Below are 72,089 nucleotides of genomic sequence, written 5' to 3'. Positions count from 1 at the left end.
CATCACAGTGATATTTATTTCTTTGCTTCGCGCTCCCTGGAGTACAAGTCGAAGTAAATACAATAAAAATTTAAATTATCAATCTTAATTAGAAAATAGAAAATGGAAAGTAAGTTAGTGCATGTCCGGTACGGATATTTTGAAGGTACGGCCCAGATCCCGGTCAGGATCCGTTCAGCAGTCTTATCACAGTTGGAAAGAAGCTGATCCCATATCTGGTCGAACGAATCATCATGCTCCTGCACCTTCTCCCGGAGGGAAGTGGGACAGAAAGTATGTTGGCTGGGTGGGTCATGTCCTTGATAATCCTGACAGCACTGCTCCGGCAGCGTGTGGTGTAAAGTGTGGTGAGGTGTAAATGACAGCAGCATCGAATATCATGTAAATTTAGACTGATCTTAACTGTGTTTAAAAATGTATCTGACATTTACGGTATACATTTCAGACAGACAAACTTTAAACACACCCGCCCAGCATTGCAGTAGAAGCATTTCACACTTCACACCAACAAGTGACCAACTGCATTAACGATTTGTTCAGTTTAATATCCGCACGAAATAATCAGAATCATTGAGAATTTGATGTAACCACCGGCTGCAACTCTCCAGTTCACCACTTCTCTCAGCATTATGAAGGGATCATTTTCTCCGTAAATGCCAGGGAAGTCTCTACCCATACGCTGCATCTTCCTCGTGAGCCCGCACTGTTTACATATCTACACACTGCCATTTGTTACCCAAACTAGGAACAAATTCCGCATGAATTGAGCTGGGAAATTGTCAGTTCAGGTGGACTGCATGCCCAAGCTTCAATAAAAAAAAAGAAAGAAAGAAAAAAAGATGCGAGAAGAATTTATGTGATCAAATGGCTTCTTCCGGAGTTCGGACACTCCCGGAACATAGGACAGTCCATTACATGAACTTCCGGCCCATGATATCGGTGCCTTCCATGATGCCAAATACAACCAATCCGTGCAGTCCATCTGCTTCGTTTCATGTACCTCCCGAGAAGCAACCGAATGTCGCTGTCACATTCGGTCTCGTGCATTTGTCCAACTTGATTCTTTTAAACCTATCCCCTCTCATCAATGTCCGTGTCCTCGACAATTTGTCATTTCGAACACAAGAAATTTATTCTGGTGGCCGACAGTAATTTGCGTTCCTGATTTTGTAACCTTCAGTCAGGTCCAAGGGAAAATAATTAGTTAATCTAAACCTTCATTTTCCGGCACAGTGGTAGTCTCCACTGCTTCTAAACGTTTGCCAGATTCTACCTTTCCCGAACTACAGTAATTCCGAATGGCAGTCACCGACGGTGTGAATAAACTTTCTTCCTCCTGTGCTTCACAATAAACCAAAGCCCACTGCGCGTTGACACACCTGTTGTTGGAACAGATTGCTCCCACTTGAACCCATTTATGCTTCTCATCATTTGAATTACACTGTTACGTCTGATCAGATTGTTCTACGTCCTCCGAAATGAAACACTGTCTTTTCAAAGGCTCCTCATTGGTGAAATATTAGATCCCACGTAATATTCACCCATGTCCCACTTCTGCACATTCATGTAGTGCAATCACATCTGTATCGAACTGTGACCATCAGAACTACACATTTTATAGCATCCGTGAAACAACTTACTGTATGTTTCATAACGCCCACATCTCCACATCCTGACTCTTCCTTCTGCATTCTCCACACAGACCCTCACTCCCACATCTCCACATCCTGCCTCTTCCTCCTGCATTCACTCACAGACCCTCACTCCCACATCTCCACATCCTGCCTCTTCCTCCCGCATTCTTCGCTACTTTCATAAAGTGGGTAATAATGCTAAGTAACATTTTTGAATTATTCACTTTTAATTGAAACTACAGACGTGCAGAAATATTCAATAGGTTCGCCTTTATCCTAGGTGGAAGAAGATCGAATGGTAACATGATCGAGACTTATTAATTCACAAGAGGTGCAGTCGGGTTAGACAGCTAAAGTGATTTTCCTGTAATAAAGGGCGCAGAGAAAGAGTTTAAAATATATGACAGAAGAAAAATCGCAGACTCGTCACTGAGTTTCTATTTGGGTTCACTGATATACGGTCGGACAGATGTATTAACAACGGAATGCAATAGACGAGTCTGTCAGAAATGGAGGTGTGATGCTTCTGCAGTCAGATAGCAATAGGAAATATACAACATGTGAATGAGGCCTAGCAAAGTGTCAAACACAGTCGAAAGCACCGGTCTTTATATCACAGATTGTAAGGGCAAGTTTATAATTCTCTCTCCCTCTCTCCTGCACTCTCTCCCAGTTTCTCATTCCCTCTACTGATTTTTCTCTCATAGTCTTCTCCTCATTCTCTGTCTCCCCGGCTTTTCTCTCGCATTTATCTCCCCCTTCTTTCTCTCTTCAGACTCCCGGACACCTGTCTCTCCATATCCCCCGATCTCTTTCTCTTCCCTCCTGTCTTTTACAGTCTCTGCCCCCCCCCCCGCCTCCAGTTTCTCTCCAACTCCGGTTCCTTAGCCCAACCCCGAACTCTATCCCACATTCACGCTCCCTTCCCAACCCCATACGTCTGCGCTCCTCCGAGCTCTCTATCGGCCATTTTCTTTCTCCTACATTCACTTTCTAGAACCTGAGGCTCTCTTTCTCAGATCAAACTCTCCCCTCCCTTCTCTTGCTCCCTGACCCGGTTTAACTCTTTTCCTCAGTGTCTTTCTTCCTCCGGGCCATCCCACTCGCGGTTTCTCCCCACTCCAAATCTCTCTACTGCAGATCGTTCTCCTCACCGCGGTCGCACTTCTCATCCAAGAATACATCACATTACTGGGCTCTCTATATCCAACCACCCCGCGGAATCTCTACAGAGGGCTCCCTCCCTGTCTCATTCTCCACACCTATTGCCAAGTCTCATTCTCTCAAGTCTTCCACACTCTGTTACAGATTGTTTCTCTCCCGTCTCTTTCTGTCCAGTTCCTTCCCCTCTCCACGCACACTCTCTCTACGCCGTCACCTGTCCGGTCCCATACTCTCTTCACTTCCAGACCTACCTGTCCCCGAACGTCTCTCTTTGACCAATCTCTCTCGCCCTCTCTCTCCCCTCGTCCCCGTCTCTTTCTTTCGCTGTCTCTTCCCTCGTCTACATTCTCTCCCATGTCTCTCTCCCTCCACCTCTCTCCCACCGTTTCTCTTACTTCGATTCTCTCCCCACCATCTGTCAACGCATCACTTTTATCTCCGTTCCCTTCCCCCCCCCCCCGCTGTCTCTGAAAGTTTACCAGCTTTCACATAAAAACTAAAATTATAATGAACATGCGATTGTACTGGAGTGAATGCAGAGGATGCAGTTTGCTCGGATGGAAATTTATTACAAATCAGGAAACGACGTTCCTTCCTTGAAGCAGACTATGAAATGGGAATTTCCATAGAAACCTGTGCAATTATGAATAGCATGCATGAGTTCTGTAGTGCTAACTCATCTCATTAACAGATTTATATAATATCAAGGACATGTAAGGGTTACTGTAAGTTCCTGTAGAGTATTTGACTTTCCTTTTCATTTCATCGTTCTGCAAAAGTCTAACGAAACGAATGGAATTGATTTCTACTGTTCAGGTGTTGAATATGTTGAGTGGGAATATGATGCTGCAGAATTAAAAACAAATACAAAAGCGGGAATGTTTAATAATTGGTGGGGTGTTGAGGTGTGGGTGGCCGAAGAATCTGTTCCTGTGCGGTGTCTCTCTCGGGCTCTAAACCTGTTTTATTCCCGCCGCTTTCACGTTCTCATATAACGGCCGGTTCTGTTGTGTGAAGATAGAAAATACTAATACCTCGTCTGGCTGGAATTAGATATTGTGTTTATTAATTAGTTGAATTATTGACGACAGCGGATATTTCGCTGCGCTGATGAACTGCTCTCTGAACTTGGACTGAGTTACCCCGTAGATAAGCGTGTTTGTGCAGCAACTTTATATCATCCGGTGTGTTGAAATATGTATTCCGAGTCGTTGTAATTATTTTGATCTAGCCCGGCAATGGTGTAATAAAGGAATTCATCAACAATCACCGACCACAGGATAATAAAACTTCCCGGAGATGGTGTGAAGTAAGATCACAGACCTGCTCCTGCTCTCCATCTCCGGATCACTGCGTTTCTCTGTCTTGCTCTGACCCTTCAACATCTTACGGCCGCGACTATTCACTGTAATGTGTCTGACCGTCAGAGCGTTAAACAGTAGTATTAAAACAAATGCCAGCATAACGGCGGAAAACGGCGGTGTCAGTATAGGAGCCCGGTTTTGGAATACAGTCCCAGGGTATATTGTCTATCACTTACTTACAGAGCACATTTTTACAAAAAAGCAGAACACCGGTTGTTGTCAGAACCACAGCCGCAGTTTTCCCGGTGCAATATTTTGCCTTCGGCTTCTGGCAACAAATGGCGACAAAACAATCAAACGTGGAAGTGACAGTGAACCAGACAGACATTTCTGCGGCTGTCTTTTTCAGGAGAAAGATCACACTTCATACTAGAGTAATGTCCAGGAAAGTCCCTGGAAAGTAGTAATAACTGACCCGCCACAGAATGATCTCAAAGACGATAGATGCAGATCCGCCGTCGCCATGGCAACCAGGTAGCGAGTGGTACAGATAGAGAGGCCGCACTTTCCGCGGGACAAGATAACAATCGCCACGAAACTCACTGCGAGAAGAAAAAAAATAATGCGTGAATTGCTGTCTCGCCACTATCTGTGTCTCAAGGCTGATCTTAAGTGGAAAGTCATAACAATCGAACTTTAAATATACAGTAGCTCATTTCTGGAAGTTTAAACAGTTTACATTGGGTGTGGCAGATGCCTCAAACGAGTTCATACTTGATGAAGGGGTACTGTACTCGGTACCGGAAGAGGAGTAACGTTTGGGAAGGAACATTTCCAATGGATCATCGAGGGCTCTTTGGAGAATTCAATTTAAATCTCCCAGCATTAGTTTGTTTGTTCCCCACTCCCACCCACCCACCGATGAGTAGTCTGGGCACTTTGGCATCTTTCTTAACGATGTTGACTGCCTCGTGTTGACTATCCGTACGGCGAAGCTCTGCTCTGCTCTGCTCTGCTCTGCTTTGCCCTCCAGCTCTGCCCGTTCACAGAATTGAAAGTTGAAGTCAAATTATTTTCCCCCATTCGCATGTCTTTGTCTCCGCCTCGATTCCCCGTTTGTCACGCGCCCACAGAAGCCCCTTTTGCCTCTCTTATTTTATATTCTGCAACTACTGTTGATCGGGGTTATTTCACAAAATGTCAAAGTGTCCGATCAGACGTTTCCAATTTTCACTTCTAATCGTTTAGCCTGACTCGCTGAATGTTTCAGGGATCTTGCACGTTCTTGCTTATCCCACCCAACGACCAAAGAAAAGACAATACCGGTACTTGAAAACATCTGACTTTTTTAGGGTTTGCTGCAAATTACTGCATCATTATTCCAAATGCTTCGACGTTCGTGGTCCGAGAGCGGGCGTATTTCATGAGCCTTACTCCGTCTGACATTTAATGGACACCGCCGGGTTGCCTCCTAACCCTTGGACACATGGAGCAAACTAGCTAACTGAGTAGTTCAGAGCATTATCTGAGAGACTTTCAGATCTAATCACTATAGTTATTTCGATACACTATAAAGAAGACTTTGGTGAACGCTACTAGGCCGAAATGCCTGTTAATGTCAAAAACGTTCTAATATTGTGTTGAATATCTCGGACGAGTCCATTCGGGTCATGCGTTCCCTTCAGATTTGCAGAAATATCTTGAAATCTGAATGTAAAGCCTGTCGCGTTGTTTCGGGCCGAGACCCTTCGTCAGTAATAGATGCTGCCTGCTGCGTTCCACCGGCATTTTGTGTGTGTTGCTCCGTTTTATCACAATGTCGGCTCCACTCTCACTGATACAACCCCATCATAACACTGTCGGTAACTGAATGAGTCCAAATACCGATCTCACAGAAAAACAGTTGTTAGTTCGTCTCTGTTCTTACCAGGAACACCAATAATGGCAATGGTCAAGTAATATATCTTTCCCACAAGGTACAATGCTTCAAACATTCTGTGTGACATCCTGCCTGTCTTCCAGCTGCATATAATCCTGACGAAGAAACTCTGAGCAGCTGAATTTCCACGGTCATTCATTTATGCTTGACCCAGCACGCTGAATATCCAATACTGCACAAGACTGACGTGCCTTCCAACAGCTGGGGTAAAAAGAATAACCATGATGTCACTGAAATATAATCCCAGTTGTGATGCGGAAGGTTGACAAAAAGTTGCAAAATCTCAAATAAGAAGAAATGATGATTTGAGAATTCAGTGAATGTTGTTACTAAATATTCTTAGGCTCACCCCCCGGTTTCAGGATTATTATTTATGGTCTTGACAATTCCGAGAATCCATAGACTTTGTAATGATAGACCAATGAGACAACGCCATTCGGCTGCTCTGTTTCATTCTGGGAATTGTCTCTGTTATAGATCTTACAACAGAAATATAAAGACGAATATGTTATTATCACGCTCCTGTAATTTAGTGAAGAGCCTTAAACTAATATCGCAGCCAGGGTTACGCAGATACTGAACGCATGCAAACCGTTAATCAGTTTAACTGCAACAACCACAAATTTCTGGACGAAGTCAACAGTTCAGGCAACATCTTTGGACGTGATTAATCTGTCGACCACTCCGGACCAGACCCTTCATCAAATTAATTAATTCTGAGTCGAGCATGTCAGTTCCATCGATTGAAGCGACATTTCTCAGTAGCCAATCATCTCAGTTCCTAGTCCCAATCCCTGCCGGACTTGTCGGTCAAAGTTCATCCCGTGTGCCACGATGAGGCTACTCTCAGACTGGATGAGCTACTCCTCAAATTCCGTCCAGGTGCCCTCCAATCTGATGGCGGGATTTCTCCGACTTACGATAATTTCCATTTATTCGTTTTCCTACGCTGGAAATCTATCACTTTTCCTGACCAGTCTATGAACTTCCTGTACTGCACTTCCTCCTTCCCATTCTTCCCGGATCCACACTCCTCTTCTATCAGATTCCTTCTTTTGCGGACCCTTGATTTTATCTCACTTACCTCCACCCAGCCTGTTATTTAACCCCCTTCCCCACTCATGAGACTTCACCTATCCACTTCTAGGTTGTGCTGCTCCCCTCCCCCAAGGTACTTCTTCTAATATCTTCCTCCTTCCTTTTCATCCCCGACGAAGGGTCCTGGCCCGAAACATCTTCTATTTATTCATTTCTGTAGATGCTGCCAGACCTGCGGAGAACCCCAATGGTGTTTGTATAAGCATTCAAATGGTACACATGCATTCTTTCACGTACTAGACCAGTAGCCGTCAATGTTCACACGGGTATGAAGCAATGTACTTCAATCACCGTGTACAGGACCCTCGGATTGGTGCAAATGCTTAATCGGACAGAGCATCTGCGTTCATTACACTTGTACCAATAATGACTATAGTTCGGCAGATGAACAAAATTGTTCGTCTTGTTGTCAGGGAGTCGTAATAACTTATTTGACAATCTGAGCTGCACTTTCAAGGTATATATAACGCAACGTTATATTTTCTGTCTTTTCTTTTGCGCTGACGTGTTAGCTTGATGTGTTTATGTATTTAAATTGTCATAAATAGAGTCATTCATTGTGTCTAGAGACTCCATGCCGTCGTAACTCAATGAATTATTGGTTATGGGATTCAATTGGTCATTTAGTCAGATAGCTACCGAAGGATAGACAGGGGTCAGTATTGAGGTACGAGATGATTACCTTCCATGCGTAAGCTGGGCTGGGATATTCACAGTTGGACGGAATTCTCGAGAGTGCTGATGTAGAGACGGACAAGGAAATGGAATTTCAAACACCAATGATGGTGGCGATGCGGATTAATAATATGGTGTACAATACAGTCCGAATACCTGCCTCCACTGATGGGAAAGGTCATGATGGAGTCATCGATAATAATGGTCTGATTAGAGTGTTGTAATGATTCTGATCCACATAGGTAATGCGTGTGATTACAGTGGAGCCGAAGCTTTCACCATGAAGTTGCCGAACATTGAACTTTTCAGATAGCAGCGGATAATTTGTCATTCTCTCATTGATCTGAAGGAGGGAAAGGTGATTCGTACATTAGTTTAAAAGTTATCAGTGGCATACATTTGTTCAGTATTGAAGCAAATTCTCCATATCAGGCGCATCAAGTGCGAAGGAAATACGCTTCATGGATGTGTAACGTTTAGAGTAAATTACCGTATTTCTGGTCGTGAGCTATACTATCTCCTTTTCAATAGCTTGATAGGAAGAGATAGGACGTTCTTCGTTTTTTTTGATATAACGATTTGATGCAACGATTTAGTTGCAGACCTGTCGATCCCAGCCACCGCACCTCTGTGTGCACAGAAAGGTCTGCATTCATTAGAGTGAACAAGGTAACACACGCGAGTTCTCATGGACAAACATACACTCTTGTACCATTCCTGGTTTCTCCGCCCCGACGACTTAGCCAAGTTGATGCTTTCCAAAAGCCCCAGCATATCCTCTTGGCTAATATTTGCATTCTCAAGCTTTTCAGTCTGCTGCACGTCATCACTACAATCACCAAGATGCTCTTCCACAGTGAATATTGAAGTAAATTATTCATTAAGTACCTCTGTTATTTCTTCCGGTTCCATACACACTTTCCCACTGTCACATTTGATGAGTCCTATACTTTCACATCTAATCCTCTTGTTATTCACATACTTGTAAAATGCCTTAGTGGTTTTCCTAATCCTGCCCGCCTAGGACTTCTCATGGACCCTTCTGCCTCTCCTAATTTCTTACTTAAGCTCCTTCCTTTTAGCCTTATAATCTTCTAGATCTCTATGATTACGAAGCTCTCTGAACTTTTCTTAAGCTTTTCTTTTCTTCTTGACTAGATTTACTACGGCTTTTCTACATCACGGTCCCTGTACCCTACCATTACTACGCTGTCTCATTGGAACGTACCTATGCAGAATTCCACTCAAATATCCCCTGAATATTTGACACATTTCTTCCGTACCTTTCCCTGAAAATATCTGTTCCTAATTTCAGCTTCCATGTTCCTGCCTGAGCCTTATAATTCCCCTTACTCCAATAAAATGCTTTACTAACTTGTCAATTCCTATCTCTTCCTATCAAGCTATTGTAAAGGAGATAGTATAGCTCACGACCAGAATTTGTAACAGTTTCTTCACCCAAGCCATCAGACTCCTCAATACCCAGAGTCTGGACTGACACCAACTTACTGCCCGCTACTGTCCCTATTGTCATTTTTTATTATTCATCGTAGTACCTGTACAGTTTTGTGCACTTCATGCAGTCCTGGGTAGGTCTGTAGTCTACTGTAGTATTTCTGTGTTGTTTTACGTAGCTCAGAGAAGTTTTTGTGTTGTTTCATCTAGCACCATGGTCCTGAAAACTTTGTCCCGTTTTGAACTATGTAGTGTACCAGCAGTTATGGTCGAAATGACAATAAAATCAGACTTGACTTGAGTTATGATCACTATATCCAAAACGCTCTCCTAATGAGAGATCTGGCAGCTGACCAGATTGATTTCCCAATACCAAATCAAGTACATTTTCTCCTCTTATAGGCTGATATACATATTGAGTCAAAAGATCTTCCTGAACACACCTTACAAACTCCATCCCATCTACTCCCCTTGCTCTGGGGATAAGCCAATCGATATTTGGGAAATTAAAATCTCCCACCACGACAACTCTTATTATTACAAATTTCCAGGATCTAATTCCTTATCTGCTTCTCGATATCCCTGTTACTATTTGGCGCCTATACAAGGACACCTAGCAGAGTTATTGACCCCTTCCTATTACTAACCTCCATCCACAGAAACTCCGTCGACAATTCCTTCATGTCGTCCACCTTGTCTGCAGCCGTGACACTATTTCTTATCAGCAGTGCCACGCCTCCACCTTTACTACCTTACTCCCTGTCCTTTCTCAAACATCTAAAACCCGGCACTTGAAACCATCAATCCTGCCCCTGAACCATCTAAGTCTCTATTATCTCCACAAAATCTTAGCTTCAAGTACTGATACACGCTCTAAGCTCATCTGCTTTGTTCACAATACTCGTTGCGTTAAAATAGACACATCTCAAACCGTCGACCTGAGTGCGTCCCTTTTCTATCACCTGTCTATCCTCCCTCACACACTGTCTCCAAGTTTTCTCTACTTGTGAGCCATCTGCCTCTTCCGCAGTCTCTTCAGTTCGGTTCCCACCGACCAACAATTCTAGTTTAAACTCTCGGCGGTAGCCTTATCAAACCGCCCTGCCAGGACACAGGTCCTCCTGGGATTCAAGTGCAACACCTCCATTTTATACAGGTCAACCTGCCGGAAAAGAGATCCTAATGATCCTGAAATGTGAATCCCTGCCCCCTGCTCCAATCAGTCAAACATGCATTTATCCTCCACCTCATTCTATTCCTATGATCACTGTCGCGTAGTACAGGCAGTAATCCCGAGATTACTACCTTTTGGGTCTTGCTTCTCAAATTCCTTCCCAGCTCCCTATCGTCTGTTTTTAGGAGCTCTTCCCTTTTCTTTTATGCCATTGGTACCAATATGTACCACGAACTCTGGCTATATTCCCTCCCACTGATGGATATCTTGGACCCTGGCACCTGTGAGTCGAACTACCACTCAGAGAAACCACGCAGTTTCTCTCCTGCGTCCACAGAATCGTCTGTCTAACCCGCTAACTATAGTCCCCTATTACAACTGCCTTTCCCTTCCTTTCCCTACCCTACTAAGCAACAGGGCCAAACTCTGGTCTACAGATACTACCACTGTTACTTCCCCTCGGTAGTCTGTCCCCTCCAGCAGTACTTAGACAGGAGTACTTATTGTAAAGCGGGACAGCCACAGGGCTACTCCCTAGTACCTGACACTTCCCCTTCCCTCTCATGACTATTACCGATTTTTCTGTCTGCTGTGGCCCGGTGTGACTAACTGCCAATAACTCCTTTCTGTCACCTCCACGGTCTCCGTAACCGGGCGAAGTTCATTGAGCTGCATCGGCTTCTTAAGGAGCTGCAGCTCGACATATCCGGTGCAGTTATGGCCGTCCGGGAGGATGGGAGACTCCAGGACTTCCCACACCTGACAGCGAGCATAGAACACCGGCTTCACACACATATTTCGTTTCCGCAATTAACACAGGTAAAACTACATCACCTCGTCCCGTTACCGGGTAAGCCTTTTTGACCCAAAGCCCTATCACTCTTCCTCTCTCTATCTCCGCTGCCCGCTGGATATGACGGTCTTCTTTTTAAACCTGACGTCAGGGGGATTTTTGTTTTCACGCAGAGAATGATGTGTGCGGGGAATGCTCTGCCGTCCGCAGTGGTGGAAGCGGGAACAATAGAGTCTTTTAAGAGCCTCTTAGATAGGTACAAAGAGCTGAGAATTATAGAGGGCTATGCACTACGGAAATTCCAGACAATTTCTAGAGTAGGCTACTTGGTCGGCACAACGTTGTGGCCGTATAGAAACATTACAGAAATTATAATTTCTATCTTCTAAATTCTATGTTCTGGTAAAGTGTATTCTAAGACAAAGCCATGATTTGTCATTGTATTTCCTAAATATTATTGCACTTACTGGCTTTTAGCGGTATTGCTAACACTACTGACTTAACGTCTTTATCACTGAGACAGTTTGACCAGTGAATCTCCTGAAATGAGTTGTTTGTGAATTATAACTATTACCGTTACTTGACTGTGGAGATGTGGCTAATGAATGCATACGGTTGGCATCTCGGGCTTCTGGAATATGAATACGTTGTAAAAGATTAAATTAGGTGAAGAGAAAACATTCACTCCTGATTGTGGAGAAATTTACAGTAGTTCATAGTGAGGATATACAAAAGCTATTGAGAATATAACAAGCTAATTTTCCCGGATGAATTTAAGCAGAGCTGACCATACACCAATTGACTTTCAAAGTCAATTTATGATCAAAGTACCTATTAGTTAGTATATCTGTAGAACGCTTTCCGGCTGACATATTCCGTAAATATGGTAACCATTGTAGAATCAATGAAAGACGATACAAACAGCGGTACACATCCAGTGTTCAGAAGAAAAATAACTGCAATTACAAAAGTAAATAAAAAAATAAATAAACAAAGAAACAAAGAAACAAATAGATAATAAAATGCAAAGAGAAACTGGAAACTATCCAACACTTTCCATCAGCCTGCAACAGTTTAATTCCATGTGAATTACACAGGTAAAATAAAGTGGTACAGAACAGTCACCAAAATCCACTCATAATGACATGTTTCATTGCAAAAAGACAATCCTGCTCCAGTTTTATAATCACAGCCTTACAAGTATATTGCAACTGATCCATTATTACATATAGGGTAATACATGATAAACGTCTGGATATAATATTACAGGATATCGAAGCAAAAGAAAAACAATATATTTCATGAATATATCGATTTGAATACAGAAGTACAGAAATGAAAAAGGAGAAAAACTCGAAAAATGCTGAAAGAAAACAGGAAATTGAAAGTCTATGGTACACGGAGAGTGTATACATTTTCCCGATTTTAATATCTACAACTGGTTCCATCCGAATGTCACTGCACAATAACAGTGAACAATTCGTTCTGCGGCAACGTCTGTGTAAATTTCCCGAAAGCCACAATACTAAACACGACTGGAATAGTCCGCAAGTTCCTGGCGATTGAGTAAGAGTGTGCTTGTCAATCTCGACAGCTCAGGCTTTACAGATTTAAATACATAATAATAAATATGCGATTGTACCGGAGAGAATGCAGAGGAGATTCCACATGCAGTTTCCTCGGATGGAAATTTATTAGAAATCAGGAGGCGAGATGACATTCTTCCCCAGAAGGAGATAACGCACTGAGGTTCTCCATAGAAATTCGCAAAGACGATTATCAGAATTCCTGAGGTCTGCAGTGTTAAATGCTTCTCCAAAGCGAAGGACTTGCGCAAGGTTTACTGCAGGTTTCGGTAGACTTCATTTCCGTCTTCTGCAAAATGACTGAAGTGACGAGTGAGTTGCATTTCTGCCGATTTGGTCTCCAATATCCTCAGATCCTGAGCCGCTGAGTTGTTATCCAAAGGGATGTGGCGGTGACGAGAACGGGAACTTGGTGTAAATAAAAGTGGGAGATGGATGTTTCGGACCGCGGGAGGCCATTTGGTCCGCTGCACTCTCAGTATACATACGTTAGGGAAACCAAAGGCAGCTTCTGTGATCGGTATGAGGAAAACTTGTGCTGAGTCCACGCCGGTAGGAGAGTACCCGCAACGAATGACTAAGTAAACGCTACTTTGATCTATCTGAATCAATACCCAAGCGGCGTTTGCCTTCAACACTTTCTCATTCTCTGCATTTGAATGTGGCACCGCTGTCTCTTGTCCCAGTTCCGACGGTGAGTATTGAGATAGTAAAACAAGTAACTGGTTGGTAGATACAGCATTGAGCTGGAGATTAGAATCACGGAAATAATAGTATAATTGTAGAGTGCATTTGGATACGGAAAGCGGCAGGTAATTAATGCCTTACATTTGCGATACCGTAAGCTCTGCTCAATTCATAAATCCTCTGAGAAAAGCATAATATTGTTGGACCAGGCTTATGAAGATTGTTAATCTGGTGCAATGTTAATCAAATGTTTCTTTAATAAACACACCTCGAATGACAAGAACACTTTTCGAGCCGGGAACCTTTGCAAATGAACTAGGAAAGAAGGGGGTTTGTTTTGCAAATTTACGTGTTCCTATTAATCCTAAGCATAATGAAAATAAATGGAGTTGTATGGATATTCCAAGGTGCGATCCGACAGTTTTGTAAAGGAGGAAATGCATTGCAATCCGAAATTGATGCGGAAACAGGAAAATGTCGACCAATGCGCATCTAGGCGTGAAAACGAACAACAATGAATTTTGCACCGTCCTGCACATTTATATACTGCATCTGGGAAGTAAATGGGTAAATACATGTTTGGGTGTAGGGTGTGGGTGTGAAATAGACACCGCTAGCCTCAGAAGTGATCTCTGTCAAGAGAATGATGGTAGTGTTAAATGAATATATCACATCGACATTTATTCGTGGGACTGACATAGGTTTGTGAGTCACCGCAGGGGACTCTTCTATCGGTGGCATATCAACATTATAATGGATGAAGTGTTGAAGTTCTTCACGGATATCCTCGGATACTGGCCATCTGTACCCCGGGATATTATAGGAAACAAGATCAGAGATCATTGTGACCTCTGCAGAGAACTTCGCGCCCTCCTTATCAAACGTTACTGTTTCGAAAGTCCGATAGATATCTAAAGATGTGCCATTACATGAAGGAAGCAGTGATTCGCCAGGGTAGACGAGTTTTTCAACGGTGGGGAGTCAGCTATTGGATGGGATTCAGCTGCGCGGGATTTGCCCGCAGATACAATTAATGTCGCCGGCCGAGCAGTCACTTTGAAATCGTGGGGAAATAAGTGACGTGGAATACAGTGTAGGAAGGTGTGGATGAAGCATTTTGGAACGAAAGACTTATGTGTAGCAAGTTTTAACCGAGGAGAAAAGTCGGAAATAAGAGATGCAAATGGAGCTATGTCTTTGTTCCTGATTTCCTGATGGCTACCTAGCAAGTTATTTTGGCATTAACGGGGACAAATGCAGTGCTGGAATTTATTTGAAGCAGATTCTAATTTGATGACAAAGACATTGTAGAGGCTTTGGGTGCAGTGAGGACACGAAGTTTTTATAGTTCTAAGTGTTTCTGGGCGATGGAAAGAGATTGGGTTGAGGATGATTCACCCATGAAAGAAACGTGGAAGAGCTCGACAGAAAATATAGCCCAATTCTGCTTCTACACACAGTGGTGCAATGGTCTTTACCGTGCAATTTGACCGTCTGAATTAACCATTCACCCTTCGCTAAAATCCTTTCTCAAGTGTCTTTTGACAGATTCTACATTGAAATTCTATGCTACTTCCTAAAAGCGCTCAAGGAAGTGAGTAATAAATGCTGCTTCCTCACAGTTTCATGCAAGAAAACTTCAGAAATAAACTTTTTGCAGATGATAGTTGTGGCATGTTGAGCTATTCCCTGTGCAGATGAATACATCACAAAGTTGATACAAACTCACTCGAAGCAGGTATGCTCACAGTGGAAGTTAAGGTGTCTGTACACGAGGATGTTGACTGCTTATAGCGAGTTGGAGGACGTGCCGAAGATGTACACAATAATCTGAATCCCTTTGCAGCGCTGTTTCCTCACTATGAGTATGGACCAGGTCCGATCTGATCTGTGGCGCATTCCGTGTAAATACCGCCTCGGTCTCCTTGTGACGCCAATATTTCTGTCAGGTGCTCTGCTTCCTCTCCGTCGCCGCGAAGCAACGGCTTTGTAGGTCATTTGACCGATGAGCATTAGGATGGGGTTCAGGTTTCATCGTCAAAAGGGGTGTGGCGGCGACAGAAGCGGAAATTTAGTGTAAACAAGTAAAAGGTAGCGGGGGTTTAATATTTGCTAGGAGGGGGACGTCGCGGGCTGCAGATGCTGAAGGGTCTGTTAGTGTGCTCTGTCCCACTCGCGCTCTAAACCGGCTTGATTCACCCCCACCCCTGCCACGTTCTCCGAGGAGCGCCAGATCTGCGGTGTCAAGGTGGAAAACACTGCAATCGCCTCTAAAAACAACATAAATATTGTATTTATGAATTAGTTGAATAGTTGACGTGAGCAGATATTTCGCTGCGCTGATGAACTGCTCTCTGAACTTGGACTGAGTTACCCCATAAATAAATGTGTTTGTACAGCAACTTAATACCACCAGCATGTATCCGGATTGTTGAAATATGTACTCCGAATCGTGGTAATAATTCTGACCCAATCCAGCAATTGTGTTATAAAGAAACTCGGCAACATTCACCGACCACAGTGTGATGAAGCTTCCGGAGATGGTGAGAAGTAAGATCACAGACCTCCTCCTGCTCTCCATCTCCGGGTCACTGCGGTTCTCCGCCTTATCATTACCTCTCAGCCCCTTACGGACGCGACTAGTAACTATAATATGTCTGACTGTCAGAACATTTAACAGTACTATTAACACGAATGGGAGTAACAGGGTTAGAACGGTAGAGACCCATCTATATCCCACCCATCCGGGACACGTGTAGTAGCCCAGCTTTGGAATGCAGTCCCAGGGTATATTGCCAATCAGTTTCACAGGACTATACATAAAGAAGTTGGGCACATTTTTAAAACAGAGCAGAACGCCGGTGGTTGCCAGAAGCACAGCCGCTGTGTTCCCGGTGCAATACTTTGCTTTCAGATTCAGACAACAGATGCTGACAAACCGATCAAACGTGAAAGCGACAGTGAACCAGACAGAACAGCCTGTGGCTGTTTCTCCCAGGGAAGAGATGACACTACACACTTCCAAAGAAGCATAGGGCCTCTGTAGTTTTAGTCCAGTGCAGTCCCAGGAGATTTCCCAAGTATGGGTAGTGCCAGTCGACTTCCACATCTATTGCCTGATGCAGATGGGAATGCAGGGCGGCTTCGCCTTCCTCAACTCCAACACCAACTCTTTCGTGTTCATGCTATTGAGCAACAGGTGATTCAGCACACAGCACCACACTTCCGTCCTCACCTTCTTACCCCGTCTGATACAGCCCACAACGGACGAATCTGTGGGTGGCAGGACTCCTCGATGCATTAGGATGTCCGAGGTACTTGGTGAACAGGAATGGGGACTGGACTGTCCACTGCGGTGCCTGTGTGTTTGGAAAGCAGCTCTTTAATCTCACATTCTTTGGCATTCAGAACATGTGGTCAGTAATAGGGGACACTAGTGGAGTATCTACCTGCATTTCCGTGTGCTTACAACTAGTAAAACAGGCGTTATGCTGTAAAAGCACGGAGAAATAAAATAACATGACTCTCACATTGCGGCCTTTATCGTTCAGATGGGTGAACATCCATCCAAGATAAAAAAAAATAGGCAATAGACAATAGGTGCAGGAGTTGGCCATTCGGCCATTCTAGCCAGCACCGCCATTCACTGTGAACATGGCTGATCATTTACAATCAGTACCCCGTTCCTGCCCTCTCCCCATATCTCTTGACCCCACTATCTATAAGAGCTCTATCAAATTCTCTCTAGAATGCATCCAGAGACTACGCCTCCACTGCCTTCTGGGGCAACGCATTCCACATATCCACCACTCTCTGGGTGAAAAAAGTTTTTCCGCATCTCTGTTCTAAATGGCCTACATCTTATTCTTAAACTGTGGCCTTTAGTTCTGTACTCACCCATCAGCGGGAACATGCTTCCTGCCTCCAGCATGTCCGATCCCTTAATAACTCCTTAATACCCTCTCATTCTTCTAAATTCCAGTGTATACAAGCCCAATCGCTCCAATCTTTCAACATATGACAGTCCCGCCATTCCTGGAATTAACCTTGTGAACCTACGCCGCACTCCCTCAAGAGCAAGAATGTCCTTCCTCAAATTTGGAGACCAAAACTGCACACAATACTCCAGGTGGGGTCTCACCAGGGCCCCGGACAGCTGTAGAAAGACCTCTTTACTCCTATACTCAACTCCCCTTGTTATGACAATAGACAATAGGTGCAGAAGTAGACCATTCGGCCCCTCGAGTCTGCACCGCCATTCTGAGATCATGGCTGATCATTCACTATCAATACCCAGTCCCTGCCTTGTCCCCATATCCCTTGATTCCCCGATCCATCAGATATCTATCTAGCTCCTTCTTGAAAGCATCCAGAGAATTGGCCTCCACCGTCTTCCGAGGCAGTGCATTCCTCACCTCCACAACCCTCTGGGTGAAGAAGCTCTTCCTCAACTCTGTTTTAAATAACTGACCTCTTATTCTCAATCCATGCACTCTGGTACCGGCCAACAAGCCATTATCTTTCTTCACTGCCTGCTGTACCTGTATGCTTTATTTCATTGATGCACAAGAACACCTAGAACTTGTTGTACTTCCCCATTTTCTAACTAAACTCCATTTAGATAGTAATCTGCCTTCCTGTTCTTTCCACCAAAGTGAATAACCTCACACTCATCCACATTAAACTGCATCTGCCATACATTTGCCCACTAAACTAGCGTGTCCAAGTCACCCTGCATTCTCATAACATCCTACTGACTTTTCACACTGCCACCCAGCTTTGTGTCATCGGCAAATTTGCTAATGTTACTTTTAATGCCTTCATCTAAATCATTAATTTATATTGTAAACAGCTGCGGTCTTAGCACCGCACCTTGCAGTAGCCCACTGGTTACAGTCTGCCATTCCGAAAGGGACCCGTTAATCGCTTCTCTTTGTTTCCTGTCAGCCAGCCAGTTTTCAATCCATGTCAGTACTCTGCCCCCAATACCATGTGCCCTAATTTTGCCCACTAACTCCTATGTGGGACTTTATCAAAAGCTTTCTGAAAGTCCAGGTACACTACATCCACTGGCTCTCCCTTATCAATTTGCATACATCCTCAAAAAACTCCAGAAGATTAGTCAAGATTTTCTCTTCGTAAATCCATGCTGACTTGGACTGATCCTTCTACTGCTATCCAAATGTGTTGTAATTTCCTCTTTTATAATTGACTCCAGCATCTTTCCCACCACTGACGTCAGGCTAAGCGGTCTATAATTCCCTGTTTTCACTTTCCATCTTTTCTTGAAAAGTGGGACAACATTAGCCACCCTCCAGTCAGCAGGAACTGTTCCTGAATCTATAGAACATTGGGAAATGGTTACCAATGCGTCCACAATTTCTAGAGCCCCCTCTTTAAGTACCTTGGGATGCAGACCATCAGGTTCCGGGGACGTTTCAGCCTTCAGACTCCACTTAGGATCTTTCTTCCTCTTTGGAATGAACTGATCCTGCACCTTCTGCATTATTCCCAGAAATACCTGTCATTGTTGTTCCACTGTCTTCCCTGCTAGGGTACTGTTCCATTGAACTTTTGCGAGCTCCTCCACCATAGCTCCACAGTTCACTTTGTTCAACTGTAATACTGACACATCCGATTTTCCCTTCTCTTTCCCAAATTGTAGGTTAAAACATATTATGGTCACTACCTCCCAATGGCTCCTTTACCTCGAGGTCTGTGATAAAATCTGGATCATTGCACAACACTAAATCTAGAATTGCCTTTTCCCTGGTAATCTCCAGGACAGGCTGTTCTAAGAATCCATCTCGGAGGCACTCCACAAATTCCCTTTCTTGGGCTCCAGTAATATCCTGATTCTCCCAGTCTACCTGCATTTTGAAATCCCCCATGACAACTGTATCGTTACCTTTGCTTCATGCCAATTTTAACTATTCATTCAACTTACACCCTACATCCGGACTACTGTTTGGGGGCCTGTAGATAACACCCATAAGGGACTTTCTACCCTCAGAATTTTTCAGTACTATCCAGACTGACCCTACTTCGCCTGATTCTATGTTCCCCCTCGCAAGGGACTGAATATCATTCCTCACCAACAGAGCCAACCCACCCCATCTGCGCGACAGTCTGTCCTTTTGATAAGACGAATATCCATGAATATTCATTTCCCAGGCCCTGTCTGCTTAAAGCCATGTCTCTGGTAAGAACAATGTTGTGCGAATAACAATCTCCAACTGAGCCTCAGGTGAACTTTTAAAAAGGATTCATCTTTGAAAATCAAATGTGCATACATGGGTGCCAGCTGGATTGGTGGTGCACACGGTCTGAGGGTGCTCACGGATTTGGACGTGTCAGTGGTGAGGAATGTCAAGGTTGTATCATGATAAGCACTTCATTAATGAATACTGATTTAATTTTCTACTCTTCTTTTACTCTGATTTTTAATTTGGTGATTGCTACTTCGTGAATTATCTGAAATTATTCCTCCTCTCGGATAAGTTATTGTTTATCTGGAGGGTGTTAGCGGGTTCAAAGTGCGCTGCGATATGGGTGTCCACAAGTACTTGTGGGTGTTGCTGGATTTGGGGTAATGACAAATATCAAGGTTGCTTCGTTTACAGATACTTTAATAATTTAACAGTGAACTTTGCTCTTGCTATTTTCAATGCGGATTAAGCCTTCTCGTGAAAGAAATAGGATTAAAATGATTCTCGCTCTGGGATCAGCAATTGTACTGTCAGGTCCGGACTCGGTTTTCAAGGTAATCAGAGATTTGCAGATGTGCATGGCAAGTTTCAGTACTCACGGATTTGGGGATTTCTCAAAGTCGTGGCGCAGTGGCATCAGCGCCGGACTTGGGAGCGATGGCTCTCCAGTTCGAATCCACCGGGTCCCATCCGTGCTGGGTTCAGCATCGAGCTCGCAAAGCGGCCTCGTAAAAACAAGAAAGCCTGCTAAAAGAAAACAACGTCATGACGGCTTCGTGATGACTGCACTCGGAGTTAAGGGCTTTCTTCTTCTTCAAGTCATTTGAAAGCGGACGCAGCTATCTTGTGAACTGTTTCTCACAGAGATGTGGTGCCTGCGGATTTGTAGTGTGACGTATATGAATTTTGTTTAATTTATAGATACTTTCAGAATCAATGCACTTTAACGTTTCAACAGTATTCCTGTTACTTTATGGTGGAGGCAGACAGTTTGTGAACGGTTTCAAATGATTCTTCCTCCCGGATACGGTTCAGATCATGGTCGGAGGTGGCAGCGTGTTTGCGATCCGCACTCAACTGGGGATTGCACAATGTTAAGGTAAAGTCGGCATATATGGGATGCACAGAGTTTTGAGGGCTGCACATGGATTTCAGCATTGGTGCAGATTTAGGCGTGCGCTCTGCCAAAAGGGTACTCGCGGATTTGGTGATGTGCGCAGATTTAAAGCCTGTAATCAAATAACTGGCTGTGCACAGATTTGGAGTTACCTACAGATTTGGGGTGCGTACGGATCATTAATCTCGAAATGCCCCCATTTTGGGAATATTTTGAAATGATTCCTGCTCTGGAATGATTTATTATGGGGTGTCAGCGTGTTTGTGATGTGCACCTATTTCAGCTTTGCGCAGATTTAGTGCTGTGCCTATCAATGTAGAGATGCACGCCGATTCGGGAACGCTCTTTGATTTAGGGGCGTGTAGCCCAATAAAGGGATCGTTATAGAATTCGGAATTCTAATAGATCTATGGTGTCGGGGTCAGAGAGACAACAGTGGTGCCAGAATGGGACCAAGTTGATCTGAGGGCGGTGTGGCAATCTCTAGATAAAATTGACGGGCTCAGCGTGGGTGCAGGAAGCAGCACAATTCAGTCGTCAGTGGACTGGCAGCACCAATTCAGTCGTGACTGTAGGGGCTGTACGCATAGAGATGAGAAGATATGCCGGCGAATGAGGGACGAGCACTGCAGCTGTATAATGGACACTTTCATGTAATTACCGTTTGGGAGGTGTGAGTGGAACAAGGTTATCGCAGGGCCCAAATGGGCAAAAACTGACCGCAGTGGATAAAACTTCAGTGGTTTCAGGTCGGGTGACGCCGCAATGTCACGAGTTCTTCACAAACATCGGACCGAGTGGAGATTTCACCACATTTTTCAACTGTTCCCTGAACTTGGTCTGTGTAATGGCGTAAAGGGCAGTGTTTGTACAACAGCTCATGAGCTGTAGAATGACTTCCAGCTCTCGCAGCGAATCAGGTGGACGCACATATGTGGCAAAAGCATATAGCCGATGCCACACAGAATACACAGTGAAAGGTGCCCAAAGCACGATGAAATTGCCCGAGACGATCAGTAATAAAACCAGGGATTTCCTGCGTTTCTCCATCTCCGGGTCTCTGGAACTCGGTCTGTTGCCGGTAACCCTGAGTCTCCTGCGAGCTCTGCTGATGACTAAGATATGCCTGACGGTGAGGCCATTGGTCAGCAGAATGGGAATACAGGGGTAAAGAAGTAATAAAATAGTTCAATTGGTGTCGCGATATTCAAATAATGCCCTCTTACCCTACATATAAATGGAACAGGTATCCACGCGTAGTACCCCGAGAGCCTAAAATACCAGTAAATCTTCTTTAAAAAACCAATGGCACTCACTGCCCCGAAAACCACGGCCAGAACAGTACGTATCCGACAGAATAATACAATCGTCGCGACTACCATTCAAGTAAAATTAAACAGTTTTGCAAATCTGTGTGCACTCAATGCCGTCTGTTGGACCGACTATCAGTAAAGAAAGAGAGAGCGGAGATTTCAGATAACAATGTCGGGCGATTGGTGGATTTCGTACTTCTTGAGGCAAAAGCACTGAATGGCGCATTAAATCTGCGGCATCTCAACTGTCGTGAACTAAGTGTCCCATTAGATAAAAAGCAGCTTCCCGTCACTGCGCGTCACCCAGGGCACCGGCATTGGCAAATGGAGTAGCAACCCAAAACCCAATTATTGCACCTAACTTCCAGTGTCCTGACCTTTTGGAACTGAACATTTCCTTCAAATAATACCGCGAGCCTCCCCGTCTCTCTTGTATGTTTGCCCTTATATTCGTGTGGTATTTGTTACAGTCTCAGTTAGGCTTTACTTTCTCCGCAACAATGGAGTTGATTTGTCACCATAACAATACGTCATCATCAATATTTCAAGAAATTCCAGTGGTCTATCATCTGTTACTTGGGCTTTAAAAACCGTCAAATGCAACTGGTGTGAAAGTATACAGTGATGATCTTCGCATTTTATAATGTTTAGGATCCCAAATAGAAAATGTAGTTTTAAGAACACAGTGGGGAGGAAGATGGTCAGATGTAGAAGAGGGAACTCGTGATGACATTCGCGGAGAGAATGCTTCCTTTGCTTCAGTGGAAACGCAGGCTGACATGAAAGCTGGAAAGTTATAAACGATTTTATTCAGTTAGTATTCCGACCGATGTTGGTTCAAACGACCAGGGAGAAATGGAGGAGGAGTGTTCACGATGAGGTTTCATTCCTACGAGGAGACAGATAATAAGATATACTGTTGTGGTAAACCCGCTCTGGATCATCGCAACTGTCAGCACGTATTTCCTTAGACAGGAGTCCTGGATTCAGTAAGTTATCAAAGCGCATGCAGCAAAGATTTGCTTAATTATCAAATGGGATGCGTGCCAGCTGCATTAATTATTATTATGAGAGATACACGTCAGAAGGAAAATGTGTGGTTAACTGTTGTTTTATAAATTATCTTTAGAAGGGACTCACCGGGAAGAGCAATGATAGCGAGAACTGGGTAGAAAATCACCTGAATAGCGATTAAAGCATTCGTGACTCGAACATCTGCCGTTATCCGTTCATCATCTGCAAAAAGATATGGAACCATCCAGAAGATATTTTTCCCATTTCCTGTTATATTCCAAGCTGTCCTTCCAGAATTCTGATCCATGACAGAACTAGCTAGTCTGTCGTTACTTTTCCTCTTTGTGCAGCTCCATCCGTGGCAGGAGAGGCTGCTCCCACTGAAAGTGGGGAACTGAGAGAAAGGGACTCTTATTAATAAGAGAGAGAAACCCTCCGGTGACGTCAACCGCATAACTTGAAAAGATGTTATTTATTTTCCATGAAATGACAGAAAGTGTTAACCCTTGGTTTACCGAGTAGCTGCTATACGCCTATTCCATATATCGGAATTACCAAATTAATTAAAAAATAACTAAAAATATTTCGGTCGACTTAACTGAATATAAAGCAGAAAAATGGTCCTTAAATAATAAACAAATGTATGTATTTACTTTTAAAATCCCGTGAAAGGAATGAGGTAAATTAGTCAAAAATCACATTTGATTCTTTTGTGATGTGTGTAAAATGAGAAATGCAAACAGCGGTTCTGAAACAGCGGCATTAGCTCAGGATATGTCAATTTTATAAGAGAGAAAGACTATCAGCCTTTCTCGAAGAAGGAGTTATCTTGGTAGCCGGGAGTAGCGACGAGGCAAGAACGTCAGACATGCGGAGGAGAGGAAGGCAGGAAGTGAGAGAGAGAAAGGCAGAATGAGAGACAAAGAATGATGGAATTAACTGTCGGCAGCACGGTTCCGTCCGGCACAATGTAGATCATATCACTGAGTGGTCGATAAGTACTCTTCGCACGCAGTCTTTGCACTTGTGCCTTCACAAGTGGCTGATTAGTATTTCTCATGTCATCCTGATATTGTAGTAGCTTAATAATATTCAACATGTGCACTCTGACTCACTTTACTGCAAATCCTCATGCTGTTAAATCAGAAAGAAACAAGGAAAAATGGTCCTCTTACTGTCCATACCCGTACCCGTATCCCACACAGGAGGCCAGGCCGCAGTCATATAGACATTACCACTGTACGATGCTTTTCCGCTGGATGTAAACAGTCGATATGATAGAAAACGCTTTAATCCAGGGTCATCATCACCTTTTTATGAAGTGACTTCGTATTTATTGGTGATGCTCTACGTTTGTACAATTTGCCCTCGATTGAAGCTCTCACAAAAACCAGCAGCCACCAGTGCTCCTAATCGGTTATTCAGATTATTTTACTGTGCCTTTTCCCCCTTTATGTGCCTTCTTGGAATGTTTCGTGTTTTTGAACAGTATCCACCTTCATATATTATTTGCAAATCTTTGGAACCGGGTGTTATTTTCCTTTCCCCCTGAATAATAACATGGCTTATTTGTAAGACTTCAAAGGGCGAACGAGAACTAAGAAGCACGTCTCTTCTTAACTGTTATTAATCTCTGCTGTGGTTTGCAATGAGCTTCTCTTAAAGCTTAGAAATGTAGAAACAGCAGAGAGGACATGTTTATTCACATTGGACGTTTGACAGAAATGTGTTCAAACCTGGAGACGGTTTCATTAACAGGTTACAATAAAACAGATTTCTTCGTCAGACAAAACATCAGGCAAGCACAGTTTTTCTACAGCAGGTGTCGAAGTAAAGATATTATTAGGTTATTCGGTTGTCACCATTACGTCCAGCCACTGAATACAGGCTGCACATGTGATTTTTTTTAGATCTGCTGATCATCTGGACAGTGATCAGATTTAGATTTGAGCGTATAAATCATGAATTTCTTCGGTGTAATTTCAACAAATTCATTTTACGGATGTGTAGCTCTGTGCAATAAACACTCCCTTTTCCCGCTCTGCTCGGAGTGCAACCACAGTCTGATGTAATGGCAATGATAAAACACAGCGAGCGTTCTTCCCCAACAGCTAGTGTTTACTGATATCCTTGTGTAAGATCAGTACATCATTTGATCATAACTTTTTGTGTGCTAGGAATCCCATTAATGATAGGAGATGAATTATTAATTACAAACGTTGTGCATAATCACTCAAAGAGTTGACCTGCACGTAACGAGAGCTCTACAATTCATCTGCTTCTAACTCAGGCCACGAACGTATCAATCAGCCCTCGTATAAATGAGACAATCTTGAGTTACGTCACGTACCCAAATGCACGGACAGTCTGCAAGACCGTGCGCAGTCACCTATTCGACGATACACCCTAAATCAGCATGCATCCCTGCTCAAACCCCCATATGCACATATGATTATCCCAGCGAAAATATATTTAAACAGCTCATCAAGTAATCGCCTCCACCTGAAAAAGTTGCAAGAACAAACAAAATGAAAAAAATTGAAACCAGTCACACGCCCAAATCTGCCGACATCCACAAATCCATGTGCATCCATACACCCCTAAATCGGTGCCCAATCCTGCACACACTCACAAATCTATGTGCCCACAAAATCTTTACACAGCATCAAACTCACCACATGCATAATTGATTGTACCAGTTCAAATCTTTCAAACAGATGAGAAAATAGCTGGATCCACATGAAAATGTATAGTGAAAATAGAGTTCATCATTCAAATGCATTTATTATAAAGGTATCTATAATTGAAACATGCTTGAGATTGTCTCAGCTCCAAAATAACCGATATATTCTTTACGTTTGAACCCATTTTCACCACAACACCCTGAAATCTGCGTACATTGCCAAATCCACACGCAGCCAGATATCATGTCTGCTGCCCCAAATCCATGTACCCCACACAGTACACATGCAATGCAGAAAGTAGTGTGCGCCTCCTAATACACGAACACCAGCCAATCTGTGTGCGCCCCCAATATTCGCCGGCAGACGCAAATCTGAGCACATCCCCAAATTCACGAGCAACCCCATATTCGCCGAGGCACCGCCTAATCTGTGCACATCCCGATATCTGTGCACAAGCCGAAATCTGCTGGCCCGCCACTTGCATATTAGATTATCCCAGAGCAAGAACAGTTAGAAAAATTGGTGTCTCCATTTTAAAGAATAGCAAGAGCAAATTTCAAACTTCAAAGAGTGTTGGGATTTAACACACCCGCAGATCGACCGACTCGCTGAAATCCGTGCGCTGCCTTAAACCCGGCGACACGCCCGAATCTGTGCGCACACCTAATCCCAGTCCACCAAAATATTCTAGAAGAGAAACGCAAATCTGTGCACACCCCAAATCTCGGGCGTACCCTGTTTGGCATACAGACCCTTAAATCGTTTCGCATCTCCAAATTATGATGCATATTTGACGACAAATGCTTTAAGAAAACGCTTCCTGGTGTGTTTACCCTTTTTGATTCCTTTCTCGGGGAAAGTGCGGACTCTGCAGAGTTGCAAAACACAAGTACAGAGATCAAAATTCAAGTTAAAATTATTATTGGCGTATCTATAAATGAAGCAACTTTCACCTCCAAATCGTTAGACACCGCAGATCTACGATAACCCCGAAATATGTTCGCACTCACAGATCCATATCATGACACCAGTCTTTGACCCAAGCCCCGAAGGGTCAGTGCTAATTCTGTGATGGATGTGTCTCATAGAAACATTGAAAACCCACAGCACAATATAGCTCTGTCGCCCACAAGGTTTTGCCTAACATGTCCCTACTCTAAGCTCCATGTACCTATCTAAAAGTTTTTTTTTTTAAAGACTCTAGAATATCCGCCTCCACCACCGTTGCCGGCAACTCATTCTTCACACTCTCCATCCTCTGTGTAAAAAACTTACAGCTGACAACTCCATTGTACCTATTCCCCAGCACTTAAAACCTGTGTCCTCTTGTGGCAACCATTTCAGACCTGGGGTGGGAGTGGGGAACCTCTGACTATACACACGATCAATGCCTCTCATCATCTTATACTCCTATCAGGTCACCTCTCATCCTCCGTCACTCCAAAGGGAACTGGCCGAATTCACGCAATCTGATTTCATAAGGCATGTCCCAAATCGAGGTAAAATGCTTGTAAATCTCCTCTGCACCCTTTCAATAGTTTCCACATCCTTCCTGTAGTCTCAAACGTCGACTCTATTCCTCCTCATATATGCTGAATACTCCGAGAGCGTGACAGAAAGCCGTGAATAGCATGCTAAAGTATATTGGTAACGGCTTTCTATATTGAAGGCTGATGACCAGTTGTAGAGCACAGAGTAGAAATTAAAACATATTGTGGAAAGTAGAAGGGGAGCGATCCAAGTTACAGCAGATATCCGGTGACAAGACTGCGATGGCGTGGTAGACTGAGAAAGGGCACTCACCACCAGTCAGAATGTTCAGTGAATACAAATCAGCTGGGCCCTTTCAGCGGTTGGGTCAACGATCGACTGGACAGTTCGGAACGGTGTACAGAAGGGAGGTTTTCGCAGTCATTCTTATTGAGACCACCCCCAGCCCTGTACTGTACATCCACTTAGCTTACTGCTGACCATGGAGGAGTTTAGAACCAGGGTGCAAAGCATCAGAAATGAGGGCGTCCTTTTAGAACGAAGGAGCAATATCTTTAACCAGAGGATGGTCAATCTGTGGAATTCATTGCCGCAATAAGCTGTAGAGGTCAATTCTCTATGCGTACTTAAGGCAGAGATTTACGGGGAGAAGGCAGAAGATCGAGGCTGAGGGGGAAAATAGATCATGCATGATCTAAACACGGAACAGAATCGGTGAGCCAAATGACCTAATTTTGCTCCGTTAGAATTTTTCGCATGGTCTAAGTTGATTAAGTTAATGAAACAGGAAAAAGTGCAAAAAAAAAAAGATGCTGTTCTGATAGGAATATGAAGGCATGCGCTAAGTACTAGAATGGCTGCTGTTGATGGTCTAATCACGGGAAAAAATACCAAAGCCAATTACTTTAAAATACACTTAATCTACTGTGTAAATGAGAAATAAAGTATAATAAATCTACATATTTACAATACACTCTAATAATGAAATATTATAGACTCAACAGAACATATTGGCGAAGAAATGATAGATAATATTTAAGCTGCTCAAATACGAAACCTTAACCTTTGAGAGATGAAGTACAAACACAACAATGAGAAAGCCTGGGAGAGTATTGATATGCAGAAGGATCTTGGGTCGGAGTTCGATCGAGGACAATAAGATTATAGCGATAATAGTCAGCGTAGATGACTATTCCCCGCAGTGGATCTGCCGAATACCAGAAGGTTACTTTATTTGTGAAAGGGCGAAAGAACCACAAGGTTAAAAACAAAACACCACTGGGAATTGTGTACAGACCCCGAAACAGCAGTAATGATGTGGCCTGCAAATTACAACGGGAGGTGGAAGATGCATTCTGGAAAGGCCATGTTTCAATTGTCATGGAGAATTTCAATATGCATGTAGTTTGGAGGATATCAGGTGCGTGCTTCATTACGGGATCCATAGTTTCTAGAATATCTACTAGATGGCTCATCAGAGCCCCTCGTGTTTGAGCTCAATGGATCGGCTCTTCTGGACTGGGGGATGCACAATGAACCAAAATTGTTCAGAGAGCTCCAGCTATCAGAATCCTTAGGAGAAAGTGATCATAACATGATCGAATTCCCCCTGAAATTTGAGAAGAAGCTCAAGACAAATGTATCAGTATATCAGTGGAGTAATCGGAATTACAGAGGCTGAGTGAGGAGTTGGCCAGAACTGATTGAGAAAGAAAAATAACACTGGCAGGGATGACAGCTGAACTGCAATGTCTGGAATACGCGGAAACAATCTGGAAGGCACAAGATATATACATCTCAAAGAGAAAGAAAAACATTTTAAAGAAATGATTACACAACCATGGCTAACGCCACGGTAGAGGATCTGAATGCGCAATTTGCATCAGTCTTCACAGTGGAAGGTCTGCAGTAAACTGGACATTCAAGAGTGTCCTGGAAGTAAAATTTGTGCAGGGAAAATTACTTCCTCGTCTGTGGGTGGATAAATCTCCTGACCTGATGGAAAACACCCTCGGGATCTGAAGGGAGTAGCTGGAGAGATTGCAGAAGCATTAACGATGATCTTTCAAGAATTGATGAATTCTGGCATTGTACCGGAAGACTGGAAAATTTCAAATTGCAAATGTTACTCCCCTATTTAAGAATGGTGGGAGGCAGCAGAACGGAAACTAGAAACCAGTTAGCCTGATATCGGTGTTTGGAAAGTTGTTGGAATCCATTGAAAGGGATGAGATTACCGAGTATCTAGAGGCACATAGCAAGGTAGGCTAAAGCCTGAAAGGAAAATCCTGCCTGACAAACCTGTTGCGATTTTATTGGGAAATTACAAGCAGGGTAGTCAAAGGAGATGCAGTAGAAGTGGTGTACTTGGATTTTCAGAAAACCTTTGACTAGGTGCTATACGTGAGGCTGCTTAACAAGATAAGAGCCCATGGAATTACAGGGAAGTTGGTGAAGCCAGGGAAGCATAGGTTGGACAAGAGGGCACGACTTCAGGATTGATGAATGTCCATTTAGAATTGAGATGAGGACAAATTAGCTTAGTCAGAGGGTGGTAAATCAGTGGAAATTGTTGCCACGAGCGTCTGCGGAGGCCAGGACATTGGGTGTATTTAATTCAGGAATAGATAGGTTCTTGATTAACTAGGTCATCAAAGAGTATGTGGTGAAGAGACAGGGAAGTGAGGATGACTGGAAGATTTGGATCAACACATGATTGACTGGTGTAGCAGACTCAACAGGCCGAATGGAATACTTTCACTTATATCTTATGGCTAGCTGGTCTTAATACGGGATTTCAAAATTAAAATAAAAAGCAAAAGAGAGGATGAACAATTGAGCAAGATTAGTGGGAAGTTGGAGAACTGCGAAGTGATTATGAAGGGAAATACCGAGTACGAAATTAAGATAGCGAATAATATTAGTAAGGACATCAAACTCTTCTTCATACATAAAAAGTAAGAAAAATAGCAAGACGGGACACCAGATCGCTGAACAACGATGCTAGAGATGTAGCACAGTGGGACCATCAAATACCGGAAGAACTAAAAAGATATCTTGCATCAGTCTTTGCTGTGGAAGACACTAGCAGTGTGTTGGAAATTTCAGGTGTCATGGGTATGAGGTGTGTGAAGTTACCATGACGGGAGAGTAGGTTAGTGAGTAACTCAAATATCTGAAGGTAGATCAGATGGACCATACGGTGTACACGCCATAGTTGTGGCAGAGTTGGCTGAAGACATGGTTGAAGTATTATAAATGATCTTGCAACAACCATTCGGTCTGCAATGTTTCCGGAAGACTTGAATATTGTAAATCTCACTTCACTCTTCAAGCAGGGAGAGACAGAAGAAAGGAAACTCTAAGCCATTTTGCTTGACCACAGGGGTTGGGAAGATGTCCGAGTTAATTATTACTGATGATGTCTCAGTGTACTTGGAGACACATGATAAACTAGGCCGGAGTCAACATGGCTTCATCCAGGGAAAATCTTGCCTGAGAAGTCTAACGGAATTCTTTCAAGGGGGAACAAGCCAGACAGATGAGATCTTCCGAATGCTTTTGAGAAAGTGCCACACATGAGGCTGCTTGACAAGCTACATGGTAATACAGTGAAGGTTCTAGCATGGACAAAGCAGTGGCTGATGACTGGATGACTGGGGGGGGGGGTAGCTAGAGCGTTTTCTGACTGGTAGGCGTTGTCCAGTAGTGTTTCACAGGGGACTCTGTTGGGGTCTATTCTTTTTTGCGTTAAATGTCATTCATTTAGCGATGGAAATGGTGGTTTTGTTGGAACAATTGAAAAATCCTATGACTTCTATGGCTCTGCCGATTAACGCACACTCTGTAGTTACTCGCTTTATCCAGATTTCCCTTCTGCAAGATGGAGCAACATAGCTATTCCCCTGTCCCACAGTGTCCTTGGCAATCCGGGGCATTGATACATTGGTTAAGACCGAGCAATCTCATCTCAGCCTCACTATCCTCAGGCAAATCCCATCAGATGCTATAGTCCATGATTAATATTACAAGTCCACTTTTATTTTAACTCCCTCTTTATTTTGTATTGTTTATTTGAAATAAATTGACTTGATTAGTGACATTATTCATCTACATGACGGTAAAACGTTTTTGAATACGTCTTCGTATAAATGAGCAACTTGCAATTGTTGTATTTTCTAAGCAGAATTATGTACGCCAGGATAATCGTTATAACATAGAAATACAGTTGCGTCAGCATCAATTAAACCGCCTGATGGCCTGGTGGAAGACATCCCTTAGCTTTCGTTTGCGGCATTTAAAATGTGGTACAGTTTCCCGGATGGTAGCAGCTGGAACAGTTTGTGGTTAGCGTGACCCGGGTCTCTTATGATCCTTAGAAACCTATATACACACCTGTCTTTGTTTACGTCCGGAATAGTGGGAATTCCATATGTACAGATGAGCCTGGATGTTAGAGTATTGCGATGGAGCGAAGTACAGTGTGCATACCAGGCAGTGATGCAGCCAGTCAGGATGCTCTCAATCGTTCCACTATGGAAAGTCCTTAGAACTTGGAAACCCATACCAAACGTTTTCAAACGTCTCAGGTGAAGGAGGCGCTGTTGTGCCTTTTTCACCACAGAGCTGGCGTGTACAGACGAATCGAGATCCTCGGTGATCTTTATGCCGAGGAATTCGAAGCAGTTCATCCTCTCAACAACAGATCCATTAATGTCAATAGGAACTCAAAGTAAGAAGCAATTCCAGTGGTCACATCAAACACTGTGCCAAAAATCTTCTGTTTGGGCTTTCCCGAAGCTTCGTACTATCCTCCACTTCTAGTGTTCCCGATGGTGAATTCTCACTCTGAACGTCAACCCATCTGCGAGCGTCTTGGCAAAGGATGGGAATATAAGTCGACACTGAGACCCGTGTTTAGGTAGGCGATAAGGAATAATTGTTAACATAATTAGCACACACAGTAACGCCTCTAGCCTGGTTTTCACTTGAACATTCATGTTTTATTCAATATTTGTAATCATTTATCAATTGTATAGAACTTCATTTTTCCCGATTATGGAGTGTGGACCAAGCTCCATAATATACGCCATTGGGCTGCTGCTCAAATAAAACTATTGTATGTTTGCATGAATTTTGTGTATTAGTGTTTGTAAAAGAATGTCGATTTGGAACAGTGCAAGCCGAAGGAGAGTGGTCATTCACTGAGTACATGTACAGATATTTGGCTCATTTCTGAACGCGTCCCACTTACCAGAAAACGTCCGTCTCCAATCGACACTTGTTAAGTGTTTTTGATACCGTCAAAATTGACCTTTCTCCAATGAAAATTCTCAACGCACGAACATCAACGAGCAAAAAGCTCGTTTACATATTTACATTGAAACCAATGTCATTGTGATCACCAGTTACGAGTTCGTTAGATCAAGCTTTTATCTCTTGCCCCGACTCATTAATTTCATAATAGTATATCAAGTATCGCAAACGCTCTCGGCAGCGAGTAAATGCACATTTTTTAAAAAATCCTGAACACATTGGACGATCTCCTAACGCGGGGCCGAATGGTCTACTTCTGCACTTATTGTCTATTGTCTATTGTCATATAGTCCTTTAAAAGTGTGGAATTAACAATCAACGTGCGGAATGTTAAAAACACCTACTCTAACAACCGTAATGATTTGCAATAAACAGCGATATCTCCTCAACATTGGCCGTCTAAATACTATTGACTATTGGGTGGGTAGTAAACTATCACCATTAACGTGATCTTACCTTTCCTCTTTTTCAGTTTCACTCATAAAACCACAATAGTTTAATTCTGCATCTGTCCTGACTGAAGTCAGCCGTGACATTTTCGCTGACTATTGACGCTACTTTTCCTGCTTTAGTCCATCCCGCTCTATTACTCTGAAACAAAGAAACTCAGTGATACTGAAATGCCAGACCGGACTCTTCTGCAACCAAGTCTCATTAACGGCTAAGTTACCATGATACCAGGTTTTGATCCTAGCCCAGAGTTCATCGACTTATTCTCCGATACTTCTGCGACTGAAGTATACGCAGTGCAGAGCACTAGTCGTACCTTCCTGCCGTTGTGTGAGATCTTATCAAAATGTCGGTACAATCTCTCCGCTCACTGTTCTGGCACGCTCGTTCCCACCTCCCTACAAATGTTGTTTAAACTTAATCATGCAGCGCTAGCTAACCTTTGGCAGGATATTATCATTTCTAGTTCACGTGCAAATCATCTTTATCTATGGGTCTCAGATTCCCTGGAAGAGAGATCAATGATCGAAAAATCGTATGGCCTCCCTCCTGCACCAGACCATTAGCCACGTGTTAATCTGCATCATATTTCCTGTACTGGTCTGATAAGGACGCGGCACGAGTCGCTGTCAGAACCCCGAAGATCCTGCCCTACATCTCAGCACCTAAATCTCTGAATTTCCATTGCAGAAATTCGTCACTGTTCCTACCGATGTCATTGGCACCGAGCTGGAGCCAACCCCTGCCGGCTCACGCTCCTACTGGAGAATGTTCAAGACTTAATCGAAATTGTCCCTGACCCTGGCACACGGGGGGCAACATACCATCCAGGAATCTGTTCTTCCCTTACCAGTCTGAGTCACAGACCATACTCAGTGCCAGAGATCCGACCTCTATGTGTTTCCCCGTCCAAGTCATCCAACCAGAAACAGCATCCAGGTGTTGCTGACGGTGATGGCCATAGAGATAGTCTGCACTGGGTCTGTAAAACCTTTTTCCTCTTGATTGTCACCCAGTTTTCTGTGTCCTGCACCCTGGCTGTCCTATCACTATATGTTCCGGTCCATCACGTCCGAGGCTCTGAATGAACCGGAGTTCATCCAGCTTCAACACCAGCACCCCAGGGCGGATTGTTACACGCTGCAGCTGTGAGCACTTCCCGCAGGTGTCGTCATCAGGAACTCTGGAGGCCTCCCCGTCTTCCACATCCCGCGAGGAGCCTTTTATTGAGTCGATGGCATCCAGAGCCTGTCCCTGCCTTATTTTAATGTGTTCAGTACCGTTAACACTGGATCAGAGAACCTGAGCGAATTACGTTCTCTAAAGCGTCTCATCTCTCAGAAAGGCCGCTGCTCTGTCGTCCAAAACACATTGTTTCTGTTTCCTCTCCGACAGATTAAACATTGTTCTACAAGCCTGAACAACATTCTGACTGTAATAATTCATCCATGACGGAATGATGAAACAGACACAGGAGATCAAACGGCCTTTCTGCACGATGTCTTATGTTCTTGCGAAACTTGTCACATCTTCGCTTTCTTCCACAAGCATCAGATTATTGGGACTTGTCGTCTACATACCAGATTCCATCTGTAAAGCAGCGCTGCTCGGTATCATTGAAGAACCTGTAATCAGTTTCTGCTGACATTGTTGCGATCAACTCCCACCCAGTTTGCAGATTCAGTCCTGATTATTAACGTTTGTTTCTCTGCTTCCCTAAATGTAAAATTATTGAGTCTTCCAAGCATTCTCATCCATCTCAGCAAACATCCTTCACAAATTCTTGCCGAGACTCGTCTCACGAGTCTTCGATTTGGAATTGTTTTACAGCTTCACTTTCCACAGAAGTTGCCTAAACTGAGAAAATTGTAACACTCTCGCTTTCATTTCCGATTGGCAGGACGATATGTGTGATTGTGTGTATATAACTTTGCTTACAAGCCAGGCATTCATTCCGTTCACAAACACACATCAAAAGTTGTCAGGTTGGCAGAGTGGTTTAATGCGCTAGACTCAAGGAATGAAAGTCTTTCAGACAAACGGGAGTGTTCTGGTCTCCATCTGGGGTCGTGGGTTCGAATCCCACTCCTGACATAATTTGTCTTTAAGCATTCAATCGAGGCGATGTTATTTCTGCAAACAAACCCTGGGTTGTTGAGGTGGATTAGAAAAACTGTTGGAAGATAAGATTATGTTCTTGACACTGTTCATCGCATTACAATAGATCACCGTACACCGAACTGTGGGTAAGTGATTTATTCAGAAACAATTTCACGGTGAAGGATCTCGTCCCGAAACGCCGACTGCTTACGTCTGTCCATAGATGCAGCCTGGTCTGCTGAGCTCCTCCTGGCATACTCAGCTGATCAATATAGTTTCTAAAGTGAAATGATTGGTCGTCGGAATATTCAATGGGTGGGCATGTAGTGTACACTATCACCTTTTGATCAAAAGTCCGGTGTCGGATGGGTAGTAACTGTTCTTGAACGTGGTGGTGCGAGTCCCGAGGCTCTTGTACCATCTACCCAATGGCAGCAGCGAAAAAAGAGCATGGCAGGATGGTGACGACCTCTGACGGTGGATGCTGTTTTTCTATGACAGCGTTTTACGTGGATGTGCCTAATGTTTGGCAGTGCTTTTCCCGTGATGGACTGGGCAGAATTCAATAAACTTTTTAAAGATTTTCCTTCAAAGGTACGGTATTTCCGTACCACGTCTCAATGCAGACAGACAATATACTCTCTACGAAACATCTATAGAAGCTCATCAAGGTTTTTGATCTCATGCTGAATCTCCGCAGTCTCCTAAGAAAGCAAAGGATAAAGTCATTCCAACAATTTAAAGTTCCAGACGCGCCCCGCCTCTGATCCTTCAAGGAGAACTGGCTCAAAAACCTCTGGTTTTCCCTCTGCTGAAGACAACAATCAGTCCTTGGTTTTGCCGACATAAAGTTATGGGGTGTTGGCACATCGTGTTTGAAACGATCCCCTCTTAGTTGAAATGTATGCCCTAAGAGAGGATCGTTTAAAGACTTGTAAACCCTGGAATGGAGATAACTTTTGCATGCACTACCAATATCTTTGCCTGAAAATCTAAGAAACGTCTGTCGGATTCCCCCTCACCTCCGATGGTCCAGAGAAAAAGAACAAGTTTGACTAAACTCTCGTTATTGCACAAACCGCCTATTTCAGGTAGCATCTTAGTGATGCTCTTCCGCACAGTCTCCGAATCCTCGTCATCCTCTCTCTGGAGGATGGCCTGAACGGGGTGCAGCACAATTCCAGTGTTGTGATGCTGTACGCTCTGATTTTGCACATGCTCGCAACCTGAGAAAATGCATCACGTCCATATTCATTTAGAATCCCAGGATATAGAGTGTTTGTATGTATACCCTCTCATCAAAGCAGTCATTCAGACTATTCCGAAATTCAGCTGTTTATCTGGCATGTGGAGAGAGTACTGCAGAGCGGTCAGGGTGGCCGAGTGGTCTAAGGCGCCAGACTTAAGGCGAGTAAGTCGCTTCCTATTAAACGCGAGTGTTCTGATCTCCAACTGGAGGCGTGGGTTCCAATCCCACTCACGACAAATACTCTGTTTTCCATGTGCTGTTTTTTATAATGTAATCACTGTAATTTTACTGCAGCGATCAAAGCGTGGTATGTTTGGGAGTATGAGAAAGACACAATTAACATAAAGATTTTGTTTTAGTCACAACAGAGAGCAGAACAACAGGTTACATGGGATTCGGGCTGCGGTGTTTGATGAGAAAGAGGCCTGTTTGAGAGTGTCTGCATCACCTTCTCAACCGCGGCTGTTTATTGGACAGAATGACATCGGGGCCATTCAGACACGTTGCTGGTCTCTATATTGAAAAGGCATTTTACATCGTCGTTCTCAAACGTGCATCTGCCGCGGAGCTCCGTAGCGTGTGCTTAACACCTTTCTGGATTTGGGAATATCGGATTGATCATTCTGGACTGGATTATATTCACTTTCCATTGTTTAACAGGCCACTCTTCCCTGTTTTGCAATGCAGATATTTTAAGTCGTACAGCATGGAAAATAGCCTTCGGCCCAATTGGTTCAAAGTTCAAAGCCGAAAGTAAATTTTGCATCACAGCATACCTGTATGCATATATCACCATTTTCAGCAGTGAGATTGACATTCCTGCGGGCATCCAAGAAACACAATAAAATCCATGAAGGACCGCACTAACAGGACGGTCAAAACACTCAATGAGTACAACACAGCAATTTGTGCAAAGTCAAGTGATAGAATAATGGTAATAGCAATATTAATTGTTATTTTACGTAATAATCCAGGGCGACTATGAAGCTCACTGGAGTTTGTTTAGATTTAACCTCTCTCAGAGACAACCAGATGAATTACACATTGACAGAGGATCGAATATGCACGATTTGAAATTATTCACGTAAAGCTGAAACACAATACATATAGTAAATATGATTTCAAAAGCTATAAAAACAAAATCTGGACAAAATAAGCGTATTAGATTAAACATAAAGAGAGTTGCATTTGAGGTTGCATAATATATAACGGAACTGCAGGATACAGTACAACCGATGGATGAATACTCTTATTTTATGTGTTAATGACTTGGATGCTGGAATTGATGATCATACGGATAGGTTTGTGGTCTAGATGAAGATAGGTGGAGGTGTAGGAAATCTGGAGGAAGTAGAAAGTCTACAAAAGGACAGAGGAAGATGAGGAGAATGGGCAATGAAGTGGCAGACATAAAACACTGCCACAAAATGTATGGTGCTGCACTTGAGCAGAAGAAATAAAATGGAAGGCTATTTTCTCATCGCAGAGAAAATTGGAAAATCTGAGGTGCAAAAGGACTCAACGTTGTTCGTCCAGCATTCCCTGAAGGTGAACATGCAGGTTGCGAAAGTGGTGAGGAAGGCCAATGCGATGTTCGCGATCATTTCCAGAGGAATGGGGTATGGATGCAGCGATGGAACTTTCAGGTTTTAAAATGCACTGTTGAGGCCTTACCTCGAGTATTGTGAGCAGTCTGGAGCCCCTTGTCTGAGAGAGGTTGTGCTGTCACTGGAGACGGTTCAGAGGTGGTTTAGAAAATTATTCCAGGGTTGAAAGCTTTGTCATGCATGTGCTGGTTCTGGGTCTCTACTCAGGGGAATTCAGGAGAGTGAGTGGCTCGCGCATCAAATCACCCCTTGGAGAGCCTCTATTACTCGTGTCACCCAGCTGACTACTGGACCGTCTCTCCCGGTGTCTGTCACTTGTGTCTCCCGGCGGCTTAGGCGCTCCTGCTCCATGACTAAACTTAGCTTCCCTCTGTTTCATCAGCTGCGGATGAATGTCAGGAACCCCCGCTGGAACCAATCAGCGAGACCTCTCTCGGAAATAGATGCCCTCGGTTCCTCTAATACTGTGGCAAGTACTCTTGGAGAAATCAAACTCAGAACTGCAAGTGGAAAAGGCGTCTTCACGTTCCAACACGTTATCAGTTAATCTCCATTTCCCTTCCTCGAACATTTCAGCAAATCTAGGTTTTCCGGTCGCTCTAGCTGCTCCCAGAATGTAACATGACGGGTTTCGACGGGATGCACCTCACAGTTTCTCCTTTCCGCTCATAATCCTACTTAGCAGGAACTTGAACCTCCTTAAAAGCAGCTCTGAACACATGGTGAATGGACAAAGTGCTCAAAAAGTTCTCTCTACTTCTCTCTTTGCTTGCTCCTTGGAACCTTCTCACAAGAATAAAAAAGTTCCATCCGTTTCCATAGTCTCAGTTACTCCAACATCTGCTTCCATAAATGCCAGCTTCAACGAAAAGTAGCCATTGTATGGGTATTTATCAGTACTAAGCCCCAGAATTCCACGGGCACTAACAGGCACCAGTGGACACGGTTTGAAAATGACACTAGAAGACACTAGACAACAGGATATGACAGCACAATACAGACCCTTCGGCGCTCGATTTTGAGCCAACCCATAAATGTATTTCATCCATTTGCCTGTGCAAGAGGCTCTTAAATACCCCTAATGTTTTAGACTCCACCACAATCCCTGGCAAGTCATTCCAGGCACTCACAACCGTCTGTGTAAAAAAATGTCTCCATAAACTTCTAGCCCTTAAATTAACTGTGTATGCATGCCCTCTGGTGTTTGCTATTCGTGCCCTGGGAAACAGGTACTGGCTAGCACCTTATCTATGCCTCTCATAATCATGTAGACCTCTATAAAGACCCCTCTCATCCTTCTATGCTCCAAAGAAAAAAGTCCCAGCTCTACTAATCATGCCTCATAACACTTGTTTTCCAATCCAGCCAATTTCCCTGTAAATCTCCTCTGCACCCTCTCCATAGCTTCCACATCCTTCCTATAATGAGGTGACCAGAATGGAATACAATACCCTAAGTGTAGTCTCACCAAAGTTTAGTAGAGTTGCAACATGACCTCTCTACTCTTGAACTTAATCCCCCTATTAAAGAAGCCTAGCATCCCACAGGCCTTCTTAACTATTCTATTAATCTGTGCAGCGACCGTGAGGGATGAATAGATTTGAACCCCAATGATCCTCTGTTCATACACACTCTAAAGTAACCGACCATTAACCCTGTGCTCAGCCTTCTGGTTTGTCCTTCTAAAATGCATCATCGCACACTTAATCGGATTGAACTCCATCTGCCACTATTCTGGCCAACTCTGCTTCCTGTACATACCCTCTTGTAACCTTCGACAATCTACATCTCCATCCACAACTCCTCCAAACTTCGTGTCATCCGCAAACTTACACACCCATCCTCCTGCGTCTTCATCCAGGTCATTTATAAACATCACAAAGAGCAGGGGTCCCAGGACTGATCCTTGCAGCACTCCACTAGTCACCGACCTCCAGGCGGAATACTTTCCTTCCACAACTCCAGTAACCATTTTTTAATCCAAACAGCAAGGATCCACTGATCCCATGCCTCATGAATTTCTGGATGAGTCTCTCGCGGAGTACCTTGTCAAATGCCTTGTTAAAATCGATGTCGACGACATCTACCGCCCTACCCTCATCAATTTATTTTGTTACCTCTTCAAAAAACTCAATTGGGCCCGTGAGGCACGATCTTCCCTTCATAAAGCCAGGTCGACTATACTTGAGGAGTCTGTACTTCTCCAAATGCTCGTAGATCCTATCCTTAAGAATCCTTACCAATGGTTTGCAGACCACCGACGTAAGACTCACTGGTCTATACCAGGTCTGACCAGGTTTCTCTGTTACCTTTTTTAACAAGGAAACTACATTAGCCGTTTTCCAATCCTCCGACACCTCCCCTGCAGCCAAAGAGGATTCAAAGATCCTACTGCTCCAGCGATCTCTTCTCACAATGCCACAGCAACCTGGGGTATATCTCGTCCGGACCTGGGGATTTGTGGTTTTTAAAAAGATCCAACACTTCTTCTTCCTTAATCTCCACATTCTCCAGCATATAGGCCTGCTCTATTTCGACCTCACCCTGATCAAGATCCTTTTCACTTATGAATACTGAAGCAAAGTATCCATTTTGTAACTGTCCAACCTCCTGCGCCTCCAGGCACATGTTGACCTCTTTATCCTATTGCGGGCCCATCTTCATTCTTGTCATCGTTGCTCTTCACATACGCATAGAACACCTTGGGGTTTTCCTTAATCCTAGACGCCAAGGCCTTCGTATGCCCCCTTCAAGCTCTCCTAAATCCTTTCTTAAGCTCCTTCCTGGCTACCCAATATTTCTCATGAGCCTCTCCTGCTTCCTGCTTCTTATCTCGAACATATGCTTTCTTCTTTCTCTTGACGAGTTGCCTCGTTTTGTCAGACATGGTTCCCTTTTTCTACCACTTTTTCCTTGCCTCGGTGGGACAAACCTATCCTGAACCCAGCCCAAGTGTTCCCTAAACTTCCTTCACATTACTTCTGTGCTTTCACCTTTGAACATCTGTTTCCAATTTACTCCCACTAGTTCCTGCCTCATCCCTTCAGTTAGCCATTCCACAGTTAAGCACTTTCCCATTGGCTGTTTATCCTTTTCCATAGCAATTCTGAAGCTAAGGGAGTTGAGGTCACTCTCACCAAAATGCTCTGCCACCTGATCAGGTTCATTACCTAGAACTAGATCCAGTATGGCTTCTCCTCTCATCAGCCAGTCCACATACTGTATCAGGAATCCTTCTTGAACACACCTGACAAATTCAGCTCCATCTATCCCCCTTGCAGTCAGGTGGTGTCAGTCAATGAGGGAAGTTGGAATCACCCATAAGTACAACCCTGTATTTCCTGCACCATTCTAAAATCTGCCTGCTTATCTGCTCCTCGGTGTCCGAAGGGCTAGTTGGGGGCAGATAGACTACTCCCAGCACACGTGATTGTTCCCTTCCTATTTCTGACTGCCACCCACACCGACTCAGTGGACACTCCCTCTGCAGCGTCCTCCCTTTTCTATAGATGTGCAACTATCCCTGACCAGTACTGCTACTCCCCCCCCGCCCTTTCTACCTCCCATCTTATTCCTTTTAAAACACCTCAACCTCGGTACCTCCATCAGCCAATGCTGTCCTTCCTTCATCCAGGTTTCAGTAACGGCCAGTGTCATAACTCCACATACTGATCCATGCCAGACACATTTCAACCCCTCTGTGGCTACATTTATGTTTTATCGCCTGCCTGTCCTTCCTCACCAACTCAGAGCACATAGTATCATGTCCTTGTCCTTGTACCCTAATCTCTGCACTCACATTCTGATTCCCACCCCCTGCCAAACTAGGTTAAACCCTCTCCAACAGCTCTAACAAACCTGGCCGCCAGGATATTGGTCCCTTTCCTTTTCATGTGCAGCCGGTCCACTTTGTACAGGTCAGACCTTTCCCAGAAGAGATCCCAATGTTCCAGAAGTCTGAACCCTTGTCCCCTGTACCAACTCTTCAGCCACCCATTCAATTGCCATGACTTCCAGTTCCTACTCTCTCTGCCTGAGATTACCCCCCTTGCTTTTTACCTTTTATACTAACTCTCTATATTCCTTCTTCAGGACCTCATCCTTACTCCTATCTATGTCATTGGTCCCCACTCGGACCACAGCTGACTGCTCACCCTCTTTCCTGAGAATACCGAGAACTCGATCCAAGATATCACGGACCCTGGCACCAGGGAGGCAACACACCATCCAGGATTCTCGATCTTTCCCACAGAACCTTCTATCAGTCCCCCTAACTATCGAATCCCCAATCACTACTGCTCTCCTCTTTTCCCTCCTTCCTTTCTCAGCAAAGGGGCCAGTCACTGTGCCGGAGACACGACCACTACAACTTGTCCCTGGTAGGTCTTCCCCACCAACAATCTCCAAAACATAAAACTTAATGTTGATGGGAACGGCCACAGGGGTGCTCTGCTCTCTCTGTCTATTCCCCCTCCCTCTCTGGATAGTCACCCAGTTAGTTACCTGTCTCCTGACTTTTAGGGGAGACTGTCTCCCCGAAACTTCGATCTATTACTGCCTCTGCCTCCCGAATGATCCGAAGTTCATCCAGCTCCAGTTCCCTAACTCAGTTTGACAAGAGCTGAAGCTGGATGCTTCTGTTGCTGGTGCAGTCATCAGAGACAATTGTGCTGTCCCTGACTCCTGCATCCTACAATCGGAGCACTGGACTACCCTATCTTCTGCCTCCATCACCAACTCCTAAGTTAATTAAATTAACTTAATTAAATTAAATTAATAAAAACCCACTGGGAGCAAGTTCGTCCTCCGCCTCTGCTCGCCAAAACCTCTCGAGTCAAAGCCTCAAAGCTCCACTGCTGCTCAGGCCCCACTCATTCACTGGCCGCTCCAGTTGATCTACCCCGCTTTTTATTTGTTTGTTGAGCTATTCAATTTACGATTACCCAATCAGACTGCTTGGTCACATGACCTCGATTGCCCAATCAGCTGCTTTCTGCTGAGTCTGAACTACTCAAACCTTTTCATTATTATTGTCCAAAATAACAAGAGTACATCAAAGTAAATAACACTTACAATGCGTCAAGGAAAAAAAAAACATTGTTTTAAAGATTGAAAAATATGGTGACACAAAAAAAGGAAAGAAAAAAAAAAACACTAAAGCAAAGAAAAGTGAGGAAAAAAATACTAAGAACTCAACCCCGGAGCCATGCGTTATAAAAAAATGCTTCTAAAGATAACCAGCAAACCGCCAGCAAGAAAAAAAAAATACAATTAGATCATGGAGAAAATTATCAATTAACTCAAATGGTAATAACGAGAAAATGAACACCTCCTTTTCTCAAATTCAAACACAGGTTCAAAGGTTCAACTTCTAATTTTCTCCAAACTAAGATATAGCATCACTTGGAAGAACCATTGTAACAGAGTGGGAGCCGACATATCTTTCCTCTTCAACAGAATGGCCCTCCTATCTATCAGTGTAACAAGCACAATAACATGTTGGTCAGACAAAAAAAATAGCTTGGATATTTTGAGGAATTATTCCAAAAAGTACAATTAATTTGCTAGGTTGTAAACTAATTTCAAGTGCTTTAGAAATTGTAGAAAAAAACTGACTTCCAGAACTGTTCCAGTGTAGAACAAGACCAAAACATGTGTGTCAGTGTAGCTGTCTCAGTTTTACATCTATCACAATAACTATCAACATCAGGAAACATTTCAGACAATCTCTCCTTCGTCAAATAGTAATGATGTACAACTTTAAATTGAATCAGTGCATTACTAGCACAAATTGAAAAAGAGTTAACCAACTTCAGAATCCGTGTCCAGTCCTCCGTCATAAAAGTCAAATTAAGTTCCAGTTTTGTTTAATCTTAAATAAAGGACACTTATCCCATTGTGATAGTAATTTATAAATTCTTCCAATGGAAACCTTCATCAAAGGGTTCATACTCGTAATAGTACCTAACAAGCCGGCATTCAATATGTAAGGAAAATTAGTTAAATGTTTTTGTAAGAAATGTCTAACTTGAAGTTATTGTAAAAAGTGTGAGTACGAAACAGAACAGTTATCAACTAATTGTTCAAAAGGCATCAGTCTATCTTCTTTAAATAGATCCAAAAAAGAATTAATACCTTTATTTTCCAAAGTAAAAAAATTGGATCACTCAAAGAATGCTTTAAAAAATTATAATAAATTAAACTATAAAGTATAATTTTTTTTAGATTAAAAAATTACAGAACTGGAGACAAATTTGTAAAGAATACTTAATCAGAGGGTCTAAATTTAAATTAGCTACTTTAGCCAATTGTAAAGCAGCTCCCAATACCGAGGTTAAATAAAACAGTTTCACAGTTTTCAATTCCAGATCAACCCAAATTGGCCGTTCATTCTTATCAACCCAGTGTGACCAAAAGGACATACAATGCACATTAACAGCCCAGTAATACATTCTTAAATTAGGCCAAGTAAGACCTCCATCCTTTTTCAATTTTTGTAAGTAACATTTACTAATTCTTGTTCTGTTATCATTTCATATAAAAGATGAGATAATAGAATCAATCCGATCAAAAACACATCATCAAAAAAACAGGGATATTCAGAAAATATAAAAATTTTGGTAAAATCAGCATTTTGACTATAAGGATGTGACCAACAAGTGGAAATGTAAGTGGGTTCCATCCACTAAATAAATACTTCATAGAATCTACTCAGGGAACAAAATTAGCTTTTAAAGATCCTTATTTTTTTTAGGGATTATAACAGATAAATATCTAAAAAAATCCATAATGTTGAAAGGAGTATTATCATATTCAGAAACAGATTCATTAAGGAAATAGTTCATTTTTATTAAAATTTATTTTATATCCTGAAAAATCTCCAAATTCATGAAATAAATTTAGCAAGGCAGGGAGATTCCTCTGGATTAGATACATAAACCAGAAAATCGTCAGCGTAAACAGAAATCTCCTTCACAAGAATCCCATGAATATCTTTAGCTTCACGAAGAGTGATACCAAGGGATTCTAATTTTAAATTAAATAACAAAGGACTTAATAGACAACCTTGTCTTGTCCTCCGTGAAAGTTGAAAAAAGAAATCTACAATTATTAGTAATAACAGAGGCAATAGGAGTTTTATATATCATTCTAATCCAATTATTTAAATTAACACCAAAACCAAATTCCTCGAAAACATTAAATAAATATTTCCATGCAACTCGATTGAATGCTTTTTCAGCATCGAAAGAGATGACACATTACTGAGTTTTAACAGAAGATGGGTATCTAATGTTAAATAATCTCCAAACATTTGAAAAGGAATAACGGCCGTTTATAAAGCCTGTTTGATCTTTAAAAATAACTTTACCCTAAAAGTTTCCAACCAATTGGCCATTATCTTTGACAGGATCTGAGCGTCAACATTCAATAATGAAATAGGTCTATATGAGGCACAATCAGAAGGACCTTTATCCTTTCTAAGAATTAAAGCAATAGAAGTGTCATAAAAAACAAAGTGTAAATCGCCTTTCACAAAAGAGTCCTTAAACATTTCCTACATATACGGAGAGAGCAATTTTCCAATTTTTTAATAAAATTCTACAGGATACGAATCAAGTCCAGGGGCCTTACCAGATGGCATTGAAAAAATAGCTTTATGAATTTTGGCTTTGGTAATTTGGGCATCAAGAGGTTTTTGATTCTTAACAGAAATTCGAGGAAAAACAATCTTTCGTAAAAAATAATTCATTTTAGAAGAATCGACTGGAAATTTAGATTTATAAAGTTCAGTATAAAAATCTTATTAATGTCTTCATATTCCCAAGCAAGGGTACCAACTTCCTTACAGATTTTCAAAATTTGCCTTTTGGCTCTGGCCGTTTTTAATTGACACGCAGTTTATTATTTTTATCTCAAACATATAATATTGACTTTTTAGCTTAAGCAAATAGCCTTCAATAGGATGAGTTAATAATAAATTATATTGTGATTTAAGTTCCATCCTTTGTTTAAATAAGTCAATATTACGGGAAATTGCATAAGTATTATCGGACTTTAACTTGTTTTGTAATCATATCTAATTCTAATTTAGTCTGTTTTTTTCAGGTTAGAATAAGAAATGATCTGACCACCTTAAAATGCTCTAAATATATCCCATATGATTAATTTAGATGTACTGCTAAAACATCAAAAAGAAAAAAAATATTTTACCTGTTTCTCAATGAAACTAACAAAGTCTGAATTCTGCAATGATGTCTGAGACAGGTGCCAAAGTGGGTGGGCAAGGATGGCATCATCGAATTCGAAAGACAAACTGAAAGCTGCATGAGCAGAAACAGCGAGAGTGTCATATTCACAATTCTTAACAGTAGGCAAGAAGTAAGGGTCAACTGTAATATAATCGATCCTTGAATATTTTCTATAAACATGTGACAAAAAAGAATATTCTCTGTCATCAGGCTGTAAATATCTGCATAATTCAATCAATCCAAAAATCGGTCAAAAAGGAATTAATAAGTAATGCGGAGTGATTTGGAAGTTGCTGGTTGGTTCAGCTCTTGTCAAAGGATTTAAACAACAGTTAAAATCCCCGCCCATTATTAACATATATTCATTTAAATGAGGCAGTAAAGCAAATACATTTTTTAAAAAAAGATCATCTAAGTTAGGACCATACAAATTGGCCAAAACAGCTTTTCTGTTACAAATTACTCCTTTAACAATTAAAAATCGACAAAAAAATCTGACTTAATGTCCTCTTGAATGAACAAAATATTGGATTTAATAAAAATAGACACTCCCTTAGTTTTACTTTGAGAAGTGGAGTGAAATTGCAAACTCTTCCACGATCCAAAAAACCTATTTTGATCTCCCGCCTTTATATGCGTCTCCTAGGCAAAAAATTGTACCAGGTTGAAATCGATTGATGATTTTAAAAGTCTTTTTTCATTTGATAGGATGATTCCAACCACATACATTCCAACATATTACATTAATGAGTTTAGATTCCAAACTATAATTTTATTCTACTTTACACATGTGCCGAGCACATACCAATAAGGGATGATCAAAAATGGTGGCGATGGACAGTACAACCACACAGAAAACACACATGCTCCGGAACCACCCAATGGGACAAACACCCTAATTCTAACCCCATCCCACTCCCCCCACAGCCCAGAAAAATGAGGCACCCTATGATAGAAAACGCAACCAAGACTGCTCTGTCTGTCTGAAAAAAAAAGATTAAAAAAGGTTCTCTATCCCTTTGAATGACAGTCTCAACAAAGGAAAATGTTTACATTCCAGCATCTACAAACTATCCCATGTTTATATTTAGTCTTTTTTTAAAACAAAGAGGAAACTAAAAAATTGTTATCTCTTAAAAAGAAAAAAAACAGCTCCTTCTTAAACTTAACATTAAATCCCCTAAAAAGGCTTTAAATTCAGTTATAAGATGCAATAATATTCATTATATAAAAAACATATTAATATGTTGAAAAGAATTTAAAAAATAAGCAGTTATTAAAATCTAAAACATATTACCTAGAGAAACCAAGCATAGTGTTTAATAACAGATCAACACAATCTTGAAAACTAATAATATTATGCAAGTAATTGAAACCTCCGCTAAGTATATATAAGAGAAGGAAATTGCCCCATTAGAAGGAAAAACTGCCAGTTAGTTAATTAAGAAAAAAACACAAAAAAAATCAAACCAGATATTAGGTTAAAGGAACAAGTCCTTTTATGTTCTTTTCCTCCGTCGAATGTCCAAATAACCATTTAAACAGTCATACTTGAACCATCAATCCTCTTACCAAAAAAAAATGATATGCAATAATAAATGTCCCCTAATCTTCTTTTAATAGTCTCTCAATGAAATGTCCAAGTAGTCTTCATAAATCTTCTTTCCAAAATGCTATTATGCAGATAATATGCCAGACAGTTCAATCGGCAGTCGCAGCAGATATAGTTTAAACAAACGCCAGTGCAACTTTCTGATCACAAAATGTACGAGGAGGAGAATCAGGAGGAAAAACTTTAATTCGAATTGGGTGACGCAAGGAAGGAAACAATTTCTTATCATATGCCTGTTTCATTACCAAAGCAAATTTTGATCTTTGTTCCATTACCTCCTTTGAATAATCTTCATAAAAACCAAGCTCAGACGTCTCAAATCTAAAAACTCTTGTTTTCTTGCCTGTCACATTATTTGACCTTTAATCTTAAAATAATGAAAACAAACCAGAAAAGCCCTTGCTTTATCTGGATCTTGAGATCTCAAAGTAAAAGTTCTGTCTGCTCTTTCTATAGTAGGCGGCTGTGATAATATAGAAGGAAATAAGGGTATGAGAAAGCTTACCAATGTAAGCAGTTAAATCTCCATTTTCAACTCCTTCCTGCAGCCCAACAATTTGTATATTCCTTCGGCAAGACCTAGTTTCGAGGTCTATAATCTTATTTAGATATCTTTCCAAATGAGTTTTACTTCATTTTACTTTCAAGCAATTTTTGCTTAATTATCTTCAATTCCTCTTTGTGTGTAGTGACTTGAGCTTCCAGATCCTTAAGTTTTCCCAGAAATGACATCATTTCATTACTATTCTTTTCAAGTTAGTCTTTAAATGAACTGTTTCAAAGCCATATCTTCTGCCCACAATGGCATTTCATCAGATCCTTCCTGTTGCATCTTTCCTTTCCCGTTGCCTTTATCACTAGGTTCAGACAAGTATTTCCCACTCCTCAAAGACACATTGTTCCCCTTCAAGAATCAGCAACTCAAGATATTAAATTTGGTTTAAACTAGGGGGAAAGGGACAAAACTAGCAGCTCAGAAACTGATGTTACTCCATTCACAGACAGGCGTAGCCTCCAGGAGCTATTCACATCTTGATTGACTTGATTGCACAATCCATCTGCCAAAACTACTTGAGCCAAAGCCTCAAAGCTCCACTTCTTTACTGGCCACACTCCACCCCCGTCAATATTAAACTCCAGTCCCATTAAAGGTGAATATGCAGTAGAAGAAACTCCTCCTGTGCCCAGAACTGAATGCGGTGAGCAGCAGCAATAATTGCAGAGTTCAGCACTGATAGTCACTCTCAAAATAGCTTTAGCAACAGTGATGGACAAATATCCAGCATGCAACTTATTGAAACTTTTTCCGCTGTGTGAAGCCGGTAGTGTGTCACAAATGTAACAGGCTGTGAGATTTCACTGCTAATGTAATGGTCTCTGTGTTATATTTCACTGCTGAACTAATGATTTCTCTGCAGCAGCAATGTTTAGCTTATGACTAGAAATAACAGGTTTTGGGGTGCCTAGCTATCCAATGATAGAGATATTGTCCTTTCCTGTGAGTCTGGAAGGTAGATTTTCACGGTCTTTTGCCAGGGAGAGATGAGAAGACACAAATGGAGAGAAAGGGCCCTTTTACCTTTATTTGTTTCCTTTACTAATCCCATAGTCAAAGTAAGAATTAAATAGCTCAATTGTTTAATCGCATATTGTGTACCATTTGTTATTTTTGGGGTACTGATTTGTAACAGGGGACACATAATGCAGCATTCACACAAACAAGATTTCTTAGGTTTGGCCAAGCTCAGGGGCTATCACCCCCTATATTAAGTTGCTAGCTGAAGCAAGAGTTACATAAGGTTAAATGACCTGAGTGAATCGCTCCCCACATTCACAGCAGGTGAACGGCCTCTCCCCACTGTGAACTCAATGATGCACATTTGGTTGATTTTGCTGATAGAATTACTTCCCAAAGTCTCAGCAGCTGATCGGCCTCTCTCCTGTGTGAACTCGACTGTGTGTCTGTAGATGAGATGACTGAGTCAATACCTTCCCACACACTGAGCAGGTGAACGGCCTCTCCCAGTGTGAACTCGCTGATGTACCTTCAGTTGGGATGAGCAACTGAATCCCTTCCCACAGTCTGAGCAGGCCGCTCGCCAGTGTGAACTGACTGGTGGCTCAGGAGGTTAGATGATTTAGTGAATCCCTTCCCACACTCTGAGCACGTGAACGGCCTCTCCCCAGTGTGAACTCGCTGATGTACCTTCAGTTCAGATGTGCAAGTGAATCCCTTCCCTAAGTCTGAGCAGGTGAATGGCCTCTCTCCAGTGTGAACTCGCTGATGTACCTTCAGTTCAGATGTGCAAGTGAATCCCTACCCTAAGTCTGAGCAGGTGAATGGCCTCTCTCCAGTGTGAACTCGCTGATGTACCTTCAATTGGGGTGAAGAAGTGAATCCTTTCCCACAGTCTGAGCAGGTGAACGGCCAGACCCCGGTGTGAACTCTCTGATGTTCCTTCAGTTTAGATGAGCAAGTGAATCCCTTCCCACAGTCTGAGCAGGTGAACGGCCGCTCGCCACTGTGAAGTGACTGGTGTCTCAGTACGTGAGATGATTTAGTGAATCCCTTCCCACAGTCTGAGCAGGTGAACGGCCTCTCCCCGGTGTGAACAGACCTGTGCAACTGTAGGTGGGATGATTTAATGAATCCCTTCCCACATTCAGAGCAGGTGAATGGCCACTCCCCAGTGTGAACTCTCTGATGTTCCTTCAGTTTAGATGACTGAGTGAATCCCTTCCCACAGTCTGAGCAGGCGAACGGCCTCTCCCCAGTGTGAACCCGCTGGTGTGCCATTAGGGTGGATGACCGAGTGAATCCCTTCCCACAGACTGAGCAGGTGAACGGCCAGTCCCCGGTGTGAACTCGCTGATGTACCTTCAGTTGGGACGAAGAAGTGAATCCCTTCCCACAGTCCGAGCAAGTGAACGGCCTCTCCCCAGTGTGAACTCGCTGATGTACCTTCAGTTGGGACGAAGAAGTGAATCTCTTCCCACAGTCTGAGCAGGTGAACGGCCAGTCCCCGGTGTGAACTCTCTGATGTACCTTCAGTTTAGATGAGCAAGTGAATCCCTTCCCACATTCTGAGCAGGTGAACGGCCTCTCCCCAGTGTGAACTCGCTGATGTACCTTCAGTTGGGACGAAGAAGTGAATCCCTTCCCACAGTCTGAGCAAGTGAACAGCCTCTCTCCAGTGTGAACTCGCTGATGTACCTTCAGATGGGACGAAGAAGTGAATCCCTTCCCACAGTCTGAGCAGGTGAACGGCCTCTCTCCACTGTGAACTCGCTGATGTTCCTTCAGGTTAGATGAGCAAGTGAATCCCTTCCCACAGTCTGAGCAGGTGAATGGCCTCTCTCCAGTGTGATCTCTCTGATGTTCCTTCAGGTTAGATGAGCAAGTGAATCCCTTCCCACAGACTGAGCAGGTGAACGGCCATTCGCCAGTGTGAACTGACTGGTGTCTCAGTAGGTGAGATGATATAGTGAATGCCTTCCCACAGTCTGAGCAGGTGAACGGCCTCTCTCCAGTGTGAACTTGCTGGTGTGCCATTTGGTTAGATGATCGAGTGAATCATTCCCCACAAATTCAGCAAATGACCAGCCTCAGCCCAGTGTGAACTGACTGGTGTCTCAGTAGTTGAGATGATTTTGTGAATCCCTTCCTACAGTCTGAGCAGGTGAACGGCATTTCTCCAGTGTGAACATGCTGGTGTGCCATTCGGTTAGATGATCGAGTGAACCATTCCCCACAAATTCAGCAAATGACCAGCCTCTGCCCAGTGTGACCTGACTGGTGTGTCCACAAGTGGGATAACTGACTGGATCCCTTCTCACACTTACAACAGGTGAATGGCCTTGTCCAGTGTGAACTTGCTGATGTACCTTCAGTTGAAATGACCGAGTGAATCCCTTGCTCCTCTTCTTAAATATCTGGACAGAGACAGCAAAACTGGCGTGTTGTGTTCGAGATTCCCATAGACAAATTCCTTGCCATATTTAACCTGTAAAAACATATACAAAATCGATCAATGGGTGTGGAACAACATCTCAGATGAGATCACTTGAGTTGGCAAGGTGTGAGCTGACATCACACTGTTACAGTAAAGTTCAATCCAAGTTGGAGAGAGGAATCATCTTCTAACTGGGCACAGTGCTGGTATCTGGAATGACCATCAAACTCTCTGATGCTCTTCCTGAATCTATAACATAGGGGCAGTTCTGCCATTTCCAACCTGTGATCTGGCTCAGTTGTCTCTCTCCATTGGTTTTATTCCCTGTTCCCAATGAGCCGCATCGGTGCTCATTGCCTGGTCCCACAGGAACTGAAACACTGTAAAAAAAACTTACCCCTGACATCCCCTCGGTATCTATTTCAAAGCACCTTAAAACTATGCCCCCTTGTGTTAGCCATTTCAGCCCTGGGAAAGAAACCTCTGACTATCCACACGATCAATGCCCCTCATCATCTTATCCACCTAAAAAAAAGACTCTAAACATAAACAAGGAAATTATACATTGCTTTGAGGATTTATTAGAAGTCTACAAAACTATGAGGAAAACGATAGGTTAAATGCCAGCAGCTCTTTCCACTGAGGTTGGGTGGGATGACAACCAGAGGTAGTGGGTCAGTGGGGAAGGTGAAAATTTAACAGGAACATGTGGAAAAGCCCTTCACTGAAATGGTCGCGAGAGTGTGGAATGAGATGCCAGCACAAGTGATGAATGTGAGCTCGGTTTCACCATTTAAAAGAAGTTTGGATGGGAGCCTGGATGGTAGGGGTATGGAGGTAGATGCAGGTAGATGCATTCGACAGTTTAAATGTTTTTTTGGCATTGACTATATGGGCCAAATAGCCTGTTTTTGTGCTGAACTTCTCCATGTTTCCATGATGTCTAACTTGCTTCAAAGGGAAAACAAGTAGGAGTGACAATGGAACAGCAATGGCTGGAGTTTTTGGCAGAAACTCGGGAGTTGAGTAATCGATACTTATGAAAGAAGTGGAAGCATTGGAAAGGCAGGAGGATACAACCATGGCTGAAATGAGAAGCCAAACAGAGGGCAAACAAAAGAGCAAAAACTATTGGGAATCTTTTAGGAACCAACAGAAGACGACAAAAAAAAAGTCAGATGAGCTCAGGAATTGGAATGATGATTAATGAGTCAGTCGTTAAGGAGTCTTGGCAGCACCCAACAGTCTGAGGCATTTAGAGGAACAAAATATCTGGGGCCTCAATATCTCTTGAGAACCAAGGTTCTCTGCACCATTTACCTTTCAACTTCTATTTTGACAGGCACATACAAACTCCACACCCTCAAAATTTCACTTCTGAAGGCCTCCCACTTACAAGTACTCCTTTGCCAGAAAACAGCCTGTCCCAAACCACACTTGTCAGATCCTTTCTGATACCATCAAAATTGACCTTTCCCCAGTTTAGAATCTCAACCCATGGTCCAGACCTCTTTTTCCATATTTACTTTCAAATTCATGGCATTATGATCACTAGTTTCTGTCAACAGCCCTGGGTCATTTCCTAACAGCTTATTGCACAATTTACGTCGGGAATTCTACGTCCTGATTAAGGGCACATTTGACATACTCTGCCCCATCTAGTCCTTTCACAGTATGGGAATCCCAGTCAATATCTGGGAAGTTAAAATCACCAACTGAATCAACCTTTGTTTCTTGGCATGGTCTGCGATCTCTCTACAAATTTGTTGCTCTAAATATCTCAGACTGTTGGGTGTAACCAAGTCCCAGTAATGGCTACAATATCATATTTCCCTGTCCTGAGCTCATCTGGTTTTCCTACGATGCTTCTTGCATTGTGATATACACAGCTCAGCACATTCATCGCACCATGCTCAACCATTTGATTGCTGACTCTGTCTGAGGTCTGAACAACATCTGACTGGTGTCAAGAAAACAACCTCTCAATCATTGTCACAAACCCAAAGGAGCTAATTGTGGATGACAAAAGGAATGGAGACAGGCTAACTCCTATTGGCATCAATGGATCTGGGGTTGAGAGGGTCACCAAGGATCTGACATGGTCTGTATTTACTAGCTGTGTTGTGATAAAAACACAACAGCACCTCTTTCACCTCAGACGGTTGAAGTTTGGGATGGGGACCCAAATCCTAAGGAGTTTCTACAGGAACACAAATGAGGGTATCCTGACTGGCTGAATGACAGCCTGGTAAACTGCACTTTCCTTAATTGCAAGAACCTACAGAGAGGGGTACGCACAGCCCAGCACATCTCTAGATGTGAACTTCCCACTATTCAGGACATTTGCAGAGGCAGGTGTGATAAAAGGATATTGAGGACCCAATTCACCACAACCACAAACTGATCCTGTTGCTACCATCCAGGAAACGGTACCACAGCAAAAGGACCAACGGGCTCTGGGAGAACATCTTCCACCAGGCCATCAGACTGATTAATTGATTTCTATGTCATATTGACTGCCCTATCTACATACTATTTTTTATAAATTACTATAAATGACACATTTTCAACAGAGACGTAATGTGAAGATTTCTACTACTCATGTAGATGCAGAATGTATGCAATAAATTCAATTCGATTAACCCCTCTCCACTATCTGTTCTGTCATTCTGGTTACCGTTCCCACTACAACTTACTTTAATCACATCAACCCTCCACCCACACTAGCATTAGAAAGCCTTACCACGAGGATATTCATTCCTTCTTGTTCTGTTCCCCTAACTAACGAATCCCCTATCACCCCATTGACTTTCCTCTGCTAATAATCCCCAACAGTTTCTGAAGTGGTCCACCTGTTGTTGTGTGGGATGGTCACAAGAATATTTTGTGAGGAATGTTTAACCTCATCCCTTTCCTCACTTTCACCCAGTTTCCTGTGTCCTGTACCTTGAGTGTAACTCATCTCACTTCACGTCATATCTATCTCCCCCTCCAACTCCTGGATGATCCGGAATTCATCCGTTTCAAGTTCCAACTCCTTAAAGTGCAGGATTACAGGCTGCAGCAGGATGCACATCTTGTAGGTGAGGGCATCAAGGACACTGGAGGACTCCCCACCTTCCCACCAATGTCCCCTCTAACTTGCAATGACCAGTGGGCACATAAATCTCATAATGTGCATTTCTTTACCCAGTGATAACATGTGCACAGTGTATTTTATATAGAGAGGTATTTATTTTAACAGCGAGCAAAGCATTGTCCATAAGAACTTTGATCTCTGAGTTAGATCAAGTTCATCTGCACTCTCACACAACCTATGTAGCAGGCTTGTAACGGGTAATGAAAACTTTTCTCACCAGAGCTTTTGCACTTTGTCTATATGCGATTTGCTTGCTAAATTACACTTTAAAATGTCAGATTTCCAAATATCACTTCGCACTTGTAAATTCTCCAGCAACTTCTGCATCGCCACAATAACCACAGGTAACATGAGTATTTCCCCTGAGCACTCCTGAGGAATTGAGGATATATAACAAAATCATTTTGAACCTTTGTAACCTCTGGCTAAAAGAATAATTGGGACTGAATAGGAATTTTGGAACTTAAGTAAACTCTGTTTTCAGCGGTTAACTAAGACAGGCACATTCCCAGTTCTCTCTGGCTTGCAGAGAGACACACTGAGAGCTGATAACATTATACATTGTACCCTTATTAGTTGATAACATTATACATTATATCCTTGTTAGTTGATAACATTATACATTGTACCCTTATTTGAGTAAAGGGAGGAGGACTCGCTGAAAAGGACAGGAATGAACATCTGTCTGTTACTAAGTCAGGGCCTTGCAAAGGGAATAACTGATAAGGACAGAACAGCACGTGCATCTGCAATTAAAACCTTCATTTTATGAACTCTCTTATCTAAGTAATTAAGTTTTGCACCAACAGACTTGGTGAGCATACCAGTTCAAATAACATCTTGCAAATAGTAACGTATGGGGCTTAGTATGTATAAATACACGACTGTAACCTGACTGCTTACGTGCCTTCCCTTTGACAACTGGGTCTCAAACTCCTACAGGAGAATGCGCAATAAACTGTGGTGACGATAGCTGGTCTCTCGTGTTTTATTCAGATTCAACTTTAACATTTGTTGTCACGAACAGGATCCCAATATAGGGAGTGCCAAGCAGACGGGCTGAGTAAGTGGCTGGACCACTCTGGGGACTGCGGAGACCGACCAGGCGCCCAATAGGTATTTTGTCATTCTCCGTTAAGTTCCTTTCGAGGTACGGTCCCTCTCCCAAGCTGATCACATACCTTGACGGGACCGGGAAAGAATCTGTTGGGAGACTCATATAAGGTGGGCAAAATTTTACTGAGGAGGCAGATGGGCCGGGTAAATTTTAGTAAGTGGGCAGGAGGTGGTCCCAGGTAAATTTATCAATTTCACAGGAGTTGCCAGCCGTGTAAATTTATCTGATTGTTAATTGAGCAGAAGGCTTTGTGCCGGGTAAAGAACAGAGGTCAATTGCGGTCGAGTGATATGAGTGGGACAAGAGCAGCCAAACACAATATGTGTGAGAGTTTTCCAGACAAGGGAAAAGATTTGTGAATGTTGAGTGCAGCGCTGAGTAAGAAATTGGGAAACAAAATCTGGCCACTGGGGGGGGGAGCCTGGGATATTACCTCATGAGAACAAGCAGTAAATTTGATATGGAAAAAGAACTGTGGAAAGAAGTGGAAATTACTGAAAAGGGAATGGAAGGATAAGGCCGATGCAAAGTGGAACAGTATAGTATTAGCAAGTTGGTGGAATAATGCATGTGACAAAGCGTTAGAGGTATGCACTGCAGAAGGAACGCCAAAGGTTGGGAGAGGCTGAAAGCGGAGCATGAATGGGTGGATGGGCGCCGAAAACGAGAGTATGGAAAACAATGTAAGCAAATCAAGGCCGGCCTGGATAGGAGAGCAGGGCAAGAACATCAGTTTGAAGTTCTAAGTGATAAGTGAAACAAGGGATCCCGAACCCATGTCTGGCATACCGACCTTGTTTGAGGACAGTGACTGTGATGCTGAGTGCATAATGCGACTCCGCAAGATTTATTCGCTCTGCTGCATGATTTTCTCAGCTGATGAGGGGTGGAAACGGAAGGCAGAACTGAGATACCAAACCTATCCGGAGTTACAGACAGGAATCCATGATGAGAATGAACAGACAGACCGGATTATTCAAGCCTTGGAAAGGGCTCTCCAGCAACATGCAAACATCACTAAAGTACGTCAAAGCAAACCTAAGCCTGGAGAATCGGGACCAGTCTATTGGGAGCGATTTATGGCCTGCTGAGCACTTTCACAGGAGACCGAGTCTTTAAAGATGGGAATCCGTCCCTCCCGTTTAATGCCTAACTGCTCCAATGCTTACCAACTAAGTTAGCCAACATGATTAAAACAAATGATATGGATTGGCCTGACAAAGACTGAAATGGAACATGACAAGCTTTGACCCGACTTTCGAATCCCGATCGACCCCGAAGGGAACTAATATAACAGGTAAATAGGCTCAGCGGGACGAAGGACATGAGCGGGCTATATCTGGGGATCAGAAATGGGAACAAAAACATACCAAGGAACCGGTGGGGGCAACAGCCCGTTTAGAAATTGACAAACAAGGATGCTTCCAACCATGAGTATCACCCCTCAGGAAGAGCCCAATGTAATATTGCAAGTGGCTGGAATTCCATTTATTATTGATATGGGGGCAACCACATCCACTCTCGATCAGGAAATGGTTTCAGAAAATGGAAAACAGCTATCAGAAAAATGGACTGTCTGGGTTCAAAGGCAGGGCACGTATGTATTCATGTACCCAGCCACTGCAGGTGGAATTCCAGGGCACCCAGTGTGAGGCTTCATTTACAGTCACCACCAGTCGGGGTGTAATCTAGCAGAGAGAGACTTGTTCTGTCCGTTGGAAATCGAGATTCTCTGCATGGACGAGGATATCACCCTGGGACTAGTGAACAAGGACATCTTCCCCAGTTACTGACACCCCCCCCCTCCCCCCAGTGCTGGGCACTTTATCTGCGTTTGAACCCCTTCTGCCAGCGGCCGACCCTCATGTGACTCTGTGCTTTGACCCTCCGAGGTGCTGAACTGAGGAAAGCCAATATTATGCACCCCTCGAGGGACAGAAGTTCCCAGTCATGGTGATTGGAGAGGTTAAAGGAAAAGAGGTCAGCGCATTACTGCCTGAAGTTCCGGATTTCCTTTGGCGACAGACAGAACTGGTGCTTCCCCATATCACTGTCTGGGTTTGCCCTGGGTGAAAGCCAAAGAGCCCAGAGTTCAATTCAGAAGGTTCAAAGGAACATCTAAACAAGCCTGATGCATTTTGGAAACGTCCTGTGGACTGATGAAGTTACAATAGAACTTTTTGACTGCAATGAGCAAAGATATCTTTGGAGAAAAAAGGGTGTAGAATTTCATGAGAAGATCACCTCTCCAACTGTTAAGCACGGGGGTGGATCGATCATGCTTTTGGCTTGTGTTGCAGCCAGTGGCACAGGGACTTTTACTGGTAGAGGGAATAATGAATTCAATTAAATACCAGCAAATTCTGGAAGCAAACATCACACTGTCTGTAAAAAAGCCAAAAAATGAAAAGAGGATGGCTTCTACAACAGGATAATGATCCTAAAAACACTTCAAAATCCACAATGGACGACCTCAAGAGGTGCAAGCTGAAGGTTTTACCAAGGCCCTCAGAGTTCCCCGGCCTAAGCATCATTGAGAATCGGATAGACCTCAAAAGAGCAGTGCATGCAAGATGGCTCAAGAGTCTCACAGAACTAGAAGCCTTTTGCAAGGAAGAATGGGCAAAACTCCCCCAAACAAGAATTGAAAGACCCTTAGCTGGCTACAAAAAGCATTTACAAGCTGTGATACTTGCCAAAGGGGGTGTTACTAGGTGTTGATAATGGAGGGTGCCCAAACTTTTGCTTCAGGCCCTTTGCCTTTTTTGTTATTTTGGAACTGTAAAAGATGGAAATTAAAAAAAAAAGTTTCCTTGCTTAAAATATTACAGAAATGTGTGATCTTTAACTTATGTCTTTTGGAAATCAGTTCAACTTTTACTTGTTTAACAGTAGCAGAAATTTTGAACGGGGTACGCAAGCTTTTGCATGCCATTGTAATTGAGCAGGCCTCTTTTAAATCAGCTGTCTCTACCCAGAAGGCTGAGCTGTTTGCTCTGCCTCCTGCCTGTGTCCTAGCAACAAACTAAAGTGTGGACTTTTACATGGACTCCCGTTAGGAACTGACTACGGGGCTTTAGGGATTCCTGACTTCCTCTGGCCACCCCATTAGTAATGCTAACTTTGTAAACAACTTACTCACCGCTCGACAGCTACCTCGAGTTTTCACTATTATTAAATGTGCAGCCCATACTGGGGAGTTTGATGAGATGTTCCAGGGTAACGTTAGGGCTGATGCAGCGGCCAAACAGACAGCCTTGAATCTCACACTTTTAGTCCCCTGGGGAACCCAGCAAGCTCCTATTAGTCAAAATCTAAGCACGGGTATGCCAGACATGGGGGAAATACGTAACTAACAGGGGGACCCCCCTGAAGGAGAGCGCAAACTATGGTCCCAAATGGGTTTCCACCTGGAACCTCAGACCAATTTATGGGTGACCCCTGCGGGACAGCTCTGTGTTCCCTCTGTGTTCTTACCTATTTTGATAGATTATATACATAATTGTACACACTTGTGCAAGGAGGGAATGGTTAATACATTATTACAATCTTGACTTCCAGAGAGCAGCTGAAAAACCAGCCAAAGCATGCTTAAATTGTAAAAAAAAACAGATGCTGGGAAGGGGATGCCTTGTGGTTCGGGAACTACCCCTTGCCTGGTGGACCTTTTCCTTGCTTGTAACTTCAGTTTATAGAATCACCTGAGTACATTGTTATAGGTGTTGCTCAGTGATAGTAGATGCATTTAGCAGATGGATTGAAGCTGTTCCTACAACTAATGATACCACTATGACTGTTGTGAACATATTGCTAAAAGAAATAACTCCTCGCTATTGTTATATACTTGTGCCATGACAGTGGTACCCTTGTCACGTGACTGGGGTTGAAGCTATACTGGAGGTAATGGTCTTGTGACGGTGGAGTGATGTCATTTTCCCGCCAGTAGAGATCATGTGACAGGTTTTTTTTTATTAACAGGTTATAAAAGGAAGACCCCACCCTGTGAGGAGGGGCAGTTCGTGGCTGGATTTGCCAAGTTGACTTCATGCCACTGCGTGATTTAATGTGATGACGCAGTTTAGTTGAAGGATGAAGTTTTTATCTAATGCCTAAAGTTTAAAAGGTCATTGCCAGCTGTTTCTTTACAATACTACTAGTTGAGAATCAGTGGAGAGTGAGGATCGGAGTTCGGGAGTTAAAGATCGAGGAGAATCTATTTCGACGGTGAAACAGGTTCGACCTTATTTAATCCTTATTTGGAAGGAATTCATTGACTGTTCTCGTGTTAATCTCTGCGAGATAGCAGAAGATTGTGATAAAGGAAAGGTCAGTGCCTTTAAGCCGTTTCATTTCGTAAACTCTTTGTGGGAAAAGTTTGACGTCGGGGATCGAAGCAGAACAACGTGAAAGAGAATTTAAATCGTCTTATAAAGTCTCTCCTTTTAATTGGACTGTGAGCATTTCTGAACTTTTGGCAATACTACTTTAAAGAACTGTTTTTGCAACATCGCTTTAAGAACTGTTTAAGCTGCCGCACAGCAGCTGTTTCCGGTTACGTTAGTGTTTGTTTACTTTTGGGGGGTTTGTTTACAGTGTTTAATAAAAGTGTTGTTTGTTATATAATCCGTTGCCTAACTCATATATTTATTGTTGCCTGAATACGTAACATAAATATGGGGGCTGCGTCCGAATTGGATCGTTCGAGTTTAGATGGTTGCTAACTTTTGAATCGGTGTTTTGGAAAAGGAGAATACTAGATTCTTTTGTTTGATTGGCTTGTGAGTGGTATTCGGCAACAATGAATATTGATGAGTTTCTGGTTTCGCCAGTCGCGGGGTTCTTAGTGAAGGCAAAAAAAACTGAGGTCTCTGAGATAGCTCGTAGATTGCAACTTAAAAGTATTTTGACGACTACATCTATGGCTGTCATACAGAGAAAAATCGCGTCACACTATGTGGATTCGGGTGTTTTTAATGTATCTATTTTAGAGTCGTTTCCAATAAGTGCTCTGGAGATGCAGTTACAAATCGAACAAATGATGTTAGAGCGTTGTAAATTAGAGGCTGAACAAAAGCAGAGAGCATTTGCATATGCAATGGAGGAATTAAGGTCTGGGAAACAGTCTTCTGCTTCTAGAAAACCATTTGTTGCTAGTCAAGAAATTAAATTGGTCCCTCCATTTAGTGAAACAGAAGTGGAAAGATATTTTCAACATTTTGAAACTCTTGCTCGGATGTCAGAGTGGCCGAGAGATAAACGGTCAGTGTTGTTACAGAGTGTAATTAAAGGCAAAGCACAACAAGTTTACACAGCTTTAACTGCTGCACAAGAACTTGATTATGATATTGTGAAAATGCATATTCTAAAAGCATATGAATTAGTCCCAGAAGCTTATAGGGAAAGATTCAGAACTCTGAAAAAGTCTGGGGATAAAACCTATGTGGAATTTGCCTACGATAAAGCTATGTGTTTTGAGAGATGGGTTTCTTCTATAAATGTAAATGGGGACTATGATAAATTGAGAGAGCTGTTTTTAATGGAGGAATTTAAAAGAAGCATTCCCGTTGAAGTAAGGACCTACTTAAATGAGAGGGATACTGATAAATTGCAAGACTGTACTAGATTAGCTGATGAGTATGTTTTAATCCATACGAATAAATTTCCTCAGGGCTTAATTTTTAAGAGGAAAAATAACATGGAGACTCAAGGTAAATCAGAAATTAAATCAGAAGTTAATGAGAAAGGTAAGGAGGAAGGAAAACCAGTTTGTTTCTGGAACACCAGAAAGTCAGTTTGGTTTTAATTGTAACTAGTGTAAGAAGCCTGGCCATGTCATAGCTAACTGTTTCAGCTTGAAAAAGAAAGAGAAGGAAGCAGTTCCAGATGCTTGTGTGCAACATACTGAAGCACCTGTAAAGTTACAGGGTTTGATAAACACAAATGAGGTTTTGTTACAGGCTGACCAAGTTAGGAAGGGATATGATCATTTTATAACTGAAGCTTTTGTATCTTTGAAAGAAGGATCTACTCTGGTGCCAATAAGAATCCTTAGGGATACTGGAGCTTCTCAATCACTGATGTTAGACAGTGTGTTTAAGTTTAAAGAGTCTGATACTCGTGAGGTAAATTAAATAAAGTAAATTTAAAGTCAGGGTTCGTTACAGGATTTGTTAAAGTACGATTACAGCATAGCTTACCTGTGAAGGGTATTTCTTTATTGTTAGGTAATGACTTGGCAGGTGGACAAGTTTTTCCTGAAGTGCATTTGACAATGGAGTCAGAGGAACCAGAGTTGAATTCCAACACAGATTCTTCCTGTATTGTGACTAGAGCTATGGCTAAAAAGATTGACGTGCAAAATGAGGTTGTTACTCAGGACTGTTCAACTTAGGATTCGAGTTTTGCGGATGTGTCAGAGACTTTCTTATCTTCGTTAATTGATCAAGATTCTTGGGGGAAATCTGACTATGAAGATTTATCTCTGTCTCGGAAGGAGATGATAGCAGAGCAGAATAGACACTCTGAGATTATAAAATTAAGAGAGCAAGCTTTACTAGGTAGTGAAATTGAGAAGGTGCCATTAGGATATTACTTGGAAAAAGGGGGGTTGATGAGGAAGTGGAGATCGCCTACAATTCCTGCAAGTGAGGATTGGAATGTTGTTTACCAGGTAGTTGTACCCAAAGATTATTGAAATGAGATTTTGACTTTAGCTCATAGTGTGCCTTTCGGTGGACATCAAGGGGTAAGGAAAACTGTGGACAACATTTTAAAACATTTTTACTGGCCTGGTCTAAGAAAAGATGTGGCGATGTTTTGCAAAATGTGCCATACTTGTCAAATTGTGGGTAAACCAAATCAGGTTACACCAGTAGCTCCATTACAACCTATTCCAGCACTTGGTGAACCATTTTCTTAAGTTATTATAGATTGTGTTGGTCCATTACCAAAGACAAAAACTGGTTATCAGTATTTGTTGACTATTATGTGTACTTTGTCTAGGTTTCCAGAGGCAGTACCACTTAGCCAATATAAGCCACTTAGCCAGTACCACTTAGCCACTTAAGTTAGTACCACTTACCAATATAAAAGCTAAAACAATGACAAATTGAAAAATATAAATTATAAGAATTATAAAATTCTTCACTTATTTTGGATTACCTAAGGAGATACAAACTCATCAAGTTTGTTTACTTTTGGGGGGTTTGTTTTCAGTGTTAAATAAAAGTTTTGTTTGTTATATAATCCCTTGCTGAACTCACATATATATTGTTGCCTGAATACGTAACACTATGGACTTTCAGAAATGATAAGTTCGGACAATGGGCCAAAATAAATGAGGAAATCTGTAAAGAACTTGCTATAAAACAGCAGTTCCACTGCACCCATCATCTGAACGCAGCGACATTGGAACGAACCAATGGTACTTTGAAAGATAAGTTGGCAAAACTTACACAAGAAACTGGATTGACCTGATTGAAGGTTTTACCCTTAGTCCTATTCCAGATGAGAATCACGCCATCAAGTTAGACAGGGCTATCACTGGCAGAAATTATCTACAGGAAGCCCATGAGAACCCCATGGGGACCCCGACCTTGTCTGCCGCTCCTCCCTGAGAGCTTACCCGCAACATTGGATATTCATACCTTGGGGGAGGAGATGGGAAAATACTTATGGAAATTAACTAACACTCTCCAAAGCTTGCATTCACAGGTACGACAAGCCTATCGAGAGGATGAACCCCAAACTACAGGTGACTACTCCACCATCCAGCCTAGAGAATTGTCCTGCTCAAGAACTGGGATGATAAGAAGTTGGGACCGAGGTGGAGAGGACTGTACCAAGTGCTACCGACAACACCTCCTGCAGTGATGGTGGAAGGGCAGCTCCGGCGGATACATCGAACGGACTGTAAACAAGTTACTGGCAGAACTGATAAGACTGAATAATGTACTGGTTAATGCTGATTTTAATGACCCTAAGGGAACCTGCCCCTGTCTTGGGAGGCCCCCAGTTTAACAGTTTCCTGTCCCTCTACCACATCTATGCTAAGCAAGTTGAGCGGGGAGCATGTTGGGTATGTGCCAGAATTCTCCAACAGGGTAAGACTATGTCAGTGGTGCCCCTGAATACTAGCGCAGTCAATTCAGTTCCGGTGTTTTCTGATAGCCGTAATGGTAGCATTGTCAATGGCACCATATCCAGGTCTGGAAGGCGAGACTGGGGATGGTGTTGCTTTGAGTGTTGGAGTCGTAGACCTCCTCCACAAGACCCCTCCAAGCTATGGCCGGGGGTAGGAGTTACGTCTCCAGCAGTGGCTAGTGTTAAGTGCTTGTGACACATGACAGTGGTACACTTGTCACATGACTGGGGTTGAAGCTATACTGGACTTGAGGTATGGTCTTGTGATGGTGGAATGACATAATTTTCCCGCCAGTAGAGATCATGTGACAGGTTTTTTTTTTTTACAGGTTATAAAAGGAAGACCCCACCCTGTGAGGAGGGGCAGTTCGTGGCTGGATTTGCCAAGTTGACTTCATGCCACTGCGTGTTTTAGGTGATGACGCAGTTTAGTTGAAGGATGAAGCTTTTATCTAATGCCTAAAGTTTAAAAGGTCATTGCCAACAGGTTCTTTACGATTCTGCTAGAGACAGTGGAGAGTGAAGATCGAAGTTCGAGAGTTAAAGGTCGAGGAGAATCGCTTTCTACGGTGAAACGGGTTTCAACGTTTGTTTGATCCTTATACGGAAGGATTTTGTTGACTATCTTCGTGTTAATCCCTGGGTTTTACCAGAAAGGATTGAAGGTAGTGAAGAAGGAAAGGTCAGTGCCTTTAAGCCGTTTCGTTTCGTAAATTCTTCATGGGAAGTTCGACGTCGGGGATCGAAGCCAAGCGACGTGAAAGAGAATTTAAATCGTCTTATAAAGTCTCTCCTTTTAAATGGACTGTGAGCATATCGAACTTTTGGCAATACCACTTTAAAGAACTGTTTTTGCAATATCACTTTAAGAACTGTTTGGGCTGCCGCACAGCAGCTGTTTCCGGTTACGGTAGTGTTTGTTTACTTTTGGGGGGGTTTGTTTTCTGTGCTTAATAAACGTGTTGTTTGTTATAAGAAACCCTTGCCGAACTCATATATTTATTGTTGCCTGAATACGTAACACTAGTACAACTTGCTGGTGTAACCAGAATGAGAGTTCACCCTATCAAGTGGGAAGTAGTAACTGTACCAAGAGTCAAACTAATGATACCCCTGAACCACTAAATGGAGCTTATTGGCTTTGTGGGAATAGGGCCGACCCCTGGCTGCCGGGAGAAAGAACAGGGCAGCGGCATGGAACCACACCCAAATTCGCCAAACAGTGCGACAGAATCGGGTGGTCCATGACTTTATATTAGCAGAAAAAGGAGGGACCTGTGCTATCACAGGTAATGAATGCTGTTCTTAAATCCATGATAGATCTTCCAATATTACTGACTTGTCTAAACACATAACCCAAGAGATTCAGAAAATTCAAGATGTTGGCAGTAAGCTACATAATTTTGGGACCAGTAAGGCAGGGGGGTGGCCCTGGCCCTTCAACATATTCGAGGGCTTCTGGAGGTTGTTTTTGCATTTCGGAAGTCTGATTGTATTAATTTTGATTATTGCCTGTGTCCTACAGAGCCTTTGGCCATGTTTTGTATCATGTTGTAGAAGCAGAACCCCATAACCATATGCCCTCAGCTTTGCTTTTACTTTGGCTTTGACTTCTCTTGTCAGCCACTGACGCATCCTTTTTCCATTCAAAAATGTCTTCTTCTTTGCAAAATATCTGTCTTGCACCTTCCTCACTTCTCGCATAAACTCCAGCCACTGCTACTCTGCCGTCCTTCCCGCTAGTGTCTCTTTCCAATCAACCTTGGCCAGTTCCTGTCCAATGCCACTGTAATTTCCTTTACTCCACTGAAATACCGACACATCGGATTTTGGCTTCTCTTTCTCAAATTTCACAGTGAACTCAATCATGTTGTTATCACTACCTTCACTTCCATCTCTCAAATCACCTCTGGTTCATTACACAATACCCAATCCGGTACCGCCGATTTCCTGTTGTAATTTGCAGTCCACATCACTGCAGCTGTTTAGAGGCCTGTAGATAACTGCCATCATGGTCCTTTTACCCCTGCGATATCTTAGCTCAACCCATAAAGATTTCAGAAATGTCACTCCACTCTTCAAGAAGGGAGAGAGGCAGAAGAAAGGAAACTATAGGCTACTTAGTCTGAGAGTGGTATGAAAGATGTTGGAGTCGATTGTTAAGGATGTGAGTTTGGGAGACTTGGAGGCACAAGATAAAATAGGCTGGACTGAACATTGTTTCTGCAAGGGAAAATCTTGCCTGATGAATTTGTTGGAATGCTTTGAGAAATAATAAGCAGAGTAGACAAAGGAGAATTGGTTGATGTTGTGTACTTGGATTTTCAGACCTTTGACAAGGTGCCACACATGAGGCTCCTTAACAAGTTCTGAGCCTGGTTGGGCAGCGATGAGGAAGGATCTGATTTCAAGTTTGTATAAATCGAAAGGCGATTGCAGTGGGAAAGGGCCGGGACCCACCCAGACGGCTGGACAGTCTGGGCCAGGAATGTAGGATCAGTTAGTTCTGGTTCCCCAAGCAGTGAGAGTGGATGTCGGTAACGAGGATCTGTTTACGTGTATGGGTGTGGGGTAAATGGTGGGAAAGTTGTGGGGTTACTGGCGGGGTGGAGGGAGGTTGTGTATGTGGGTTATCGGACACAGTGTGACCCGGGAGGAAGAGTCCTAGGGCAGATCATGTTGTGAGCAAAGGAGGATCAGGTCCATTGCATCAGACAGCTTTCAGGAAGCAACAAATATCTCTTTATATTACTCACAGTCTAATCTTTCTACTAACATTGTGTTTGTCACAGAGCCCAGAGTCTGGGAACAGCTCGATGGTAGGAAGCAGATGGTGATGATGGGAGGCTGTTTATTGGAGTCAAGGCCCGTGCCTCCTGGAGCTCCCCAGGGTGACACCCATTGCTACTTGTCATCTATGTCAATAATCTGGTTGAGAATGTACAGGGTATGGGTAGTGAGTCTGCAGCAGGTAATTGCAAACAATTACCTCCTTTTGCAGGATAGTAAATATAAACACCCCTCTTTCCCTCCCCGCACTCAGAACCGACCAAAAGCTACTTCAGAAGATACAAATTCTTCAAATGAGCAAACACTGAGGGAATGTGAGAGACTTTAAAGAGCTGGGATACTGATAGCACATTACCAGACCTGGAATGATTGCAACTGGTCTGATAGTATTTCTGGTCACATTCAGCTCACTCCAACTATTCCCTACCTTCCTTTTATAAGTATGTAATGTCTAAAGGACCAGTGTTTGAGTAAATGAGACTCACCAGACTTGCTCCTGACTGAATCAATGGAAATCCTGAGTCAGAAGGGTTTCTCTCCAGTCAGTGCTCTCAGTCCTCGGGCTGGTTCACTTGCTGCTGTTCCCTCGTCTTCAGTCGTGGTTTGCTTCCAGTTGTGGGTTTTTCTTCCAATAAATCTCTCACCGCAGGTCTAACATTAACATGAAAGATAATGAAGCATGTTAACAATACAAAGGACAACAAAATATTTCTGCTCACTGAAATCTAAATATTGAAGACAAATATAATGAACTCAGTGAACAAATCTGTAATTGTTCCTGACACGTCACAAAACCTGATGTGGGATAGGAAGGAGTCATTGTTCTGTCATGGTAAGATGTAAGATGCAGGAACAGAATTAGGTGATTCCATCCATCAAATCTGCTCCACCACTCAACCATGGCTGAGATTTATTCCAACACCATATCCCTGACTTCCTGCTGTAACCCTGAAGCTACTTAGCAATCATGAGTATATTAATCTCTGCCATAAATATACCCAAATGGCCGCCTCAACCAACCTCTGCAGCAACAAATTCCACAGTTCAGTCATCTTTTGGATGAAGAAATTTTTCTCAACTCAATTTTAAAGGTAAGCATCTTTATTCTGAGCCTGTGCTGTCAGGTCACAGATTCTCCGTCTAATGGAAACATCCTCTCCATGTCCACTGTATCCAGGCTTTCCAGCATTCGGTAGGTTTACTTAACCATACATCCCTCCACCAACCCCACCGTCCCTCTGAACTCCATTGAGCACAGGTCCACAACCATCAAATGCTCCTCAAACATAAAGCCGATCATCCCTGAGATTATTCAGGTGAATCTTGTTAGTAACAACTGCACTGAACACATTCCCAAGTATAACAGACCATCAGGAAATTTAAACCATTCCCAAGTGAATGGAATAAAAAGAAACCGGAATCACCAGAATCGCTCAAAAGGTAAGGAACTGCTGTGGGGAGAGCAACAAATTTAACGATTCAGGTTCACAATCTTTTGTCAGAATGGATTCAGAACTTTTCATTTTTAGTGCAGATTTCCAGCAACATGAGTTTCTGTTTGATTCCTACTGTCTGACAGACAGGTAACAGCGAGGAGGAATTCCCAAACACAGTTCGAACACTGAACCCCCCAGGTCTATTTCTACTGGTTCAAACACAGAACAGCTCATTTACTCACAGCCTGTCCTTGTGAGGGATGGAATATAAACTCATTCTCTCCTCAGATTAGCAGCATTGCTTCCAAAGGAACTCCAGAAGCAAACATTTGATCCCAGACCAGAAATACTCGCTCAACACCTCATGAACCCGGGCAGCTTGATCTCTGGGTCCATTTTACTTGGATCTAAACAGGGGTGCAGAGCACCTCCGGAGCTCACCGGAGCACCACTCCAGCACCTCTGTAAAAAACACTAGATCCCAGACCAGAAATACTCGCTCAACACCTCATAAACCGGGGCAGCTTGATCCCCGGGTCCAGTTTACTTGGATCTAAACAGGGGTGCAGAGCACCTCCAGACCTCACCGGAGCACCACTCCAGCACCTCTGTAAAAAACACTAGATCCCAGACCAGAAATACTCGCTCAACAGCTCATAAACCCGGGCAGCTTGATCCCCGGGTCCATGTTACTTGGATCTAAACAGGGGTGCAGAGCACCTCTGGACCTCACCGGAGCACCACTCCAGCACTTCCGTTAGAAAATAAGTAAAAAAATAAACAAGCAGGGAATTTAACAGCGGCCGCATATTAAATAGAGGGAATTTTAAGGAAACTGGGGTTAGGGAGAGGGGTTGGTGGCTGGTGAGGAAAATACTACCAATAACATTAAGATAAGATATTTGATAGCTTTTGGTGAACTCCTGGAGCTGTGATTGTGGTGGTCCGTGGATTACTCACTAATACAAAAGTAAATTTTTCTCACTAACAACCTCATGGCTTCTAAGCAAACAACCTTATTTCACTTGGTTGATCATTATATTTTATGATAATTAGTTAATGCAACTGTGCAATATTTGTATTATTATTAAATTAAGTGTTATATGCTTTAGTGTACCAGTTACATACTGAAATGCAGTGATTGTTTATAAGCATGTTAATGTTTTATTTATCACTGTATTTCTGTGGAGCTCTGGAAATCATATATATTTCTTTCACCTTGGTTTAGTGTTTGACATTATAAAAAGCTCTATTCATATACACACACACACACACACACACACACACAAGCCCCCCCCCCCCCCCAATTTGTGTAACTGCTCATCACATGAATGGGACAGGGAAGTTGCCCTGCATATGAAATGAGCAGGTACACAAATTGGGTGTGACATAGAGGGGTGACTGACAGGTTCGTGGCCTAAGGTGGAACGATTCGATTTTAGAAAACCTTGCAATTTTCAATTATCTGAAACAGAAATATGGCAAAAGTGATTAATTTCAAACTTTCATAATCACTCAAATAGTTGAACAGCACATACATGTACCGAGATCTGTATAACTAGACCTCCTAACATAGGCCATAAACTTATCAATCACCCCTCGTACAGCTCCGGCAGCTTTCCACACGCACACACACACACACACATATATATATACACACCCCCAATTTGGGTACCTGCTCATCACATGAATGGGACAAGGAAGTTGCCCCGTACACGAAAGGAGCAGGTACACAAATTGGGTGTGACATACTAGGGGTGACTGATAAGTTTATGGCCTAAGATGAAAGGAGTCAATTTTACAAAACCTAGCAATTTTCAGTTATCTGTAACGGAAACAGCACAAAACTGATTAACTTCAAACTTTCTGCAAAATGACTCAAAGAGTGCAGGTACCAAGAGCTGTATAACATTAGGCCACGAACTTATCAATCACCCCTCGTACAGCTCTGGCAGCTAAAAGACTGGCACTGCACCCCTGCTCCAGCCGTCCAGCAGAGCTCGGGCCCGGCCCTTTCCCAATGCAACCGGCCCGGATTTACACAAACCCGCCGGGATCAAACTCCACTCACCCCCGCTCGTGTCGGTGAACCGCCAACGACAGCTGCTTTCGGCAGTGCGCATGCGTTTATCAGGATGTTCTCCGCAGCACCACCAGTGGTCGGAGGTCCATACAGCGCCCCCAGTGCTCGGAGGCGTGTGGGACAACGGAGAGGCAAATCACAAACGTGACAAAGTCTGCACATGCAGGAAATCCAGCTCAGCACAAACAAAAGGCTGGTGGAACTCAGCAGACCCGGCAGCATCGATCGAAAAGGGTCGACAGTCGACGTTTCCAGCTGAACCCTCCTTCAAGATTGAGATGGAATGGGGGAAATATCTAAATAAAATCGGGGCGGGCGAGAAAATGCCTGCCGGGATGGTGATAGGTTGAAGCCAGGTGGATGGGAAAGCTCAAGAGCTGAAGAAAATAGAATCCAGAGGGAAGTGATAAGCACATGAGAGGACGTGAAAAATCAGAGAGGAAGAGGGGGAGTGTTCACTGGAAGGAGAAATTGATATTCATGCCATCAGGTTAGGGGGAGGAGCTACCCAGACGGAATATAAGGTGCAGATCCTGGACCCTGAGGGTGGCCTTAACTTGGCACAAGAGGAGGCAATGGGTTGACACGTCGGAACGGGAATGGGAATGGGAATCAGAATGAAAATGTTTGGACACTGGGAAGTCCCGCCGGGAGCGGATAGTTCAAAGGTCAGTTTATTATCAAAGCAGGTATCCATAAACAACTCTTGCGTTTTTTTTTTCTCCAGAGAACCACAAAACAAAGAAAGAGCATGAAAGTCTTTCAGAGAGAAAAATCAAACTCCCACCCCACCCCCCACATCAACAAGAACGGCATCCCGATCATCAACCCCCAAAACCCACCCCTCCCGCACAAAACGGAACAATAACATCGATCCGCCCCCCCCAAAAAAACAACCCTACCCCGCACAACTGCGGAGCAGCTGGTGTCACCAGTGTAGAGGCGGCCGCATCGGGAGCAGCGGACACAACGGGCGTCCCCGGAAGATTCACAGGTGAAGTGTCGCCTCACCTGGAAAGATGTTTGTACAACGGAGAGAGATCGGCCGTCCGGCCCTTTCACTGTGACACCCCGAACTCCACATCAAATCCGTCCAAACGAATCTGGGCGAACTTTAATGACCAATAAATATAATTCCTCCCAGCGATCAGCTCTCTGAATGATTCCCTGACTCTGAGAGGAAGGGGTGTCTATGGTCCACAGTGTCAGGGTGTTGAGTTTACCAGGAGACAAAGACTGCAGGGACGAGAGGTTTTCTGTTGACTAATACACTGTGTGTGGACCCCGCTGGCAATTCTGGTGTTGTGACCCGAATCGAGACAAACACCACACTGCCCACTCCACCAACAACACGGCACAGCCGGACACATATCAGGGGACTTTATATCTCACAACACTGGATTCAGTGATGAAACCCGAGATTAATGTTGTTGTCCCACTGGAATGATCAGAAACGTCCATTCAGGTGTTTTAATTACAAGCGCTCCCACACCGGTAACGTCACACACG

The 72,089-nt window shown here is 43.0% G+C and overlaps 1 protein-coding gene and 1 non-coding gene across 3 annotated transcripts; one reads left to right on the top strand and one right to left on the bottom strand.

Moving 5' to 3' along the window:
* The first annotated feature begins 35,083 nt into the window (after positions 1 to 35,083).
* Positions 35,084 to 35,197, top strand: trnal-caa (transfer RNA leucine (anticodon CAA)). Its single transcript has 2 exons — positions 35,084 to 35,121; positions 35,163 to 35,197. It is a non-coding gene; the product is annotated as a tRNA-Leu (tRNA).
* Positions 35,198 to 44,314: 9,117 nt separating this feature from the next.
* LOC132389951 (zinc finger protein 229-like) lies at positions 44,315 to 71,332 on the bottom strand. Of its 2 annotated transcripts, XM_059962514.1 has the most exons (3): positions 70,569 to 71,332; positions 67,547 to 67,712; positions 44,315 to 51,924 (listed from the first exon to the last, which is right to left on the bottom strand). In XM_059962514.1, the coding sequence occupies exon 3, from the start codon at positions 51,471 to 51,473 to the stop codon at positions 50,238 to 50,240; it is 1,236 nt and encodes a 411-aa protein (XP_059818497.1). In that variant the 5' UTR covers positions 51,474 to 51,924; positions 67,547 to 67,712; positions 70,569 to 71,332; the 3' UTR covers positions 44,315 to 50,237. The 2 variants fall into 2 exon arrangements, with proteins under 2 accessions (XP_059818497.1, XP_059818498.1); XM_059962515.1 differs by lacking the exon at positions 70,569 to 71,332 and having other exon boundaries at positions 67,547 to 67,768.
* Positions 71,333 to 72,089: the final 757 nt, after the last annotated feature.

Source organism: Hypanus sabinus, unplaced genomic scaffold (genome assembly GCF_030144855.1).
Source record: "Hypanus sabinus isolate sHypSab1 unplaced genomic scaffold, sHypSab1.hap1 scaffold_716, whole genome shotgun sequence".
NCBI classification, from domain to species: domain Eukaryota; kingdom Metazoa; phylum Chordata; class Chondrichthyes; order Myliobatiformes; family Dasyatidae; genus Hypanus; species Hypanus sabinus.
The sequence above is the reverse complement of the archived record's forward strand: the minus strand, read 5'-3'. Positions and strand labels throughout refer to the sequence as shown.

Bases quoted from the DNA above. Each gene is read 5' to 3' on its own strand.
- LOC132389951 (XM_059962514.1), bottom strand. From the start codon at position 51,473: ATGGCACACCAGCAAGTTCACACTGGAGAGAGGCCGTTCACCTGCTCA.